This window comes from Camellia sinensis, chromosome 1 (assembly GCF_055761805.1).
Source record: "Camellia sinensis isolate YWXY chromosome 1, ASM5576180v1, whole genome shotgun sequence".
NCBI lineage: Eukaryota > Viridiplantae > Streptophyta > Magnoliopsida > Ericales > Theaceae > Camellia > Camellia sinensis.
The window spans coordinates 145,976,123-146,048,211 of NC_138961.1; the positions used below are offsets into that span (position 1 = coordinate 145,976,123).

Consider the following 72,089-nt stretch of genomic DNA (forward strand, 5'->3'; position numbering starts at 1 on the left):
CAAAACTAATGTAAATTCATTTTCAATATTGAAGGACAAATTGTACAGGTTGTCCCTATATTTTGTTGTTTGTGTTATTTTGGTTCTTACAGTTTTTATTGATTCAATTTTTACTATTATTTTTTAGATTTTTCCTCAATTTAATCTAATTGATAACGTTGTTAGAACTTTTGATAAAAAATAATCGCTAAGTTGATTGAAACTAAGTCACTGAAGTGATTAAGTTTATAATTTTATCCCTAAAATCATGAGATATGTTTCATAAAAATACTAATAATTGGAATCAATTAAACCAATTTGAAACAAAGTAAAAAAGTTATGATCAAAATTGAACCAATTAAAATTATAAGGATTAAAATTACACAAGAATTAAAGTACAGAGAGTAATGTCATAATTTTCTCATTATTAAATCCAAGTACTCTTCTAATATGTTGTTTGCGCATTAGATTGTAGTACATTTAGGGTTGGTTTGGCAAGGGCTCATTGGGCTTTTTTGGCTCAATGAGCCATAAAAGACAGAATAGGCTCATGAGCCACAACAGACAAAACATCCCATCCAACCTCATAATCATTACACTCTTCTCTCACAAAAAAATCAAAAAAGTCAAAAAGTCAAAAGCCCTTCCCAAACCAAGCTTTTGAGCCCAGGCTCATATAGTCAAAAAAGCTAAAAAGCCAAAAAGCCAACCCACTTCCCAAACGGAGGCTTAATTGAAGCAGTGTACTGGTAATAATACACATTACACTCCGTGTATTTATTTGGTGGGATTAAATTTCATGTCTAATAAAATGAACAATAATGATTCAGAATATTAATTTTGATATTTTAATAAAGTACTAATAACATTGTAAGGAGAAGAAAAAAAAATAAATTAAGATCAAACACATCATATCTCAGAATTAAGACCAAACACACCATATCACAGTGGATAGGACTCACCGTCAACTCATTAGAACTAACTTTAAAATTTAAGAATTAGAGTTTCAAAATATTTTTTTTAAATGAATAGTCTAATATTTAATTAAAAAAATAAAAAATATGTTAATAATCCCCAATGTCTAGAATTACTCAATCCCACGAGGAATTTGTGAAATGAATCCGCACGCCTGCCCAATTATCTTCTGGTCCGGGGTGAATGTGAATCAATGATGGTCTGGATTTGACAATAACAGAGAATTCCACTTATCTCATAAATGCCAAACAATAATAATGAGAAAAGTTGGGGATTATAAAAAAAAAATTTATGAAAATGATCATAAAAGATTTATGATCTTTAGATTATCTTGATTAGTGTATGATACTTTATTCTAAGAGTAATCCAAAGGTCACAAAACTTTTATAATTATTTTTATGAAAAAATTTCATGATACGTAGCATTGCTGATAATTTATACCACTAAAAAAAGGATTATTAATAATATTAATATATTGGGAATGTCAAAAAACAAAAAAAAACATAGACAGTGCCATTGTCACATTATTCGTGGTGCTATTAGAGCACCATTTTTAATGTTCTCAACCATTTTTCAATACCAAATAAAGATCGATTCACTAGATTTAAACTGCTACGTTATTTTATTATTATTATTATTTTTTTTTTTTTGAAGGAATTAGAAAATCCTGACTCTAAATAAATATAGGCAGGCCACTAATTTAACGTGACTAGGAAATTCAGTTTGATAGTTTTAAGTACGGAAGGAAGGAGAAGATCATCATTGAGCATCCACTTTCGTCTTATTCAAAATATTGGCTTCTAATAATCCTTTTTATGAGATTTATTGTCAAATAAGTTTATATTCCAATTATTATTAAAATAGCTAATTTTTCTATATGTAGAGCAAACAATAAGTTGAATCACCTATCTTGGAATTCTTTCATTTATCTTTCATTTTAAAAAGAGTTTTATTTTTCTGAAAACAATAAGTTAAACCTATCTTGGAATTCTTTCATTTTTCTTTGACTTTTAAGTTAAAACTTTGAATTTCAACAAGTCAAAATTTTGTGTTCAGTCATTTATTTTGGCTGAATTTGTTTGGTTAAAAACTCTAAGGCCTCGTTTGGGAACAGGCTAATTTAGTAATTTTTTGGCTATTTGGCTAAAAAGGTAGGTAAAAAAAACTTGTATGTTTGGAATAATTTTTTGGCTAATTACGAAAAGATGTGCAAAAAATTGAGAGAAAAGAGAATCTTTGACTTTTTGGTATGGGTTGTTGGCTTTTTGGCTAATTTAGTAACTTTTTGGCTAATTGGCTAAAATAGCCTCTTGCCAAACGAGGCCTAAATTTGAAAATTTTCACTTGAATCATGAAACACAAGGCCGAAAAACTTATCTATATATATTTTTTGAAATTTCATATTCAATATTAATATTGTTTTAAATATCTAAGAAATTTTACAAATAATAATTTTATCAAAATCGAATTTGTAAAACTCAAGTTATGACATCTCCGGTGAATAGCTAAAACGACAACTGGTATGGCACGTTTGGCAAAAATGAGCTCTCCAATGGCCTAGTATAATGGCTGCCAAATTATAGTTTAGTCAAGTTTTGTGCAAAATTTGGCACCAGATTTAACAATGCCATAATCTGTCACCTCAACTTTTCTGATAAAAATAAAAAATAAAAACCATTGTAATCCCCTCTATTAACATATTCAAGACATCACACAAATATAAAAATGATAAATTACTAATAGGTCCTAATAGTTATACTTAATTTTCATCAAGTTCTATTGAAAATAAATCTTGGTAAAATTATCGTTAAAAATAATTTTTTCCATAGAACCTATTAGACAATAAATCTACTTATTAAGACCTACACGTAAATTATCCTAAAAATAATCAATCAATACAATCTCTGTAACAGAGGGGTGTGCTAATCTGTCACTCCCTGGAGGCTAATCTGATGCTGTGATTTCTGCTGTGTGTATGGTTCTGTGAGTGGTTACCTCAGTTGGTTCCTCACCAACAGGGTTTTGGTTTGGTGATGCCATGTGATGGCTTGCTTTTTTCCTCTCTTATGTTGATGTTTCTTCCTTCTTGTAAGGTTTCCATCATCAATAAAGGGATCTTTGTTGTTGATCAAAAAAATACAATCTCAGAAAATAATACAAACAATAACTTTGCAAAACAAAACTTCATAAAAATAATTGCCCATACTGCATAAGCATAAACAAAAAATCACATAAACATTCATGTTTTGGAATGAACCATTTGTGATCAACTTAACCCAACCATGGACTTGTGAACTTGGAGTCATTGCTGGCATCAATGTTGATGACTCTGGTGATGATGCCGACCCACCATCCAGTTCAAGTCCATACGTGTGGTTGACTCCTTACGAAGTATATATAGCTTACATCTAAATATCTGATTGGTGAAGGGGACAACACCAATGAATTAAAGAATGTCGTGACTGAGATATTGCCATATTTCCTTAAAATTTCTGTTGAATATAGAAATCAAAATATTATGTTTGAATATGAAAATTAGAATAGGAATTATGTTGATTATAAGAATCTTACCTTATGTATATTATTTTTTAAATTGTATCATGAATATATTATATATACATCGCCTCTGCCTCATTGATTGGTAAACTAAATAATTCTTTTCATTCTTTTTGGTATTAGAGCCTCCCTGGCTGTCTCTCTCTCAACCACCCATCACCACCGACTGCCTCTTTTCTTTTCTCTAACCTCCGACAATCCTTTCCAACTCATTTTCTCCCTTCGACAGCCTTAGCCCAGCCTCAACCCAGCCTTTGCAGCCCCTCATCTTTGTCCCTACCGAGGCTCTAGCTGTTGCTGACCGGACTTGATTATAGTCTTATGTGCTTTGGCTGCCTCTTTAGGTGGTCTGTGGCTGTTTTTTTTTCCCTTCTTGGGGTGATTGGACTGATGTGTTAAGCCTATTTGTCTGTCCTTTTATTCTTTTGGGTCACCAGATTTATTCAGTAACATCTATTTAGATAAGCCGTTGAGTTTTTTTCCAACTTTTTATTTTTTCTTGGACTGTGTTGCTATCTTTGCGTGTTTTTTAGCCCCTCTTCTTCTACCATGACTGATACATCCTTCGTTGATATACCCACCAAGCCTGTTCCAATTAGTTCTGATTTTTCTTTTTCTTATCACACTCATGTTCATCGTATTACAAGTGTGGTGTTGAATGGAAAAAATTTTGCCACTTGGAGCTGCTCCCTTCGTGGTACTGGCACCCCTCGCACTGTGGCTCTAGTGGATTCCACTATTCGTGTTTCTGGGTCTCATCATCTCCTTAATTTACAGGAGTTACAGACTCAGATTGGTTAGTTTCAGGCTCTGCTTAACTCTCTTACTGTTAGTCCTCTTAGCCTATCATTTACCACTGCTGCCACCCTTACAGCAGGTACTTCTATTGCTTTCCATGTTCGATTTTCTAGTCCCTCATGGGTTCTAGATTCTAGGGCTAATGATCATATGACGAATGAGTTTTCCTTTCTTTCTTTGTCAGTTCCTACTACTATTACCCAATCTATATGTCTTGCTGATGGTTCGTTATCCTCTGTTCCTCATAAAGGTGTAGTGTCTTTATCCCCTACCATTACTTTATCATCTATTTTATATGTCCCAAATTTTGCACATAATCTCTATGACAACCCTCACCACTGTTTACTGATAAACCACTGATTACTGTTAAACTGAGACTGATTATGATAATTGACTGAATTGACTGAAATCCTAAACTGATTGATTGTTCGCATCTGTTTAAGTGCATTTCTATCTGTTCGACTGTTAAACTATATGTTCGCGTGTTATGTTTAAACTGCAAATTGAAGGCCTTATCGGCGGCCGAACTAGAAATTTATTAGCGTTATGTGCTAATTAGAATTTATGGGATTTTATGGTACATTTACTTGAAATGTGATTTGGTATGATTAAATTAGATTAAATAGCATTGAAGCACACAAGTCCAAGTATTTACCATAATGCCATGTTAGTGGGCCACTTAGACAACACATATTGAAGCCTTATTACATTCAAACAAAACATTTGTTCAGCCATTCTTGAGCCCTCAACCGACTAAGAAAGAGAGAGAGTGAGAGAAATTGAATTCCATCTTGTGAATTGCTTGGTGAATTAAAGAAATTGAAGGTTGATTTCATAGTTGAGCTTCATACACTTGATATTCAAGGTCTAAGATAGAGAATCCACCTTCTTAAACTTGTCTTTAAGTTAGTTCTTGCTTGATTCTTGTTATATTGGAAATTAGAGTCAAAATTTGCTTAATATGCTGAATTAAGAACTTAATCCATGCATGCATGTTGCCATTCTTGAGTTTTGAAGTTAATGTTCATGAGATTCCTCTTGCATGTTCATATTATTGTTATAGTCCATGTTTTCATCTTGTTTTTGGAAGTTGAGGCTCATTTGAGCAAGTAATTGAAGCTTTGAATTGGTTTAAACTCATGCATGTCATGTATGAGTTATGTTCATGAAAATTGGTTGGAAATTGGATTTAATTGAACTACCTTTGGGCTTTGATTTATCAAATTGATCTTTGAAACATGTTATATTATGAGTTTTGAAGTGTTTTCCAGAAAATTAGCCCAAAAGGATCGAATTTGGTACATTGAAACTTGTTTTTGAGCTTGAGGTTCAAATCTGGAAATTCCAAATTTTGGACTCACGCTCGAGTGGAATGACTGGCGCTCAAGCGTGAAATTCATGCATCTAGCACTTTACACTGTTTTACAGTCCGCTCGAGCAGGGTATTGGACGCTCGAGCGAGGACTTGTGTCGCACGCTTGAGCGGGTATCGAGCGCCCAACCGAGCGTGATTTTCACATATCCAGTACTTTTGTCATGTTTTGTAGACCGCTCGAGCGGGAAGGTTTACGCTTGAGCAGAGTATTTTGTTTGCCTGTACGCTCGAGTGGGTAAACCCACGCTTGAGCGGGACCTCTGTTTTCTGAAAATATTTTTAAAGTGCATCTTTGCGTCCTCATTGCACCCTAGGCATTCCTAGGCCTAGTTTAAGGCATCTTAATGAGGATATTGATGTAGAACCACACCGAGTCAAGATAGCGATTAAGTTATTATTTTTTCCCAACTGTGTAGCTTAGTGTGTGTTCACTCTATAACTGTGTAGGGTTGGCATCCGGAGACGCGTATAGCTTAACAATGTTGTAAAGATATGTTCGAAAATGAACATTTTCTGAATGATCAACTGAACTGTTTTCTGAACTGTTTACTGTTAACTGAATGAATGTTTGTTCTCTATTCTGAACTGTATTGTGGCATCCTTAGCTAGGGATGGCAATTTGAACCCGGGCCGACGGGGACCCGACCTCCCGACCCCGAATTAGGCGATTTTTCCCCGAAAAATATCCCCAATGGAACGGGGATGGTATTTAAAAATTAATCCCCGATCACTTTCGGGCCGGGGACGGGGATAAGTGTCCCAGCCCCGTCCCCGTCCCCGTCCCCGTCCCCGTCCCCGTTAGTCCCCGAAATAAAATTACCATTTTATCCCTCCTATACATATAAACCCAACCCTCCTCTAACACTCACTGTGCGTGTCTCATTTCCCTTCATTTACTTTCTCTCTCCCTTTCCCTCCCTCACTCACTCGGATTTCACCAAACCTCCTCTCACTCACACTCACTGGGTCTCTCATCTCCGTCTCTCTTACTCTCTCTCTCCCTTTGCCTCACTCACTCTCAGAGTCACTGTGTCTCTCATCTCCCTCCGTCTTTCTCTTACTCTTACTCTCTCTCTCTCCCTCTCCCTCACTCACTCTCATCATCGTCATCATCATCCAGATCCACCACCATGAAGCCACCGATCTGAATCATGAAGCCACCGACGCGAAGCCACCGACGCGAAGCCACCAAGCTCAACCCACTGATCTGAACCGTCAAGCCACCGATCTAACAGATCGTGGTTCATGAACCGTCAAGCCACGGATCTGAACAACTCTTTCTCTCTCTCTCTCTCTCTCTCTCTCTCTCTTTCTCTCTCTTTATATGTATATATATATGTGCGTGTGTGTGTGTGTATAATCAACAAATCTGTTGTTGATGAACAATTTTTTTTTTTTTTAAGTTGTTGATCGAGTGTTGTTCATATATAGATTACATTTTTTTGATGATTATTGTTGATGAACAAATTTGTTGTAGATCTGTTATTGAGAATTGGGAATTGCGTTTGTTGATGAACAAATTTGTGGTAGATCTGTTTTTGAATCTGTTTTTTCTTTTTTCTTTTTTTTTTTAACTAGTTTTTGAATCTGTTGTTCAGAATTGAGAACCACGTCTCTCACCTCCCTTCCTCCCTCTTACATTTTTTTTATTGTTGTTCTTGTGTGTGTTAGAACAGATCTGGCGAGGATTTTTCGGGGTCGGGGAAACCCGATCCCCGTTAAGGGGCGGGGATGGTGGAGGAGATGGGTTCCCCGTCGGGGATCGGAGCCGAGGCCGGAGAGTTTTTTGTCATCGGGGATTGGGGACGGGGAGTGGCATCCTCGGCCCCGCCCCGCTCCATTGCCATTCCTATCCTTAGCAACTACTGTTACTGTTACTGCTACTGTTACAGAGATCTCTGTCAGTTCCTATTTTAGAACTTCTGTTTACTGTTATGATGGCCATCATTGACTGTTCGGTCTTTCAAGACCTACTGTTTACTGTACTGTTCTGCTAATGGATGTACCACATATGACTGAATGATTGATACATTGAATCAATTGACTGTTTTCAATACTGAAAGGACATTCATTCTTAACCTCTTTACGCATTATGTTATTCACTGGGCTTTAGCTCGCTGCTCATATATATATGTAGGTGTTCAGGCACCAGACCGGAGCTAGGAGCTTGGGTTAGACTCCCTTTTGTCAAAGCGAACCATTGTGACTCACTGTGAGGTTCCAAGCCTGTCAAGCTAGGGCTCTTGGGGTGTTTTAGTTTTCCCCCTTCTTGGTTATGTTCTGTATAGACTGAATGTTTTTGTACTGTACTGTTTCAAATAGGGATTAAGTCCCTGTCCTGAATGATTGTATATATTGTGCATACTATTTTGGTACTGATTGTATATGTGTATATGATATGAAAAGTCTTTTTGCATGCAGACTGTCACAGCTCATTAGACATATTTTAATTACTGTATTGGCTTCCGCCAGCCCCTGTACTCTGTAATTCTGTTTGACTGTTAAGCAGGCCTTTGGTAATCTCGGATTACTGGCCGGTTACGGTGCTAAACCCATAGGGGCGGGGTTGGGTCGTGACAATCTCTTATCTGTTAGTCGTCTTGCCAAACAATTTAATTGTGTTGTTATCTTTTTACCCTCCTCTTGCCTTTTACAAGACCTAAGTTCGAAGAGGATTTTTGGCAAGGGTTATGAGCGTAATGGACTGTACCACTTTGGTGATCCACCGGACGAGCCTTCATTTCCTTCCTTAGCTAGTTTTCAGGCCTCTATTTTGCCTACTTCCATGTCTTGTGTTTTTAATATTCAAGCTTTAGAATTATGGCACACTTGTATCAACTTTTTCCTTTATTTAATAAAGCTTGCAAAGATTCTAAGTTTCGTTGTGTGGTTTGTGAGTTGTCTTATATCCCTCATATGACTTGTGGTCCTAGTGCTTTTGATCTTATACATTCTGATGTCTGGGGCCCTTCCTTTATCACTGCTTTTTTTGGTCATAGATATTATGCGACTTTTATTGATGATCACACTAGGTACACTTAAGTTTATCTAATTCGTCGTAAGCCTAACGTCTTTCCCATTTTGGTCCAATTTTTACAAATGGTTAAAACTCAATTTCATGCAATTGTTAGGACTATCCATTCTAATAATGGTTGGGAATATATTTCTAATACATTTTGTCCCCATCTTAATCAAACCTGTATTCTTCAACAACTTACTTGTTCTCGGACCCCTGAACAAAATGGTGTTGCTGAACACAAAAGCTATCATATTATGTATATTGTCCGATGTCTTCTTCAAGGTATGGATGTTCCCAAGTTTTATTGACATATAGTTGTCCTTACTGCTATTTATCTCATTAATAGGACTCCTAGTCATGTGTTCCATGGACTCACTCCGTTTCATACCCTTATGCCCACCACCACTCTGTTTCTACTCTTACCTCGTGTCTTTGGATGTACTTATTTTGTTCAAAATCGGAGTCCCACTTGCACAAATTTAGATGACAAATCTATTCGTTGTATCTTCTTAGGGTACTCTTCCATGTCCAAAGGGTATAGGTGTTATGACCCTATGTCTCCTCACTTTTACCACACTTTGGATGTTACATTTTATGAGGATCTTCCTTTCTTTAGTACTAACCCTTCTTTGTTGGTTTCTCCTCCTATTACTTCCACTGTTTGCCCAGTGACTATTTTGGATGAGGTTGTCCCCCTTCCTCCTTCTCAACCTTCGCCTCCTTCTCTATTGTAAGTATACTCTCGTTACCCACACGCTCAACCCCTCTGCCGCCTCTTCGATTTTTGGGTCAAGTACACCTCTTTGTCGTAACCCACATCGGGATCGACATCCTGTAAATTGTTTGAGTTATTTGAGTAGTACTTATCATCATATTTCCTAGTAGCTTTCCTATGACAGAGTTTCCTCTTCTTACCATTCTTTTCTTGGCAAGCTTGAGTCGGTGTCCCTTCCTCGTTCTATATCTGAGGCCTTTCAAAATCCCAAATGGGTAGCAGCTATGCAGACTAAGATGACAGCCTTAGAACAGAATCACACTTGGGATCGCAAATGGGTGTTCACTATGGAGTACCTCGCTGATGGCTCAGTTGACCGTTACAAAGCCCACTTGGTAGCCAAAGGTTTTACATAGATTCCTGGCAAAGATTTTGGTGCCATTTTTGCCCCTGTCGCCAAGCTTACTTTTGTACACCTCCTTATCTCCCTTGCAGTATCTCATTCTTAGCCTTTTTATCAGCTTGATGTCAAGAATGCATTTCTCCATGGAGATCTTCTTGAGGCGATTTATATGGATTCTCCACCAGATTTTTGGGCTGAGGGGGAGTATTTGAAGAAAGTGTGCCAGTTACGCAAATTCTTATATGGTCTAAAACAGTTTCTACGAGCATGGTTTGGTCACTTCAGTTCTGTTATTATATTTATGGGCTTTGTTTACTGCCACTCCGATCACATTTGTTTCATTTACCGGATTCTACAGGTCAATATATAGTCTTGTTAGTTTATGTGGATGATATTATTCTCACAGGTGATGACTCTGTTGGCATTGGTCAAGTAAAGAATGACTTGGGCCAAACTTTTGATATTAAGGATTTGAGATGTCTCAAATATTTTTTAAGAATTGAGGTGGCTCGCTCAAGGAAGGGGGTCTTCTTATCTCAAAGAAAGTGCACCCTTGACTTGTTTCATGATACTGGTATGTTAGGGTGCAAGCCTGCTTCTATTCCTATGGATCATAATATTAAACTCTCATTAGAGTTTGGTGAGTTGTTGGATGACGCAAGCATGTATCAGCTTCTTGTTAGACGCCTCATTTATCTGACAAACACTACACCTAATTTGACATTTGCAGTTAGTGTTATGAGTTGGTTCATGCATGCACCTTGTAAAGAGCACATTGACGTGGTTCATCATATTTTGAGGTATTTAAAAACTTTTCCTGGCTTGGAATTATTCTTTATCGCTGGTCTCCAATTTGGGCTCTCTTGTTTCACCGATGTAGGATTTAGGATTGATCGGCGTTCCGCTTCTGGCTTCTATACTTTTTATGGTGATCATTTTATCTTATGGAAAAGTAAGAAGTGGTTTCTAGGTCTTCTACAAATGTTGAGTATCAAGCTATGGCACATGGGACATGTGAAATTCTTTAGATTCGCTCTATTCTGATAGAGTTGGGTTTTAAGGAAACTGTTTCTTTCTCTTTATTTTGTGATAACAAATTTGCCATTATGTTATTCTCTAATTCTGTACTTCATGAACGTACCAAGCATATCGAGGTTAACATATATTTCATTCGAGAAAAGGTTCGGACTGGCATTGTGCATCCACCCTTTGTTTTTTCTTCTCAGCAATTGGCAAATATGTTCACAAAATTTGTGAGACCAACTTTGCTCCAGTCTTCCATTGACAAGCTGCGTTAGTTGAATATCTTCATGTCAGCTTGAGGGAGAGTGTTGAATATAGAAATCAAAATATTATGTTTGAATATGAAAATTAGAACAAAAATTAGAATAGGAATTATTTTGATTATAGGAATCTTACCTTATGTATATTGTTTCCTAAATTATATTATGAATATATTATATATACATGGTCTCTACCTCATTAATTAGTAAGCCAAGTAATTCATTTCATTCTTTTGTTTTGAGGCATCGTTGAGATTACCAAAATCAATAGGTCTTCCAAATTGTTGATTGCCATCTTCATAGTCGATTGTGATTTGGGGATTTAGGGTCAATTATGCGAGAGAGATGGACATAGCTTGTGATTTGTGAGAAAAGAAGAAAAAGGGGATAGGTTGAGAGGGGATTGAGAGAAACAAATAAGTTTAGTGAGATATAGAGGGAGACAAAGAGGATTACTATAATGGGATATTTCTTTTGAAATTTGTTATGTGTGTAGCTTCTAGAGGATTAGTTAGATCAATGGGGATTGTGATTCTCATTGTTACATATTTGTAATGGAGGGATTCTATTATATTATTTAATAATTTATAATAATTATTTTAAAATATAAAATAGTTATAAACTTTTAAGATTATTTTACAGACTCTTAAATGATGTAATGTAGATATTCTATCAGAATCATGTAATGGAAAGAATCTCAGCTCATCTCGATTAATGGCTAATTTTTAAGGAAGAGCAAAAAAAATTGAACGATTGTTATTTGAGATCAACAATTGTGTCAAAATAGCAAGATAGCAAGATACTGAGCGAGTATTATAGTCAAAATTTGGCATTTTAACATTGTAGAGTTTTTGACTTTATCATTTTGGCAATGACTATGGGAGATACTTTTGTAACATTTAAATTTTTTTTAACATAATATATATTAAAAAAAAATCAAGAATTATTCTTACCACCATTTAAATTTACCAATCACAAAAAGTACAATGCATGTAAGTTTGACAAGATATTATTTTAGTCAAAAATTCAACATTAAAAATTGAATTACTATTATTTTTATTTTGTGTTATATATATATATATATATATATGTTTATAGAATATTAAAAAATTAATTAAAATAACTAAGTTCCGAAACAATCCTTATGATCAACAAAAAAAAAACATTAAATTTGAACTTCCGTCCTAAAAGGCACCATGCATGCATATAGATAATGAACTTTTTACCAAATGATTTTTCCTCAGATGCTCTTTTTTAACACAAGACACAATTACAGGCGTCGTCATAGTGGGGGAGGCACGACAAGACACACACACAAAATGCACTTTTCTCTCTCTAAATTCATCTACTAATCTCTCTCGCTCTCTCTCCAATAAAAATTGCCACATCACGCTTCGAGTTTTATCCAACCACCGGCCGGCCGCCCCCAACAAGCTGAGCTGTTTGGCACAGTAGATTGGCCCCCACTCTCCTCTCTCTCTCTCTAAAAAGCCTGACCGTGTATTTGTTTTTTCGTTTGAACTTTTCTTTCTCTAGCTTCACCTTCCAATCCATATAAAATCAAAGCACAAGACCAGAGGCCAAAAATTTTCTGTACTTGGGTTTATCCTTTTTCCGTATTTGGGTTTATCCTCCTCCTCCTCTCAACCCATACTCAAACCCTTTCCCCTCTCTCTGTCTCTGTGTCTGTCTCCAGTTAAATATCAATAAAAAAATGCCTTGGTGGGGAAGAAAATCTACCAAGAACAAAGAATTAGTACAAAATGATTGGGGTAACCAAAATTTGAGCAAATCTTCGATCAAAAATGATAACAAGAGGGCAAAGGACAAGGCCAATAGCTTTGACGAAGTCTTGGTTTCGAGAAATTCGCCTCGGAACAGCAGGGATTTCAGTGGTAGTGGTGGTGGTGGTAGTAGTAGCAGTGGTGGCCTTCCTCTGCCGCGGCCTTCGATTTCATCTACCCCATCTTTGGGGGGGATTGATCATGGCGTTGGGGTTGGGGTTGGGGTTGGGGTTGTTGGGGTTGGATTGGGATCTGGGTCTGTTTCGGTGTCCTCGAGTGTGAGCTCATCTGGGTCTTCTGATGATCAGACTCATCTTGATCATGCCCAATTTAGTATTTTCAGGTCTGTGCTCTCTCTTGTTTTGGATTTGATTACTTGAATTTTTTGAAATTCGAATTTAGGGTTTGATTTGATCATAGGTATTTGATTATTTGCTGTGATTCAATTCAATTTAGCTTGCTAATTGGTTGATTCAATAGGAAACCTTGTAAGTTTAATAGGTTAAAAATGAAGGTCCGTCATTTACAGCCATCTCATATATCATGATCTCCCTCTGGAAAGTACTCTGTCAAAAATTATATTGCTTTTCCTCATGGGTTTTCATGTATGGATCTCCTGTTAGGTCTTGTCAGCTTCCAGAACTAATCTATTTTAAGAAAATAAAGCTTCCTAGACTTTGGCTTTTCCGCCGCCGGCGCCGCTCCTCGAATCAGTGTCTTTTCTTGTGATTGTTGTTTTGGCGTATAATCCTACAGGTATATGATCTGATTGAGTGAGATGGAGGGAAAATTGTTCGGAAATTAGGGAGTACAACTTTTCAGTTTGAAGTTGTCTTTATCATTCCTAGTGCTTTTGCTCTCAAATTCATTTGACATCATTTTAAATGTCAAAGATAGTTCTATTGGGCAGGTTTTATAGAATGGTTAAGCAAGCCTTCATCCCAATAGGGGTTCACTGCATGGATTCATATTCTCCTGTTGGAACAATTCAAGCCATATATCCTCAGTAAAATCCAAGTCAATCACGCTCTCCTTCGCTTCATCAATCCATGTCCTTGGATTTGTTCTTGTCCTTTCAACATCTTCTAGTAGAAGTCTTCTACCTAGATAGATTCACTCACTCCTTACTTGTATGTTGGTCCACATTGCATATGGCAAACCATATCAAATGACAAACTTTGCTTAATTTTATATTTGATTAGTGCCACTTGTAAATGCCCATGAATGAGTTAGAAGAAATAATAGGAGATAGAAATTATAAATATTGTGAATGGGCAAATTTGAAGGATTTTCAAGTGAATTCTCATCCTTATCATTGAGAAGAAAAGAAAAAAATTACTGCCTTTGCTGATAGCTTTATTACTTTCAATGTCATGTTTCAATTACAGAGGACATGGTGAGACCAGGCTCAGCTCAATGCCAAGAAGCCCTGGTCCAGGGTCAAGAGGGACTACCACCACCACATCACCTCTTCATCCACGATTTAATGGTACAAGTTTGGAGTCTCCAACTGGAAGGCAGGAAGAGGGGAAGGGTGAATGCCATCGGCTGCCTCTTCCACCGGGTTCTCCTACGAGCCCTTCTGCTTTGCCTAACACAAGAACTTGTATAGTATCTGAGAACTCTAATTTGTCAAAATGGAAGAGAGGAAGGCTTCTAGGAAGAGGCACTTTTGGGCATGTTTACCTTGGATTTAACAGGTAATGATGATTCTTTCTTTTGATCATTAATTTGAAATAAAAAAATAAAAATAAAAACTCAAGATTATTGTTTTGAGTTTCGGAGTTTACAGTCAAACGTTATTTATGCTCAATCCTGGTTTGTTGTTAGTGCTTACAAAGAAAAAGCAAGTATGAAAGCATTTAATGCATTTTTAGCAAGATTGTTACATGGTACCTAATTTTTTTTCTGATGAGTTTTCCATCTGACATATCTTCTTAATGTTGTATTTGGCGATTTTAACAGTGAGAGCGGGCAACTGTGCGCAATAAAAGAGGTCAGGGTAATTGCGGATGATCGGACATCAAAAGAATGTCTGAAGCAACTGAACCAGGTTTTCTTTTCATCTCTCTTTGTTGAATTATTTTGCTTTGTGCCAACTTCACATATGTTTTTAGTTTCGTACTGACCCTTCTGTGAATAACTTTTGAAATTTGTAATGTGATTGTTGATTAAATCTGTAAAATGTTTGTTATTGTCAACAGGAGATCACTTTGCTTCGTCATCTTTCGCATCCAAACATTGTTCAATACTATGGAAGTGAACTGGTATGAGCTAGTTCATGATTGGAACCTCTTCTTGTTCAAATATTTATTTATATATATACAAAGATCCTTATCTTGGCCTGCCCACTCTATCCAATCCTGATAATAACTACGAATGTCAGACGTAGCTTGAATATTTTAATAATTCTGGTTTTCAATCTCTCAGGGTGAAGAAACTTTGTCTGTTTATTTGGAATATGTCTCTGGTGGTTCCATCCACAAATTACTTCAAGAATATGGACCCTTTAGGGAGCCTGTTATCCAAAATTACACTAGACAGATTCTCTCTGGGCTTGCTTACTTACATGGACGGAGTACTGTGCATAGGTAATTCATTGTCACACTTCCTATAATCGTGAAATAATTTTCTGTGCATTTCCTTCTTCCTCAAGGAGACTTTTTTTTTCCTCCAATTTTTTTACTGTCCAGGGATATCAAAGGGGCAAACATATTAGTAGATCCCATGGGTGAAATCAAGCTTGCGGACTTTGGCATGGCCAAACATGTATGTCTCATGTTTGCACCCTGAACATAAAGTTCATTCCTATCAAACTGAACAGAAAATATATGAGATTTCGATTATTTATTAACATGCACAGATGCCACATAGCAAGTAAGAAAGTAAAGGACTGGTATGTTGTAATTCTATGTGTAAGCTGCAAAAATGGAGCAAGGGTTAAAAGTTGGAATCTTACGCAACTATTATGCTAAATTAGTTATGAATTCCAATTTCTCCTTAATTCAGGACAAAGGAAATAAAAAAAATAAATGAGCTCATTATAATTTTGCGTTGTTATTTGAACCAGAGCAGCCTAGGCAGTTGTACTGATAAAATGACAAAATAGACTTATCAGTTTTTTTCGAGTTTGAAATGATTTTTTTATTACACTACAAGGTGAAGACCCAAAGGTCATTTTCTTGACCAAGGAAATGAAATCTAAATGAGCTTATTATAATTTTGCATAGTTATCTGAACTTGAAGTAGTAGAAGTGGAAAGAATGGAGAAGTGAAGATTGAAAATGAGGAGATAACAAATTGCAAAAATTTTCGTTACTCAGTTTCGATTTTTAATAAGGATGGTCAGGCTAGAGGTGATGTGATTCATAGAATCAAAGTTAGTTGCCTCAAGTGGAGGAGAGTGCGTTTGGCATATTATATGATCGACGAATGTCAACAAAATTGAAAGGAAAATTTTATAGAACAATTCTAAAATTAGGGATGCTTTGTGAGACCGAGTGTTGAGCAACCAAGAAACAATATGGGCATAAATTGGGTGTTGTTGCTGAGATAAGAATGTTTGGATAGATGTGTGGTAAGACTAGAAAAGATAGAATTAGAAATTAATATATTCGTGAAATGATAGGAATAACATCTATTGAAGATAAATTAAGAGAGAATAAATTAAGATGGTTTGGGCATGTACAAGTACAACGAAGACTATAGATGCAACAATAAGGAAGAGTTATAAGCATAGATGGTAGGGAGAGGGGGAATTCCTAAGTTGACATGGGATGTGTTAGTAAAAAAGATATGAATTTATTTAATTTAACAGAGTATGTAGCCCTTGATAGAGCTGAATGGTGAAAAAAGATTTATGTAGCCGACCTCACCCCACTTGATTGGGACACAAAGCTTAGTTTGGTTTGGTATTTGACGCAATATTGGCACATAAATTTCAATTGAATGATGTCTAAAGAACTTGAAGCTAGGTGAAGATTTTTACTTGGCTTGGTTTGGGTTCAATTTGCTGGTGAGACCCTAAACTCAAAATCTTCATAACCTGTATAAGATAAGTGGCATGTGTAGTCTATAAAGTTCAAGGAACAATGGACCCAATTAGGGATGAACACACATAGAGCCTACTGTGGAAAATGTTGCAGAGGAAAAATTCTAGAAGATCAATACGATTAGTCATATTTGAAATACATGATATGATAGCATTGTGTTTGGATTTGAACAGTGTTATCATAAATTTATTTAAATTCAAATTGAAGATAAGAATATCTAATTGTATAGATGGCACTCTATAACTACGATGACCGTTGCACAAGAGAAGGAACCAGAAAATTAGAAATTCATAATAAAAAATTCAGATCCAGATTTTCAAGATTGAGAGCCAGAGATTAGCACAGAGAGAGAGAGAGAGAGAGATTGTTACGTTTCTGTATAGCAATGCTCATAGTACACAAAAGAAATCCATGATATTAGGTCTAAGGATAATGTGCACTACTGTAACCAGTAAATATCTATTTAACAGGTAATTAAAACTCTATACCGAATATTCATGTGTTCACATTCATTAAGCTTGCTCTCTATCAAACACACAAAAAAGTCTACCATTTTAACTCTTAAGAACATGGCTTCTCAATTGTAATTCTGTAAACTTATTGGTTGTATTTGTATCTAGAATTTGAGGGGGATTTGTGGAAGGAAAGGAAAGGAATAGGGAAGGGAGAAATGAAAATTAGTTTCTATTTCATTCACTTTTCCGTTCCTTTTTCCTTTTCCTCCAAAAAATCCTCCTCAAATCCTTGATCCGCACACAATGATCATGTAAACAATGGCATGGAAGGTAAACATTATAATAAACAAAAATTTTATTTTATTCATTAAATGATGAAGATGAATATTTTCACCCATGACCCATGAACCTGTCATGACTCATCAAAATGCTGCAAAGCTGGTCCAGGCCTAACAATTCTATAATTTGGTCATGTTTGGTCTTGATAAAATCCAAGAAATGATTTGAATATATTTCCTGTTCAATTAATTATTAAAAACTGGGTTAATTTTCAATTTTTCTAAAGCAGATAACTGCTTGTTCTTCAATGCTTTCTTTCAAAGGAAGCCCTTTCTGGATGGCGCCTGAGGTACCTCTCTCTCTCTCTCTCTCTCTCTCTCTCTCTTGCGCACACATGCAAACGCATCATGCAACAGCAACTTGGTGAAACATTTTCCTTTCTCCATTTAAGCTTTATACCTATTAGTTCTGTGTACTAATGATTTTATCCAATCTAAGGTCATAATGAATACAAATGGGTACAGCCTTCCGGTGGATATTTGGAGCTTAGGGTGCACAATTTTGGAAATGGCAACATCAAAACCACCTTGGAGTCGTTATGAAGGGGTGAGATACTGCTTTGCTGTTATGGAATTCATCTTGCTTAAGGCCTGGGTTAAAGTGTTTGTGAGACCAAAAACTTTGCTCATTTTTTGAAACCCACAGGTAGCTGCAATATTTAAAATTGGAAACAGCAAGGATGTTCCAGAAATTCCTGACCACCTTTCAAATGATGCCAAAAATTTCTTAAAGCTTTGCTTACAACGGGACCCATCAGCACGCCCTACAGCCTTCCAACTCCTAGATCACCCTTTTGTTCGAGACCAAGGGACTACAAGAGTTGGCAACATCAACTTAACCAAGGAAGCCTTTCCTCGCCGTGATGGAAGTCGCACACCGGTAAAGCCTTCAAGAATTTATATGTTTCTGCTGAATGGCTCACCTGGATTTTTTAACTTGTATTTAGGTCACATATTTAGGTTTCCTGCTTTGAAACTTTTTTATTTTATTTTTCATGCGAGGCAATTGTTGGAAGAGCTTTCAGTAATATTTTTGGTTTGAATATATGAAATAGAGAGTTGATGTAAGCAAAGATCTGTGTGGAACTCGGTTCACTAATTTGGGTGTTCATTATTCCCCCAAGTTTGATGTTGTTTGGGTGAAACATGATGCATATAGCCAATTGTAACATATAATATGAAGCTTTGTTACCTATATGATATATATATATATATATAGAAAACTTACTGTTTTATTTCTTCAAATGAACAAAGAATGGAATCTAGTTTGCATAAGTTAATACAATCTAGTTAAGGATCCTTGTAATTTGATGATCAAGAATTGATGATAATTTATCACATTCTATTACCCAATAGCAACTTCAGCTTTATTAGTAATCTTCTCTGATATCTGGATGAAATATTGCTGTACTGAATCATTCCCTAAGATGTGATATTCTATGTACTCACCAAATCCTTAAAATTTCAAATTCTTAGCTGATTAACTAATGTTCGAAAAAGGGTGAAGATTTTCCTATTTTGAATGCTTGCTATACTGAAGTTTTGCTGTCTTAATACTAATTTCTTTGCTGCTTTTACTTTGAAGCAGACAGCATCAGAGCTACGCTCGAACCGGACAAATACAAATGTTTTCGATGGAGGCCATTTGACAAAACCAGTGGTCACAACAACCTCAAGAGCTTTGATGAGTCCGAGGTAAATAGTTTAACCCTAACCTGCCTTATATACCATTTTTGGTCCCTTTCATATTTTTTAACCGGGTCCCACTCTCAGCATAATGACAAAAAGGGCCAACATAAGGTTTTGACGGCTATAGAAACTAACATCAATTCTCGACTTTTTCTGATGTAATTAGAAATACGATTTCTTATTATATCTCGACATTATTGGAAGGATTTTAACTGCATTTCTGTTAATAACAATACCATAAATTGTAGGTTCCTTCATGGTCTATCTTCATAAAAATCATGTAGCTAATGTGAATGAAATTTATATTTATATAATGTCAAAAATGATGACGAAATCTATATTTTAAGAGAAAATCATGACAGTTGTAATGTGGATTTCTGGTTTAGTGTAAAAGTTGTAAGCGTAAATATTAACACTTTTAATTATTGAAAGTGTGAATTTCTAGTAACTGTGTAAAGACTGTAAGTGTGATTAAAACTGTTACACATGCAAAAGATGCAACTGTGAAACGTTTGATCAAATAAACTTTTACTATGACACATTTAAATTATTCAATAAAAACTGTGAAATTTACATTGAAATTACAAAAATCATCTAATAAAAAGTGTGAACATTCACACTTTCTTTAGACTGAAAATACAAAAATCATTCTACAAAAAGTATGACCTTTCATACTTTTTTACACTGAAAATACAAAACTGACTTACAAAAAATTCCATTGGGGAACAAGGGTGAGGATAAAGAGCTTTATTGTGAAATTTTGTAGTGAAGGTCATCAAATTTAGTAGTGGCAAAGAGGTAAATCGTTGAGGGAAGGGAGGGGAGGGGAATGCTGGCAAATCCCAACATTGACTATCAAAAATGACAAAAAATCATCAAGATAAGAAAGCTTTACTGAAAAATAAGAACAGAGAAATGGAGAAAACGATATAGAAAATTGAGCTCTGCAATGATCTTCATCTGCATGATCTCCGCACATCATTTTATTAAAATTGGAACGATTGTCTTTGTAATACAAACTTGATATGACTTTTAAAATTGAGGGTAAAAAGGGTAATAAAAAAAGTGTATAAATTCAAAATTGGGATCCATCTCACACAAATCACATTAAGTGGGACTGCATGGATTAAAAGATTATGTATGGGAATTATGCATCTAAAGTATATCATCTAAAGGGACTTAACACCAATTAACCCAAAGAAAAAAGGACAACTAATCATATATGTCAATATATAAAAAAAGGATAAATTACACTGACATGCCATGAGGTTTGTCTCCATTACATTAGTGCCCTTATCTTTTGGAAATTACATCCTCCTCCTTGAGACTGATGGTCGCATTACACATCACCCCTCTTTTAGTCTACCGTCGATTGACTTCACAATTTTTAATGATGTCAAGCAACAAATCGTTTAAAATGCCAATTTTGACCCTAACTTTGCATAGTCTCTAATTCGCATTTTTCATATATTTCCACCTCTCTCCCTCTCTCTCTCTCTCTCTTAGTAGCTCCCAACCACTCCTCTCAGGGCAGCACCACTCTCCACCACCAACCCCTCTTGTCACCACCTCAGATCACACCAACCATAACCTACTGGATCCAACTGCCCCTCCACCATGTTTCCCTCCTCGGTTTTTGTTTTCCCCCTCCCTCCTCTCTCTCTTTCCTCGCAAATGTATAATCAATTTCATTCTTTCGTTGTGACAAATTGCAACAAGTATGAACCACCACCACCAAATCGAAAAAACAAAAGCCCCACCAACCTCTACTGCTTTGAGACTGACGCCACCATATAAAATAAAATAAAATAAAGGATTTGGTTAATGAATGTCCTAAGGACATTGGTTAACAATGTTTAAATTGATTGTACATTACATGTTACACGCACTTCGATGCATTATGTACAAGCATGTCAAGTTTCTTATCAAATGCCCTAAGGGCACTCATTAACAAAACTCATAAAAAAATAAAAGAACTCTGGAGAGAAATTCACAAAAAACAAACAAAACCACCAAATCACCACCACCTCTAGATTCAACAAACAATTGAACCACTTATTAGCATTGAGATTCCCTGGCTACTTGCAGGCATGGAGGTATGGGGAATAGGTGTTGACACTTGAAGCTACCCATACCTGAGGGATTCAATAAACAACACCCAAGCACTGACAAGCATAGTTTGGATTTGTTGAGGCATGAACATCCTATTGTTATTGTCGTTAAATAGCATCAGACGCTGGTGAAGCTTTTAAATTAGCCCCCGACTATGGCAAAACACACAAAATTCAGTTGGGACTTTCATCAAACACTTGTTCCACACAGGATCTGCCCACAAAATCTGTTGGCGGAGGCTCTGTCAGCACAAACCCAGTGAGGGGTGGGTTGAACGAAGGTGGGGATGGAGGGATGGTGGTAGTGGAGGGATGAGGTGGGTGATAGTGGCAGTGAAGGGTGGTTCGAAGATGCGGATGATGACGGGTCGGTGGCTGTAGGGGCTGATGGTGGCGGTGAAGGGTGGGTAAAATGAAGATGGGGATGATGGTGAACTGGTGGCTGTAGGGGGTAGGGGATGGTGGTGGTGGCCAGTGGGCTGGGTGTTGGTGATGGTTGTGGGGAGGTAGCACTTACTTTGTTCTGCTGTAACCTGGAAAATAACGGAAAATAATAGGGGCCTTGAATCCACAAGGAGAGAAAGAAAGGGAGGAAAAGAAGAGAATGAAGAGAAGGCAGGAAGATACATGGAGTCATAGCTCACCAACCAACTTGGGGTTTACAGTATGTATGGGTACGGAAGGAGGTTATTTATAATGAAGTACCTCGGAGTAGAAAAACTATAAAATAACAAAGAGACAAGTGTAAGACATGCACCCACTGTAGTGACACATAACTTTACATGCAGCCACCTATTAACATATGTCCTACATGAAGCCACTACATTAAAAAGTTTAGAAGCAGCTTGCAAGCACCCACTTTCCAAAACAGATAGCCCTCGTACTAAATTATAGTAACAAATTAGGCCACCTTCATCTTCATGTGAGATTATATTGCATCAGTAGGGGTGGCAGTTTTGTGTTTTTTACAGTTGTTTTAAACTAGGGAGAGAAAAGGAAGCAGGGGAGAGAGAGAGAGATAATGGACAGAAATACAGGAAGTTCACCCTTGTAGTTGAGGGTATCAAGGGCATTACATGTTGTCTTTTTAAAAGACAGAAAACATGTAATGCCCTTGACTGGGGGTGCAGTATAATTTTTGAAATGTGGGGAGGGACAATTTATATTAAACCCAAACCTCACTGTAATTTACCAAAAAGAAACTTTCCTAAGATTCTTTTACTATTCATCTCAGCTGATTTTATCATATGACTTTGAAAACATTGAAATAACTTCAACCTTATGTTCTGGTGCACACAGGGATAGTGCAAGAATGATCACATCTTTGCCGGTGTCTCCATGTTCAAGCCCATTGCGACAATCTGGACCAGCATACAAGAGTTGTTTTCTGTCTCCTCCGCATCCATCTTTTTCTTTGGTAGGGCATAGTGGTTACAATTTTAATGACTACTCATTGTTTCCCACGAGATCCAACACAAAGTTCTCTCTTGACCCATGGCGAGAAATCCCCCAGTTTAAAGCCCAAACGCCCCCCAGTGGATCCCCAAGAGAAAGACCCATTTGATTGGGGATTATTAAGATGATGGAGGGAAATCTCTCGTATGTACCATCCCAAAATGCGTTGCAGGAGTTTGGGGGGGGGGGGGGGGGGGGGGGGGGGGGGGGGGGAGACAAACATACATGAAATGTAAGAGTTTGACAATTTTCTTTGCTCTCACCAAGAATAGAATTTGGTCGGGCTGAATGGTAAAGATAGAAAGAAGAGTTGCTAGTTTGTTTATCCCTTGAGCTTGATTGGATGGCAACACAAAGGGATGATGAGTTGGGGAGAGGAATTTATATAGGTCAAGTAACTGAGTAAATTCCTTGACGATGTTGTAGCAATCTTTTATCTGTATCTTTTTCTCAACTCCTGGCTCCTGATTGATGTAAATGGGAAGGTGGTCAAGATGATGATTAAATATATATATATACTGTTTGTGAATTGTTTGTTGTTAATTTGCATGGGGGGTTATATTGCTCATACCGACACTATTTTTTGAGCTATTGGTGGCAGCGGTGGTGGTGGTTACGGACAACCAATGAAGTAGTGACATCTCTATCTATGCCAGAGTTATTGGTGACATGTCATTAGATGATTGGATGTCCGTAAATTGCTGGATTAACCGCACAACCGTGAATAAGATAAACTCTTCTAGAAATAAATATTACCTCTTTCGTTTCTTTCTAAATTTTTGGGTTTGAATATTATAGAAATGCTAGTTGTGATTAACTCGTTGAATGGGTCTTATTATTATTATTTTTAGTACCTTTGTTAAATGAAATGAACACAATAGTCTTATTATTTTGTATTTGTATAGCATAGCAAAAGAAGTCCTGAAATGAAAAGAAAGAAAAAACAAAACAAAACAAAACAAAATACTGGCATTTATATATTAGCATGTTAGAAGTATATTTGTACTGAAGTAATGAGAATACCATGCTCGGTCTGATGAATTTTATCACGTTGACATACACATTTTCAATATATATATATATATATATATTATGTTTTAATTTTATTTATATATCAATATTTTTTTTTTAATATTATATGTATACATTTACTTTAGAATTTTTTGATTGTTCACATGACCTTGTTACATGAGTCTTCATGGCTCCAATAATATAAAATGCCGACCTCCCATCATGCTCCAATGACAAAATAGAATTTCCCCCATTGAGACAGGAACTATTACAAATGGACAGTGGCGACCATACAAAGATAATTAATATTTTTGTCAATTAGAGTATTGCGAGACTGTCCCATTTCCAGTTGTTTAATCCTAAATCGCCCTCCATTCTAAATCACCCTTGCTTCACTCCTCTTTTCTCTCCTCTTCTACACAACCAGCCTTCTAACCACTGAATCTGGATCCTCGGTGCCCCTTTCGTACCGCACAACCCTGTAGCCCCCCAAAACGTTGTCGTTTTGGGATTTTTTTTGTTTTTGTTTTTGTTTTTGTTTTTGTTTTTGTTTTTGTTTTCTTCTTCTTCTTCTTCTTGCCAAATTTAGAGAGAGAAAGCAGAGAGAGATGTTGTGAAGATGAGGACAGAGGGGGGCACCAAAATGAAGATGAAGAAAACCCATTTCAAATCCATTGCGAAGATGCAAAGATGAATAAAACCCATTTCAAATATTTTATGGGGAACTTACTGATAAGTCTCATGTAACAAGTTCAAAACCCAACTAATCCCAAAACAAAATACTTGCACCAATTAGTCCAACACATTTTTAATTGTTACCAAAAAATCTTTTCTTTTTTTTTTTATTATTTATAGACACTGTTCACATCTTACTACCGTCAGACTTCCGTTTAACGGTCGCCAGAGACTCACCGGAATGTCTAGAATATTGCCGGAAAAAAAATTAAAAAACATGTTATGAAACTGTAAAATTTTACAATTCTAAAGAATGTTATAAAAATGCAAAATTTTACAGTTTTAAACCATGATTCATTCCAGCACCAAAAAAAAAATTTGAAACTGCAAAATTTTACAGTTTTCACCGCCTGTAACTAAAACTCGAAAACTGCTTGTTCAGAATTCAAAAATTTTCTCCATTAGAACAGAAAAACAGAAGTGTATAGCAGAGAGAGAAAAAAAAAAAGAAGAGATCGAAGGGGAAAGACGGATGTCTAACCAAATCTGTGTAGATCTACTCAGATCTGATGTAGATCTATATCAGATCTAAGTAGATCCATTCATCTTCTTCGTCGGAAAATATATCATCTTCTTCGTCGGAGTTGATTTCAATGCTTGGTGGTTATCAATGAATCCCGATCAATGGAGAAAGATATGATCACCGGTGGTCCTCTTCCATGACAAACACGGTGACAGAAAAATGTAGAAAAAAAAAACGAGAGAGGAAGGGAAGCAAAAAGCAGAGAGAGAGGAAAGAACTTTTGGGTGTAGTGAAAAAGTTATGGGATTAAATGGAGATCACATGTTTCCCATGGGACCTATGAGTAATTTCCCCATATTTTATCTTTTAACAATTTCATCAAACTTTGAGTGAAATCGATAATTTTCCAAAAAAAAAAACAAACAGAACGAGGGTCTGCTGGGTTCATCCATATATATATATATATATATATCTTTATATCTTTATATCTATATATATCTTTATATCTAAAAAAAACAGAACGAGGGTCGGTGATCAGTCGCCCTTTCTAGTAGATCTGGATTTGATTGTTGATGAAGATGATGATGATGTTCAAAACTGAAGATGAAGGGCAAAATTTGAAGATGAAGGGAATGTTGATCTGGATTGAAGATGATGGTGATCTGGATTTGCAGAACCTTGTTGATGAACAATTTTTTTTTTTTTTTTTTGTTGATGTTGATGATCTGGATTGCAGAACCTTGTTGATCTTGATCTTGATAATGATGGTTTTTTTTTTTTTTTTTTGATGTTTATGAACCCAGCAGCGATTTGGATCTGTGATGTTGATGTTGATGATGATTTCCGACATCTTTTTCCATATCTAGGTAATCACATACATACACACACAAACATGTACTCTTTTAAGCAAATCTTGGGTTTCAAGTCAGATAATTTTGATATGAATTGTACTGGGTTTTGGGTTTTCAATTTCAATCTCGGATGTAATTTGGGTTTTTTTTCGTGTTTCAAGATCGGAATGTTGATGAGTTTTACACTGGGTTTAATGGGTTCAATTTGGAATTTTTTTTTGATGAGAATTTTCTATCTCAAAGTGAGGTAATTTTGTGTGTAATCTACAAATCTGGCTGATGGAAACTCACGACCAACTTACCCTTCAGTATCTAGTTTAAGTCCAGTTAACCCACCTCTCTCTCTCTCTGCTTTCTCTCTCTAAATTTGGCAAGAAGAAGAAGAAAAGAAAAGAAAAAAAAAACAAAAAATCCCCCAAAACGATGTCGTTTTGGGGCTACAGGGTTGTGCAGCAGGAAAGGGGCACCGAGGATCCGGATTCTCTAACCACTGCCCTCTGCCTCCACCAACCCCTACCAGCGCCCACATTTCTAGTGAAACCCCATACACTATCTTGTTTTTCTAATAATATTTTCAAACAAACGAGTTACAATAAGACCATAGAAACACGTATGGGTTCAAGGAAAGGATCTAATCTAGCCTTCTCCGTCCCTCGATACAAACAACAGATAGTACAAAAATATTCACCTCTTGTCCACCAACTACACATTTTGGCTTGATCTTAGTCCTTGACTCACCCTCTGGTCTTGAATATGGCGGCTCTTTGGGAATTCTTCAAGGCCTAGCTGATGATACAAAAATTCTTTTCAAGGAAAATATTCTTCCATCTAAAGGAGATGCTCAGTTTATTTAGTATTGGACCATCAATAGCAGTCATATCCGTTTTATCAAAACGCAGAGATATGTTTTACCTCTGAGAAGAGTTATAATTGGAGATACCATTGTTTCCAGTACAAAAGTTACTACAAAAATGGGAAATGACCTATCTTTGAGAAACTGCATTTAATTTCTATTTTTATTTCTCCACTATTTATATTCAAAAGCAGCAGTAGAGAAGATTGAAAAGAAGAAAATAGCATTTGTCAGCCATGCACCATGTACCATGTAATGGCAATCGTAATTTTAATAATAATCGAGAAGGCTAAGTTAAATTGATATATAACATTTTGATACGATAGAAGCAGCAACCAATCCATGGCAAGAATAATGGAAATTAAGAATCCTGAGAAAAGAAATGGACTTGATGGGGTCTGATGTTTGAATGTGTAGGAGGAGGAGGAGGAGGAAGAATAAGCTCCTTAGTTACATTCTCTCATAATTGAGCCTGTCAGACTGCAGGTAAGGCAAGGCAGATAAGAAGATAAGCAGCAAGCAAATAAAAACAATTATTGGCCGCCTACTCTATAAAAGCTGCCAGTGACTCTCAAGTATCAATTTCAATTGGGTTATAACTTATATTTATATTATATATGGAGTAACTGACCTTTGTTTGATAATAATAATAATAAAAATAATAAATGTTAATCCATGGGCGGGTGTACCTAACCTTGATAAGCATATCTGTTGGAAGCCAAGCCGGTGCAGTTGGAATCCCAACCCATGCAATCTGTGAGCAGTATGTATGTACATATTACTGTTCTTCTTTAGTCATGTTATATCATGTCATGAAATATTTATATATATATATATATATTAATGTACCAATGAGATTGATGTGTCAAGGAAATGTTCTGTGCATATATAGCTTAGGGAAAGAATCAAAATTTTGAAAACTCATCTCATATCTATTCATTATTTATTTATTTTCTGATAAATCTCATATCTATTCAATATATATATATATATATATATGGGAAAAATTCACATAATCCCCTTATGGTTAAAGGATATAGCACTTTACCTTCCTATGGCTCAAAGAAAATACATCCTTTATGATTTTAAACTAAAATGCACCCGTTACATTTCTGTCAAAACTACCAAAAGTTGGGCCACATGCAAAGATTTAGAAAGTGAGCCGAAATAAATAAATGAATAGAGTCAAAGTCAGATTCATATGTAAAAGGACACTATTATCCTTAACTTCATCATCTTCCTTCAACCCATTCCCTAACTCAACCATCCTCAAACCATAAAAGAACCTAGATTTGAAATATATATATATATATATATAACAAAGGATGCGTGTTAAATTGGCTGGCTGTTGTGGGATTTCAGACTTGAAATCTCCACTGTATTTGTATTTGCATTTGCTACGAAACTATGGTTTGTTTTTGGGTGGGGCTCCCAAGGTATGTGTGAACAACAGAGGTCTGAAGATTTTAGTTGTACGGTTTGTTTGAATAATTTAAGCATGCTATGCTATGCTATGTTGTAATTGAATCTGCCATGCTATGTTATGCTGTAATGGAAGAACATAATATATATATATATATATATATGTTTGATACTAGAGAGAGATCACAAAAAGAAGGGTACTACTTACAAGTGCATATTCTCCTGTCTCAAAGATACGTAAATCCAATACCTAATAACAGAGACTCTGTGAGAAGATGAACATTAATGGTTGGTTGGTTGGTATATACTACTACTACTACTGGATTACTACTATTCAAGGTGCAAAGTGTACGTAAGCTTGTAGTAAGTACTATTATTAGGTAGTAGGAAAGTACCTCCCCGCGGTCTTCGTATATGTAATCCAAGCCTTTGTAGTAAGGTGGATGCCCAACAGATAAATACTGATTGATACACACACATATACATAAGTACAAGAAGAAGAAGATGAAGAAAAACAAACATCTTTAGTACTCAGTCTATCTGCATTTACATACATACTTGCCGATGTCTAAAGCAAGGCACGCCAAAACCAAATTTCAAAGTGAAAGACAAGGAACATGGAAGTCATACACTACGCACTACGGACTATCCACTACACACACAATAGTTTTTGTAGTAAGGTGGATGCCCAACAGATAAATACTAATTGATACACACATATATATAAGTACGAGAAGAAGAAGATGAAGAAAAACGAACGTCTTTAGTACTCGGTCTATCTGCATTTACATACATACTTGCTGATGTCTAAAGAAAGGCACGCCAAAACCAAATTTCAAAGTGAAAGACAAGGAACATGGAAGTCATACACTACGCACTACGGACTATCCACTACACACACAATAGTTTCACACTAGGGTTTGCAATTGAAAGCTTTGCATAAGTCCTTCCACAAAGGGCATACAGACGTACACAAGCATATAGAAATAACTCAGAATTAAATTGACTGAAAAATTGACTGAAGGAGAAGGAGAAGTCGCTTTTTAGTGTTTTCCAAACAATTCAAATCAGTAATTTTTTAAATTTTTTATTTTTGGATTAGCAAAGAAGGGATTTTATTGATGTATAGAAGCATGAAAAGAAAAAGACTAGATGAAAAAACATCAATCAAGAGCCAAACAACAAAACAAACCAGAAACCCCTTAAAACAGAAAGGTGAAACTCCCAAGAAACAGGTAAACAATACCAATCTTAGAGCAATAAAATAAAAACACCCACAGTTGGCAAGAAAAGAGACCAACAAAGGGAGGGAGCTTCCAAAAAAAAAGAACATCTGAAAAGGATCAAAGACTACTACCCTACCCCCCAATAAACATAAAAACTTCCATGGCCACGATTCAAGCAGAGCACTTTAAATAGCATAAATGCCTAAAATTGAATTTTGCAAAACACGTTGAAAAGGTAGACCAAAGTAATCATCAGTTTGGTTATATTATATGATATGCTCTTTCAATATGACAATTTTCTGGATGCTTTCTGGTAGAATTATGCCATTTTGTTTAATAAAAAAAATAAAAAAAAAGTTTGGGGGACAATTGAAAAAAATAAAGACCTCACAACTTTAATTCCATTCATAAATATAGCAAGTGACCCAATGTATGAAACCCTTAAGGAGGATCAAATGTACACCCACTTGTTGGGAATTGGCTCAAATTCCATTTGGATACACATATATATAGCATTTGTATACATGTATTGCATTCAATTGGATACATGCATGGCACTCGATATATGCATTGGGAGGTGGATGTATTTCGAAGTTCATTTCATGGTTCATGTATCATCATTATGACACGTATATGCATGAATTAATCATTGTTCATGTGTTTGAATATTCATTCCCCTCATTACCAATGTATTTGGAATCTTTGAACACTAATCTATTGTGGTTCATTTGTAACTGACTAGACAAGTTGAGTGGAAATAAGAGTGAGACATTTGTGATTAGAGAAAGTATGAGATACATTTGTAACTTTCTCTTTGAATTAGTAAAATTGTCAGCATTGTCCGCCGCAGTACCTCAAGTTGAGAGAACCACAAATCTGTATCTCCTCTTGTCGTACTGCACTTATTCTCTACTTCATTTGTTTATTTTGTTGTGTGTTTTTTATCAAGTTGTGTGTGTGAGGTTTTCGCAACGCCTTTGGCACTACATCACTTGCCCTAATTTCTAGTGACTCAAACAGAAACACCAAGGGCAAGCTCTGTTTCAAAAAAAAATAAAAAATAAAATAAAAAATCTAACTTGGACTCACATTGATGCTATTGAGATACTTGTCCTTGTCCACTCTCACAATCTGACCTTTCTTCACTGCATGACATTAGAAATAGCCACACACACACACGCACACACAATAAAAAAAAAAAAAAAAAAAATTATAAAAGGAAGAAGAAGAAGACTAGATTATTTTTATTATGGTCATCAATCTTTTAAGGGAAGTAAAAGAGTTATATTTAATTAATTAAACACAAAACTAACGAAGAAACATATGATATAAATAATTTGTATTTTAATGGAAGTGTACTCAACTGGAGTATTGGGGTTTCTTCTTTTTGAGAGTAGAAGTTGTGGTTGAAGGTTTGGAGGAAGAGGAGGAGGAGGAGGAGTCTTGGGATTGGGTCGTGTTCATGGACTGTGCAGGCTTCTCATTCTCGGCTTCTTCTGTGGATTTGAGGGCTCTTATTACCCCTAAACGAAGAGGATTAATTAGACCTAGAGCTAGAGCTAGAGGTTTTCTTCTCACAAGGGTCTGGGTAGAAGAGGCTGTGCATGAAAAGGAGCTCTGTAACTGTAACAAGGTTGCAGAGAAAGCCATAGGATGACAATTATGATGATGGGGTTCCCAACTTCCAACTTCCAACTTCCAACTTCACATATTTTTAATCTCTCTATCTATATAACCAGGATTAAGGGTCACTGCTTCCTCAATTGGAGAAGTGTATTATGGGTTTATTTTTAGGCAGTGGCTTTGGTCTAGTCTAAGGTCGGATTGGATCGTGTTATTAGGTTTGTGAGAGTTTATTACGGATTTTGTTTTGATAATTTGAACCGTTTAATGTATAGAACTCATCGAGTACTATATACCTATAAAAAATTAGATATCGATAGTTATGTGAACAAAATAGTTTTTTATCAATCGTTAATTGTTTCACCGTCTATTTTTTTATACAAAACTGATTTGATCACATAACTATTGATATCCGATCAACGTGATTTTTTACAGGCGTGTAGTACTCGACGAGTTCTACACATTAAACAGTTCGGATTATCAAAACGGGCTCCAAAAATAGGCCCCATGGGCCGAATTGGACGGGTCCAATCTTGATCTCAACTTGAGATAAGCTGGACTCTTATTTTTATGATCCGAACCGTTCATTTTGTAGGGTTTGTTGAGTAATTTGTACTTTTCAAAAATTATATTAATCAGATATTAATAACTATATGATCGAATTACATATTTTTTATGCCATTTCTCAAAAGGAAAACTTATTGTTTATTTTTTTTTATTATCGATCATATAGTTATTGATATCCGATTAATATAATTTTTGATAGCCACAAAGTAATCAACAAACCCTACAAATTGAACAGTTCGGATCATAAAAATAAACCCATAATACACCATCATATGGGAAGTATTTGGGATGAATAATGTTACCCCCAGTGGGGGTAGTGGGGGTCACCCCACTGGGGTCCAAGGCATTTCTCTACTAGTTAATCATTTGTTTTACTTTTCTTTTAATTTAAGGGATAGATTCGTGAAAAATTTTATGATTTTAATTATTAATAATTATAAAATTTATCATTTATTTGTAATTTTTTTCTCAAAAGCTACCCTAACTGAAATTTTCCCTTAATTTAATGACATTTATGGTTATGTTTACCCTGTAATGTCATATTGTTTTTCATCTTCTAATGATCTACTATATTACTGAACATGATCTTTTCATGTTGAAATTGCTTGTATAAGGATTTGTTATGACCTTTGGTATTTGTTAATTCTTTGCCACTACTATTTCCATTACAGTTGTCGAATACAAATGAAAATGAGGAATTGCAAGTTCTAATTGTCATGTCACTTATGCTAGTCAAAGTGTAAGCAATTATCTTCTTCCATCATGTTGCAATTTCAGATTTGCCATTCAAGGTGTTAATTTTAATACAATATTTTCCTATTTTCTTGTAATTTTTTGTTAATTAGAAGTTATCATATATAAAGGTATGCATTTTCAGTTTTTAATATTTTTGTTTCTTAGTTATCTACACTTGCTCATTCTGATTTTGCTTTTTGGTTTTCAACACATCAAAGCAATCTTCACGAGGGAAGAGTTGGATTAATGTAAGGTGTTCTAATGGGACTCTCCTTATTTGATTCCACTTGCTGTTCTTTTTTTTTTTTTTCTCCTCTGGTTTCAGTTTGTGTTTGGGTTGCTGTTTTTTTGTTTTAGTTGGTCTCACTCCAACTTTTGGTATGGTGCTAGTATATGATTGGACTTACTTTTCAGTCCCAATTTAGTTCGAGTTGAAAAATTTTGCTATGATACTTTATGCACTAACGTTTCTTTTATTGATATTTTGTCTCAGTATTCTATGTACATTAAATTTTATGAATAAAGTCATTCTCTTTTTACTAATAAAAAAAAAGAACAAGGGCCTTGACCTTCTAGCCCATAAGGTAATGGCTTGAAAATCTGGTCAAGAAGCTACTATTGAATAACTTCGGAGATTAATGCTCATATACCTAGAGTTATGGTGGATAGTATATGCTGCGAGAAAATTGTCAATGAAAAGCTTTTTTTGTGCAAATAAGGTACATACTTTCTCTTTATTTGAATTTTTTGTTTATAGTAATTGTCATCCTATTTAATGTTTCTGTATTGAAATTAGCCAAATTGATGTAAAATTGTCACAGGTGTGGTGTCAATTAGATGAGGCTATTCAAACTCATTCGGTATTGGGCTTTGGGAGATTCAACTCCATCTTAAGATTATTGTGCTTAGAAGAATTACCTTTTTGTGGATAATTCTATGAATCCATCCTTTCGTTTTATTTTTAATTTTTTTTAATCTCCATATCAATCTCCTTTGATTTCTAGTAACCTTCATGTGAAGTTCCTATAGCAAGGAGAAATCTAATGGAGGTGAAGGTGCAAATGATATCAAAGTCCAACAAATGGACAATGTTGGAAAAAGATCTGATGGAGTTGAATGGTTTTACTCAGATCTGATTCTTGACCTAGATCCGATACTGCTAAACGTTTTTTTATACGTTAAGTGACCACCTCAGAACCAGAATGTTTTATTTTGTAAAGTAGAGGCGGAGATTAAAGTATCACAGCTACCGATTATGACAATAAACAGATCGTGAAAATGATTGATAATGCTTATTAGGTGGGGTGTGTGTATGTGTGTGCTTGTCTCTTTTTTTTTTTTTTGCTGACAATAGTACCTTTCTATGTAGAGGTTTTTTGGGCAAGAGTGGTAGATTTTTTTTATCTCTTTCGAAATTTATTTTGTATTTTAATATATTTTAATCTAGTCAGCTTGCATCGAGTGGTGGGGCATCACATGGTGACATGGGCAACCCCAAATTCCATTCATTCTATTCTCTTGGTGGCAAGACTCTACAATCCGTAAAAAAAAATAAGGTTATCTAGGAGGCACTTCCTTTCACCGTTTTATGGTCAATTTGGAAAGCCCAAAACTCAATAATCTTTCAAAACATTTTATATTGTGTTTGGTTGGAGGATTTGAGAGGAAATTTGAAAAGGAAAATAGAAATGGTAAGTGAAATGTGAATAAAATATATTTATATTTCACTTAATTTTACACATCTTTTTTTTTTCCCTTCCAAATCTCTCTTCAAACTCTCTAACTAAACACAGCATTAGTCTAGCTAGAATTCTATTGTGAAGACTATCATGCTACAAGTTACTTCTTAGGTTAAGGCAAAATCATGTTATACAGACAACTCTGTTTCAGACTTCGTCCATCATCTACACCAGATTCGATTTGACCTAGCTTGAAACTAGTTGTAGGGTGTAGGGGTTTTTGATTTCCATTTATTGCCTTCTTCTTCAACCTCTTTGTTCTCTTGTTGGTCTCTCACCTGTTTGCAGTGTCGTATTAGCACATGATTGGGATTGTTTTTTTAATGTCAACTTAGTTGAAATTATCTAGTTTAACTATGATGTTCCTTGCATCTTCTCCCCTCTTTTATTAATGTTTGTCTCTGTTTTATCCACTAAAGTTCGAGAAAATATCATTTCCTCCTCCAAATTATCAATCAAAAATCAATTCAATCCATATACTTTCAATTATATCAATTTTACATTTAAATTATTCAATTTTAAATCAATTTCACCCTTACTGTCAGTTGTCGTCTATAATTAGACATCACTTGCTGACGTGACACCAAACTTTATTTAAAATTTCATTGTCTCCCAAACTATCTCTAAAAAATCAATTAGACCCTAATATAGAAAAAAAAAATTAAATTTAATAATAATTTTTCATCTAAAAAAGTGAGAAAAATAAATTTTAAATAAAAAAAATTGAGTATTAGTTATGTTGAGTATTCTTTATAGATTAATTGCTAACTTTTGCGTTAAATTGTAATTTAACCAATGATACTAAGGGTACTCGTGGATTGGATTGAGTCGAGTAGCCTCTTATCCACCATCTGTTCGCTTCGTTAGCAGATGAGGATTGAGTGGGCCGTGCCAGTTGACGAGTGGACGCAGATCGATTTGACGATTTGGATTTTACTATTTTATGCTTTTTTTTGAACTATTTTAAAGTAATTTTTTATTATACAAAATTTTTCATTAATCGTTTTTTAAATTAAAATAAAGGCTAAACTTTCATATTTTATAAGTAGGTAATATTATTACTACATAAAATGTATTTTTTTTAACATGCAAAGCATAAAAACATAATCTCATTTTCTTAAGGAGAGTTAGGGGATCGAGCTGGGTAGGGTGATCTCTCATCCGCTATTCGTCCAAACATAGGCAAATTTTAAAAATATTCATCCGCATCCATCCGTTCATATATACTATCAAACCAATTAAAAGCGAGTGAATTGGGTTGGGTCAGGTCAGTTTTGGCAGATTGATCGGATCCATGAGCACCCCTAGATGATACGACCATATAGGTACTAATCTTGATTTTGTAAGCAGATATCAATGTATTCATTTTCCTCGTTCAATATAATTTTTCAAATGTCAAAAAGAAAAATGTTGCTCTCATAGTAAGTTGTTTAAATTTTTACCCACTTAATTTTGAAATTACTATTAGTCGATCAATTCTATTGAAATTAATTTAGGGAATACACTAGCTACAATTACGGGCACATTGTCACGTCCCCCAAAAAAAAATGGACACAAGAAGCATCGTTTGAGGTTTATGGCAGACGCTGAAAGGTTCCGAAAGGTGTGAGAACATGCAGAGTATGTTGGAAGGCTCTAGAATATGGTAGAAAGGTCTAGAATGGCCTAGAAGATTTTAGGACATGGTAGAAGAACTCTAAAGGATCCAGATGAGTCTGGGTGAGTCTAAACATCCTAGAATGTTGTGGAGAAGCCTACAATGTACTATACTAGTATAGAGAATTTTAGAATGTAGTAGGAGGAGTTTGTCCTAGATATTTCTATGAAATTTTCTAGAGTAGAGTTTGTAGCCCTTGGATCAAAGTGATCCTAGCCATCCATTGAGTAAGTGGATGACTATATAAGGAGAGACGCTTCATTTGTAAGGATCATTCAAAAAGAGATCCAAGAGAGCTCTAGAGTGAGAACTACAGAAAGTGACAAGAGTGAGTACTTGTGAAGGTAAGAGCCTTGTAAAGCTTTATACACCACTATACTTGTCTAGTGAATACAGTGTAGTTGAGTGGACTAGGCTCAGTGTAGTCGAGTGGAAAAGAATAATTAGGCACAGCTAGGCGGGTTGATAAGCATCTAAGGCTGCATGGTTGGTTTGGAAAAACTAAGGTCATGACAACGTGCACACATTTTAGCCAAGGAATTTTCGGCTCAATTAGTTTCCCTAACTTTGACTCGAGATAATTTGACACTTAAAGAAACAATTCTAAACGTTTTAAGTATTTTTTTGCAAAGTATATTATGTAAAATTTATTTTTTTGTTTTTGAGATGAATTTTTTTTTAAATTAAATATTTAAATTTAAATTTTGTATATTTGGGGGTCAAATTAATTTTTGAGATATAGTTTGGGGGGTAAAATGCAGTTCCCAATGAAATTTAGTGTCTGATTTTAGAGTTAATATATTTTGGGTAAATTACACTAACCTCCCTTGAGGTTTAAAAAAAATATAGTAAACCTCACAATTTTGATATAATTATATTGGGTTCTTTTGTAGTTTTGATATATGTAACACTTAACTCATTTTTTATCAATAATTTGTTAGCTATATGTATGAAAAAAATTATATTTTTATCGGATTTTTTGTGAAAACCCCTTATGAACTTTTTATACGAAAATGACAATTTTATTTGTGTTGCATTAAGGACAAAGCATGCAACATACACAGTTTTATTATTCATGGACATATATGCCCTTTTTATTTTTAAATTTTAAAATTACATAACTTTTGATGTAAATATTGATTTTTGATGAAATTAAAAATTTTAAAATATTTTCATCAAGACCTATCAATTAAAATTCATATTGACTATCAAATTCTAAAAACAAAAATATACAAACAAATTTTACTGTCCAAATAATGTTAACACAGTAAAATTTTACTCTGTTAATTATCACAATAAAATTTTACTATTTGGAGGAGTTTACAAACTAATAAAATATGTCTTTTTCGCAAAATACAATTTTACGGAGGGTTTTTTAGCTAAAAAAAATTATATTTTTATTTTTTTTACACAAAAATGTACACACTACGTTATTTTTTTTTTTTTGTATTTTCTTAATAGCTCATTAGTTTTAATTTATTTAACTTTATTAAAAGGGAGGTCAATCTAACTATATTAAAATTGTGGAACTTATTTATGTAAACCTTAAGGAAGGTCAGCGTAATTTAGCCATATATTTTTTGGGAGAAGCTTCTCTCCAATTGAAGGGTGTGGTTGGCCATCCGTGGACTCATCATGGAACACACATTGATAATTCGAACCATACAATATGTAAGATTTATCAAGTACTTCAAGCCTCATTTGGGAAGTGTTCCTTTTAGCGTAAAAACCAAAATCAATAAAAAAAAAAGGCAAAAAACCAATAATCATCATATATATATATATATATATATTATTAAAAGTAATGTTCTTACGTACTTAGGTGACATTCTAAAAACTTTTCTCTCTTTTTTTTTCTCTCTAAAAAAGTCATATCAACATGTCTTTTTTATGTATAAAATTTTACATAAACTCAATTTCAATTATAATAACTACTTTTATATGAACTCTATTTGAGAAATACTTATTTTTCATCGTGTATTTAATTTTGTCATTGTCAAATTTCTTTTATATAGTTGATATTTTAATTTAATTATTATGATATTTGAGAAAAAAATTATCTCGATATACAAATAAATAAATAAATAACATAGAATGTGTTTAATTATGTGTATTGCACGGATTAAATTAATTTGTATTTATATTTTTTTTATCTATCTTATTTGTGTCTTAATATTAATTCATATTTAATTTTTTATTTAACATGAAATTATTTATTACAAAATATTTATATTTAATTTAAATTTTATATACCTATATACAATATGTATGAATAATTCAAAAAGAATATTAAAGAAGAAAAAAAATTAATATCTACATAATTAATTTATGTATTTTCTTCTTAATATAATCACAACATATTTATGTTTAAACTTTTAAATAAATTTTGTACAGTTCTATTTCTACATATTTTTATTTTCTAAATAAATATAAAAATAAATAATTTTAATCACTTTAGTTTATATTACTAATTCTCTGTCAAATTTAACTATTATGAGTGTTTATTTTACTATCTTATAATTTAGGAAAAATTGGTTTGAGATCCCTACCCAACTTTTAGTATGAAGAGAGATCCACAATAATATTTTTTTTGATGCCTAAGGTCCCTCAATGTTATTTTAAGTTATAAAATACCTATTTTACCCTTTTTTATAATATACGTGGTTTTGAATTTTGGAAACTAAAGATTATATTGCTATGTTGTAGGAGATTACGTGAAATGAACTTGACGATGGAGATTTTCGTGGAGAACTTAATGGTGCAGATTTTGATGGAGATTTTTTAGGAATTTTGTAGTTGTTGATCGTGCAGGAGTTGAAGTCGTGTTGATTGTTTCTTATTTGATTTTCATTGGAGTTGAATCAAGTAAGTTTTCGATTTTTGATTTGATTTGTATATAAGGATTTTGATTTCATATTAGTTTTTTGAGTGTATTTTGAATTAGGCTTTTGTTTTCAGCGTTGATCAATGTGAGAGAGAAACCAACTCAGTGTAGTTGTTTTTTATTTTTAAAGTTGATTTTTCATTTTTTATTATTGATGAATTTTAGAGAGCGGTCAGCTCAATGGAGTTGATTTTTCATTCTCAGTTACATGCTTATCAATGATTTTTGTTCTTTGTTTTTGGAGATTGGCTCTGTTTTTCTGCACTTTTTAAAGTTTTGTGCTTTGTTTGTTTTTGTACTTTTCATTTTTTCTGGACTTTTCATTTTTCTACACTTTTCTTTGTATTCTAGGGAAAATAGTAGGTTTGTTATTATAATCCAGCGAAAATCACACAGAAAATTGTAAGCTTGTAATCCAGTGAAAATCATACCGAAGATTATAATTTCATAATAGATCTTCTCTATGATTTTTGTTTGTGCTTGTGTTTAGTAATTAGCATTTTTGTCTTTTGATGTTACTGTATTTTTGTTTTTGTTATCTTGAAAGTGAATATAAGTTCGTAAATTTCTCTGGACTTTTATTTGATTATAATTCAGAGAAAATTATAATTATTATAAATTTCTCTGGACTTTTATGTTGTGCTTTTTAAGTGTTTTTATATTGAACAAGTTATTTTTCATGTTTTTTCTTTCAGTTTAGATGGACAGTGCAATGTTGTTGCTGTGCAAATATGAGAATGATACTATTGTCATTAATGTTTCATGTAAATTGAATTTTGAGGAATTAGTTGGCATTTTGTGTAAAACATAGGAAACTTTGAAACTCGAGGCGATCTGTATTTCATATTCTATTGTGAGCCATCCGAATTGTATAGTTTGAAATAATATTGATTTTCTGAATATGTTGAGGGTTGTTTGTGCACGTGGTATTGATATAGTTGATGTTTCAGTTGTTAGGTGTAGTACTTCTGATCAAGAGGATGAAGCGGGGTCTAATTGGGTAGATGTTGTGCATGGTGAATGTGATAGGCTCGTGGATATTGAAAGGAATTCACTCTCTAAGTTTTGTTCTCACCAAAAAAATGTGTTATTGTCAGCTGGTTGGCGAAATAATATTAGAAGTGTTGGACAAAAGTTTGAGGGTGGCATGGTTGAGTTCCATACTGTTTTGTGCAAGTATGCTATTGAGGTTTGTTTTGAGTTTGCGTATGTTAAAAATGACAAGCTGAGGGTTACGGCAGAATGTACGTATAAGGAATCAAGGAGATGTATGTGTCATGTACATGCTTCAGTTGAAAAAATAAATGGGTTCTTTTACAAAAGAACTTTGAATAATGAACATATGTGTGGTGTAATGATTCGTACTAGTAAACATGGTAGGATGACTTCCAACTTAGTATCTGGGTAGATACTTGAAGAGGTAAGTGCGAAGCCTTTGATTCGTCTAGTGGATGTTGTCAAAGAAATAAAAGACAAGTATGAGGTCTCAATCAGTTATAACTATGATTTGTTGGGGGTTAAAAAAGCAAAAGGTAGTACATATGGGGATTCTTGTTTGTCATTCGATCAATTACGGTGGTATTTTTATGAGGCATGGAAGAACAATTTAGGTAGTCTTTTTGAGTTAGATTTTGAAGATAACAAGTGTTTCAAAAAAGTGTTTGTGGCTTTTCATGCATGCATTGTTGGTTTCAACTATTGTCGACCATTGTTGTTCCTTGATAGAACTTTTTTGAAAGGACGAAAGGAGTTATGCTTGTTGCGACAGGGAAAGATGGGAATAAAGGTAATTGTAAATATATCTAATTTTCTCTAAGTATATGAATTTTCTATAGATATGGGAATTGAGTGAATTTTCTATTTTTGTGGTTATGTTTTGTGAATTTTCTTTAAATTTGGCCACTCTGTGAATTTTCTCTGGATGTTGCCACTGTGTAAATTTTCTCTAAATGTTGCCACTGTGTGAAATTTCTCTGGTTATTTATTGTGCGAATTTTCTCAGCATGTGTATATCTAATATGTTTTTTCCTATTTGTTTTGTAGGGTTTTTTCCTCTAGCTTTTGCCATTGTTGATGCTAAGAATAAAGACAATTAGTGTTGGTTTCTTGAACATTTATGTAAATTATTGGGATCGGAGAGGGTGATAAGTTTCATATCAGATCGACATTGTGGTATTGTGGAAGGAATTCCCTAATTGCTATCATGCATTTTGTCTTGAACATCTAAAAAGAAATTTGAGCGACAGGTTATCATATGGAATCACAAATTTGGTTAGGAAGACAATCGTGTCCAAGTTTTCAAAATGTGCATATGCGCCAAAAAAGGCATCATTCCATTTCGATTTAAATGAATTAAAAAGTGAGGGAGGAGACACTAAGAGTGTTTTCTTGAGAACTTTACCATATAAAAATTGGATTGATGCATATTTCGAGAGGAAACGTTATGGCGAAATGTATTCAAATGTTGCTGAGTTTTAAAGTAAGGTTGTTGGAGGTTGAAAAAGAAGATGATAAAAAAACAATGCAACAATTGAGGCATTCAATTTCAGAGTTTGAAACTAAAAATGTTAGATTGCATGAACAAATTTAAGAACTCTCTGTCCAACTAGCAACACAGAGAAATTTATCTCGTATGATGCAAAGAGGGTGCCTATATGATCATGTAATTTGTAATGCACTGTGTTGGTACAAAACAATGCACAAAGTAATTCACGCCATCAAATTCCAAAAACACAATACACAAAGTAATTTTCTCTACTATTGACAAATTTCTCTAGATGAATTTAACTGTATTATAAACGCACTGCCCAAAATATGTTTCAAAAAACACAATGCACTGAGTAATTTTTTCTGTTATTGGTAAATTTCTGTGGATAAATTTGACTGGTATTATAAACATACTACCCAAAATATGTTTCAAAAAACACAATACACAAAGTAATTTTCTCTTATATTGGAAAATTTCTCTGGATGAATTTGATTGGTATTATATACATATTACCCAAAAGTACATTTCAAAAAACACAATACACAAAGTAATTTTCTCTGCTATTAGCAAATTTCTCTGGATTAATTTGACTGGTATTATAAACACACTGTCCAAAGTATGTTTCAAAAACACAAGTGCATTGATCCAAATTACAGAAAAAAGTTCAAAGAAAATTACTAAACACAACACACTACAGATATATTATTTTTATAATAAAATCCATACCCATACAAATTTCTCTCTGTTAACCAACATCGAAAAATGCAACATAAGTTCCTTTAACATCCTCAAATGTATTATTCAATTAATAAAATGTATTATCCTCAACTATTTAATAAAAGTTCATTGCATGTTCTCTTATTATGGCGACCAATACTCTCACATCGACTACACTTCATCACCCTTTTAAACTCTCCAGTAGAAGCAATTCTGTTCTTTTTCGGCCTCTTAGCTGGTCTCTTACTCAATGGAGGTAAAATCATAGCATCATAATGCTACACATAGGTTTTTCAACAGTTAGAACTGGGCCAATCGAAAACAATATGCTTGACGATACATATCAGCATGACAAAATGGATCAACAAATGAATTCAAATTCTTTCCGTTCCTAAAAATTGCAGCAACAGCGTGTTGACATGAATACCCATTTATTTCCTATTTCTGACATGAACAAGTTCTCAACCCAAGATCAACCATAACAGAAGGAAAACAATGATAAACTCACATTCCACATCTTCTCATCCATAAAAGCCTTCTCCAGCACACTATCTATGCGAGGACAAAAAACTTTATTCCATTTACTAGAAAGCAGCCACCTATCCCTTGTGCTCTCTCTTTCTTGAAGCTCTGAATTCTTTGATGTCAAGGTTCTTATGGCAATGTCTTTTTCTTCAAGTAATTGATTCTAATTTTTCTCTTCTTCTATTTTGGAGTTAGAAAGTACCTTTAGTCTTTCATGTAGATTAGCAATTTGAGCATCCTTTGATTCATCAAATTCTTAAGGTTGTTGCATTGTTGAGCCACAAATGCTAGCATGATGTTGGTTCATCCGCTCATTATTTTCTTCATCATCCCTTTCCTTATTGTTCTCTTCTTCCTCTTCAGATTTAGTGCCTTCATCTTCTTCTTCCTTGTCTTCTTCTTATTTCCCTTCATGTTTGTTAGTGATAATTATAAATAAAACACCAGAAAAATACAAATAATAAAAATTACAATAACTATTGAAAGGGTTGAGACGCGGGAAATTCGCTCTCTTTAAGGAGATTCAAGCTCTCTGTGGTTAGGCAAAGCCTCACACCTATGCAGCAGAAAAAACCTTGACTTGTTTCCCCCAGGATACAACAGCCCGACTAAGTCATATGGTTTACCAATACTGCACAATTGGTTGAACCCAAAGTTTCATCACATACACCATTTATTTCTTTGCCTGATAATCTCACACAAAAATAATAAAACAACAAACAATTCTTATTTTTTTTAAAGATAAGAGGTTAGCTCAATTTATAGAAGAGGAAACTTAGTGGGCAAGAAAAAGGGTTAACTTGGAGGAAAAGTATAGGAGAGGAAACTTGGTCACCAAGAAAAAATGGTTAACTTGGAGGGGAAAAAAAAAGAACTTGGAGGGAAATAAACTTTTCTTAGAGGCAAAGAGAGGTAGTTTTGAGAACAAGTTTCTTGGAGCCCAAGCAAACAATATAATCTATAACACATTATAATATTAAAATATCTGCTAACATTCTCCGACCTATTTTAATATTATAGGTAACAAAATCTGAGATTATAAGGTGAATAAGAATATTATGCATCATAGTAGGTGTGCACTGCATTGAACCTCCATTAGTGAAACAATAATATCTATTCCAAAGCCAATAGTGTGCTCAGTATTGAACTATGACTTCTTAAGGGAAATAAATAATTATTGCACAACCATAATATTCCAGTTGTTCACGTAAGCTTTAATAGCCAGCACATTATGGCCTTATGTGATCCCAAGATTCATGAGTGTGTTTGAGAATTAGCCCAAATCTCATAGGTAGCAGCCTCATTACCGCATTCACATAGGTGAATTCTGTCAAGGGTGCTCCTGTAACTATGACACCCCACTCAATAAGAGCTACAGAAATTCATTAAGAGTTTTTTTTTATTTTATTTTAATAACTTAACCCCTACAACGTTACAGGATAAATGCACTTATATCATAGGGATGGGTAAAATTTAATTTAGTGAATTTCTCATGGCCATCATATGATCGTTCTTCTCATTGAACCCAGTTATAGGATCTCTGGTCCCTGGGTTGAGTATCCTCATACATGGCTCCTACTATATTCAATGGGCTTCAACCCCATCCCCCTCGATGTATTCTAGACTCTATCTCTTGCTAAGACCTTAGTTAATGGATCTACAAGATTATCACCAGATTTAAGATAACCCGCATTTATGATGCCATTATTCATATAAGATCTCATAGTACTGTGTTTTCTTCTTATAGGTCTGGATTTACCATTATAATAACGGTTATTAACTCAACCAATTTCTGCAGTGTTATCACAATGAATCAATATAAATGGAATCAGTTTTTCCCAATAAGAGATTTCATTTAACAAATCTCTTAACCAATTTACTTCTTCACTAGCTGTGGCTAAAGCAATAAGCTTTGCCTCCATTGTTGAATTAGAAAAAATGGTTTGTTTTTTCAATTTCCAACTTATAGCACCACCTCCCAAGGTAAATAAGTAACTAATGGCTGATAATGAATCACCTAACAAGGTACTCCAATTGGCATCACTGTAACCTTCAAGTACTGCAAGATATTTATTATAAGACAAGCCATATTTTATGGTACAAGATAAATATTTCATAATTCACTCAATGGCTAGCCAGTGATCACTGCCAAGCTTGCTAGTAAACCTGCTAAGTACTTGTGATAACCCTGCCCCGTATTATGCTAATTGATCTTTATTACGAATGTGATTATGTGTTTGATATGATTTTGAGTGCCATTTATATGAATATATGTGGTTTTGAATTTCTATCTGTTCACCATAGGAAAATCTGTTTGATTATCTACTTTAGAATTTAAATTGAAGGCCCTATCGACCACAGAAACCGAAATTGACTATGCCATTGTGATTGGCGTAATTTTTAGAGGCTACGGTGAAATTTAATTAGAAATTGATTTGGATCAAATAATTAGATTCAGAACGATTAATTAAGCTTTATTATTTAACTCTAATCAATTTGATTAAGAGGGAGACTATAAAAGGGCTAATTTACTCTTATTTCATTTAGTTTGAGCTCAAATTGAAGTCTCACTCTAGAGGGAGATAGAGAAGCCGGCTCTAGAGAGAGAAGGAGGGAGAATTGTGTATCTTAGCTCAAGTTTGGGAATTTGGAAGCTTAACTTCAAGAATTGACCATAAATTGGGAAGATTGAGCTTCTAGGTGAGTAATTGGTTATGAATTCATAAGTTTAATATTGTAATTTTATGAATTCAAGGCTTGATGGTGATCAAGAACATGGCTTGAGTTAAATGTGAAGTTAGAATGTGCATGCATGCATAAAATTATCATGAATTGGCAAGAATTGTATAATCTAACATGTAGCTTGTTAATTATGAAAAATTGAGTTGTTGGATCATACATGCAAGCATGATTTGGATGAGTTTTATGTGTGTAAACATCATTTGAGCCATTTGAAATGGAATTGGAGTTCAAAGATTACATGCATGCTTGATTAATGAAGACATATGAAGTTGAGTACACATGTTTTGAAACTATGAAGAGAAATGTTGGTTAATTTGAGAATTTGATCATGGTTTTGAACAATTGGTCCCAAATCTCCTATGCTCTCATGCTATGTATGCATTTCTCATGTTTTTGGTACCTAAATTCGAGCTTTGGAGACTTTGAATGTCAAGTTTGAGCCTCAAGAACAGTTCTGGAAAACCCAGAATTTGGCATGTCCACTCGAGCGGGGAAAGCGCCGCTCGAGCGTAAAATACGAGCTCCCAAAACTTTTTGCAGACATGGATGTTTGCTCGAGCGAGGACATTCACGCTCAAGCGGTGAGCCATGTAGTGTGACCTTCAGCTCGAGTGTTCGAATTCACGCTCGAGCGTAAAAATTAGGTAACCAGTACTTTTGCAGACCATGAGGGTCCGCTCGAGCGGCGTAATCCATGCTCGAGCGGGGACCCCTGTTTTAGAAATTTTGTAAAGGTGTTCTGTGTTTCATTGTCCGTTCTCTTTCATTTCTGAGCACTCTTAGGCATGCATTAAGCATTGTAAATAAGTTAAAAGGATAAGAACGAAGCCTAAGAGGAATATATGAATTAAGAACGGAATGAATCGTTTGTGACCCATTATGTTCATGAAATGTGTAGGGTCAAGCACAAGGGCAAATCTACCGGCAGATCACTGTGAGTAATATCTTAATAAAGATATTTTGAAGTATGCTATTTGTCCAATTACTTATTTCCCTATAAGTCTTATAAGTTTGTTAATTTGAATTGTGGACAAATGTTTGCTATGCCATATGGTTGGGCCTAAGGCCGTCTGCCATGAATAAAAGAATGACAGTCTGACATGAATGATAGTCTGACATATGAATGATTGGGCCAAAGGCCGTCTAAAACGAATGATAGTCGGACATGAATGATAGTCGGACATATGAATGATTGGGCCGAAGGCCGTCTGACATGAATGATAGTCTGACACGAATGATAGTCGGACATATGAATGATTGGGCCGAAGGCCGTCTGGCAGAAATGATAGTCTGACACGAATGATTGTCGGACATATGAATGATTAGGCCGAAGGCCGTCTGACACGAATGATAGCCTGACACGAATGATAGTCGGACATATGAATGATTGGGCCGAAGGCCCTCTGACATGAATGGCAATCTGACACGAATGATAGTCGGACATATGAATGATTGGGCCGAAGGCCGTCTGACATGAATGATAGTCTAACACGAATGATAGTCTGACATATGAATGATTGGGCCAAAGGCCGTCTGACATAAATGATAGTTTTGTATGAACGAGTGGGCTGAAGGCTGTCGGATATGAACGATTTGGCCGAAGGCCATTGGATCTAAACGATTGGGCCAAAGGCTGTTGAATACAAACGATTGGGCCAAAAGGCCGTTAGACATGAATTGATGGGCCAAAGGCCGTCAGGTATGAGTTAATTGGGCCCGAGGCCATTTGATACGTCTGGAACTTTAATCGATTGACACATTAAATAGAAACATGAATTGGGCCCAAGGTCGTCTGATGTAACTGTTTTAAAGATTGTTCATGTATCTTCCTTATTTGATATTATTCACTGGGCTTTCACTTATGCTCATTTATGTCTATGAATGTGAGCTAAGAGACGTCCAAACTCAGCCTCGGTGAAATATGTGAGAAACAATCAAGGTTTTGGAGAGTCAGCCCAAACGTCTCACGCACGAGACTTGTCTTCGCCTCTTTTGTTCTTTTGATATAGTTTTGTTATGTTGGCAAAAACATCGGATTACCTTTGTATATAAATCTTGGGTTGACTGACTTAGACTTGAATGATCCTGCGTATGTACAGAACTTTGTGTTGTTATCCCTTTGATGTGAGTTATTAATAGGTATATATATATATAGACTGTTATGATGTGCCACGTAAGCACAGCTCTATGGACAAAAGTTTTAAATTTGTTTCTGTTTGGCCCCTTTACTCTGATGACGTTTGTCTTGTTTGGTTTGAGGCCGTATATAATCCCTTGATTACTGGCCGGTTATGTCCTTAACCCATAGGAGCGGGTTCGGGTCATGACAGAGTGGTATCAGAGCACGAGTTAATAACTCACACACTTGTCCAAATGAGCAATAAACGTCTAGAAAAGATCTAGGATGCATTCATGTGATAAGTATGAATTTGGAAGCATCGAGAATATGCTTAAATGTTTTAATGTGATTTGCTTGCATTGCATTGTGTGTTATTTACTTGCATTGCATTGTGTGTTATAAGTTTGTGATTTGCTTGCATTGCAAATTATTTGAATATGCATGCTCTTTAGTATATGCATACCTGTGAATCTTTTGTATAAAGTATAATGCAACTCTAATCAGATAGTGAAAACAAGAGGTGATGAAATAGAGGAATCCTCTACTGCCAGAATGGATAAAATGGAAAGATTGATTCAGGAAATGGCAGAGACATTGAGGCAACAACAACAGTGGCAGCAACCACAACCTCCACCCCCGGCACCACCCGTGCCAGACTTACAGAATGATGACCGAATAATAGCTCTCACCAAAGAGTTTAAAAAGATGAAACTGCCACAGTTCCATAGTGGATTAGATCTGTTGAAAGCCGAAGCATGGGTCCTCAGCATCGAAAAGCTATGACCCCGACCTCCGATTAATGTTAATTCATGATTAATTATGCTTAACAGTAATTTAGGAAGGATTTGGGATTTATTTGCATGTGTATTGCATTATTTATGTGTTTCTATCTGTTTGCCATAAAATGATCTGTTCATGTCTTTGACTTTAAACTGCGAATTGAAAGGCTTTTCGGTGCCCAATTCCGAAATTGATTAATGTTTTATGTTAGTTAGATTTTATGTGATTTTATGGTAGGTTTAATTAAAATTTGATTTGGTACGCTTAAACTCGATTAAATAATGTTGAGTTATATTAGTTGCTTTAATTACTAACTTGCCATTGAGTGGCCATTCCCATACACTTGTTAGAGACTCAATTAGCACATTCTTTACATTATTCCTCAGTCATTTTTGAGACCAAAAACGTAGGAGAGAGAGAGTGAGGTAAGGAATTGGTATCAACAAGAGATTAACTTGGAGAATTAGAAAGAAGTGAAGGATTTTGCAAAATTGAGCTTGTAAACTTTGAATTCTAGACCCAAGGTAGGAAAATCACCTTCTTGTTTGTGCATTTAAGTTATACCTTGCATGATCCATGGTAAAATTGAAGATTAAAGTCAAGAATTAGTTTAAATGTTGAATTGAGTAGTAATTCATACATGCATGCATAAATTTCCATGTTTTGAGTTTGGATTCTAAGATTTCTTCCATGCATGTATTAATTTCACTCACATTGTGGCCATTTATCTTGTTGTCCATCAAATTATCAAGGTTGATCATGTTATGGAGGGTTTGGTTTCAAGGAGATTCTTGTATGTTACATTCAAGTTTTGTTCTTGAGATTTTATTTGAAATTGTGTTCAATTGACTCACCCTTGGGCTTTGATTTTACAAATTGATCTTTGAAACACCTTATACTATGAGTTTACAAGTGTTTTCCAGAAAATGGACCCAAGAGGTCGAGTTTTGAGGTGTGAATACTTGGTTTGAGCTTGGGAGGCAAATCTGGAAATTCCAGAATTTGGCTTCCTTGCTCGAGTGAAGGATTCCACACTCGAGCGACCATCGTTTATTCAGAGCTACGCTCGAGCGAAGGAATGGTGGCTCGAGCGTAAATTGCAAGCTCTCAGGTTTTTGGTGCACGCAGACGCACGACGAGACCTACGCTCGAGGGAAGAGCTGTGTCTCACGTTCGAGCGAGCATCGAGCGGGCATCGAGCGTAAAATTTCAACAACCAATACTTTTGCATTTTTATAGACCGCTCGAGCGAAGGAGTTTACGCTCGAGCGACCCCTCTGTTTTGACAAGCTCACTCGAGCGAAGAAAGCCACGCTCGAGCGAGGCCCCTGTTTTCAGCAAGTTTTGAAAAATGTTTTCCAAGGCATCTTTGCATCCTCATTCCATCCTAGGCATTCCTAAGCCATGTTTTAGACCCCATAATGAGGATAGGAAATTAGAAACACACTAAGGGCCAATGAAATAAGTTTTGTGCAATTAGATCGTGTGTTTCAAGTGTGCATCTGTTATGTGTTATGTAGGTCACGTGCCACGTACCGTTTGACCAAGTTTACTCCGTCTGTCTGTCTCAAGGCCCACTGTAAGTAATAACTCTGTAAAGTTATGTTTAACTTATGTATTTTCTGACTGGTACGGTATAATCTATTTTCTGAAATGCCATCTTACGAATGATGAATGAATGTCCAATTTTCTGAAAAGTATTTGTGGCACCTTAGTTCACGTGGCCCTCGCCCGGGGGTAACAATACCGTGGCCAATCTGTACGTGGCCCTTGCCTTGGGGTAACAATACCATGGCTACTTGCGCGTAAGATATGGATCTTTGTGGTCATTGGTACCAACTATATATGTGGGTCTCTGGACCAATCTGATCTGATAGCTAATGGATGTACCACGTATGATCTTATGCAAAATCTAAATATGAAAATGTATATGAATCTATTTCTGTTTGAAGTCTGATTATGCTCTGATTTAAATGATGGATTCTAACTTGTGCTGAACATCATTCATATAACCCCTTTACTCTGTTATTATTCACTGGGCTTTTGCTCACAATTTATATTATATATGTAAGTGAGCCGGCGTGTGACCAGGGCCAGAGTTGACGGCCTTCTGTTCTATTTTATCAGCCAACTGTTGTGCCTCCCGAGGAGGTTCCGGTCGAAGTCTAATGCTATGGCTGTTTTTGTATTCATACTAGTCTCTATATGTGTTGTCTAATACCTTGTAAATATTGGTGTCCTTTGACTGGCATGCTTATATATATATATATATAAGTTATGAAATGTTTTGTCCCATGTACGTTATCACAGCTCATTGGACTTTGTCTATTTTGTATTATTGCTTCAGCAGCCCCTTATTATTTGCTAATCTGTTCAGAGGCCTTTGGTAATCCACGAATTACTGGTCGGTTACGGTGCTAAACCAATAGGGGCGGGTTTGGGTCGTGACACCTGCTTAACAGTAATGGCAATAATACAGAGTAAGGGGCTGGCAGAAGCCAAACAGTAAATAAAAGATGTCCAGTGAGCTGTGAAATCCTGAATGCAAAAAGACTTTTATGCATAAGCCACATTGATAACCAAAACATATATACATACGTCATATACACATGACATCCGGGTTAGGGACCAAATCCTTAACATAACTGTACAGTCGGAAAGTCTTATTCATCTATTACAAAACAGAGACAAAATGGTGTATCTGAAGCACCTCAAAACAGCCTTGGCTTGAACGGACTTGGAACCTCGAAGTGAGGCACAATGGTTGGCTTGACAAAACATACGCTCAGCTCGACGCTCCTAGCTCCGGTCCGGTGCCTGGACACCTACATATATATATAAACAGTGAGCTAAAGCCCAGTGAATAACTAATGCGTAAAGGGGTTAAGAATGAATGTCCTTTCATTATTTAAAACAGTGATTTGCATCAGTAAATCGGTTATTCAATCAGTGGTTCATATTTCATGCCATATCGGTCAATTAGAAATTATAGCAGTCATACGTGATACATCCAATAGAAAAACAGTACAGTAGGTCTTAATAGACCGAATAGTCAGTTGATGGCCATCAAAACAGTAAACAGTAGTAGTTCCAAACATTGGAACCGACAGAGATCTCTGTAACAGTAGCAGTAACAGTACAGTAACAGTAAGTTACTATGGATGCCACGAGTACAGTTTACAAATAGGACAAACATTCATTCAGTAAGCAATGTCATTTCAGGAAGCAGTACAGTCAATCGTTCAGAAATAATTATAGTTGAACGCATCTTTACAACATTGTTACTCACAGATTACTGGGCGACAGACAGGCTAGTCAGCATCCTCAGGTGGCAACCCTACGCAGTTGCAGAATGAACACACATTAAGTTACACGCTTGGGATTAATAACTTAGCCCCTATCTTGACTTGGTGTGGTTCTATAACATTATCCTCATTAAGACGCCTTAAACATGGCCTAGGAATGCCTAGGATGGAATGATGATGCAAAAATGTACTTTAAAACACTTTTCAAAATTTGCTGAAAACAAAGGTCTTGCTCAAGCGTGGCTTTCTCCGCTCGAGCGAGCTTACCAAAACAGAGGGGTCGCTCGAGCATAGACTCCCTCGCTCGAGCGGTCTGTAAAAACATGAAAAGTACTGGTTGCTGAAATTCTCCGCTCGATGCTCGCTCGAGCGTGAGACATAGTTCCTCGCTCGAGCGTAGGTCTCGCCGCTCGAGCGTGCGTCTGCACACGCAAAGTACCTGAGAGCTTGCAATCTACGCTCGAGCCAGCATTCTGTCGCTCGAGCGAAGCTCTGAACACAAAGGTGGTCGCTCGAGCGTGGAAGCCAAAATCTGGGTTTTCCAGATTTGCTTCCAAAGCTCAAACCAAGAATTAAACATGCCAAAACTCATCTTTTTGGGCCAATTTTCTGGAAAACACTTAGAAACTCATAATACAACATGTTTTGAAGATCATTTCATAAAATCAAAGCCCAAAAGTGTGACAATTGAACACAATTTCAACCCAAAATTCAAGAACATGATGTATATATACCAAGCATGTGTTCCTTTGAATTCAAAGCTTCTGACACATGATCAAATGAGCCATTCACTCCAAAAACATGATGAATTCTTAAATTATAACCATAATCTAGACATGCATGGAAGAATTTTATGCAAAACAACTTCAAATCTCCATGATGTGGACATGCATGTATGAATGGACTCTTAAATTAACACATTAAGTTAATTCTTGACTCAAATCACCAATTCTTCCATAAACCAAGCATGAAACAACTTAAACTCATAATTAAGGAAGTGAATTTCCTACCTTAAGTCTTGAATTCCAAGTGTAGGAGCCTAATTTTGCAAATCTTCTTCAATTCTTCTAAGATCAAGCATGACTCTTGTGAATTCAATTTCTTTCCTCTTACTCTCCTCTCACCCACGGTTTGCTCAAGAAGATGGATGAAGAAATGATGTAAAAACAAGATCCAAACAATGACTCTAAAGGTGGCTCACTCAATAGCAAAGATGTAATAACTCCAGCTAATGTAATTCAACATTGTTTACTCTAATTTAATCATCCCAAATCAAATTTTAATTAAAACTACCATAAAATCACATAAATCCTAATTGGCATAGAACACTAGCCAATTTTTGAATCGGTCACCGATAAGTCTTTCAATTCGCAGTTCGAAATCAAAACATGAATAGATCATTCAATAACGAACAGATAGAAATGCAAGTAAATCACATACTTATGCAATCAATTTAGAATTTCATCTTAATCAATTACTTATCATGCTTAATCAGACTTTAACATTAATCAGAGGTGAGGGTTGTCACACGACTCTAGAGAGAGAAGGAGGGAGAATTGTGTATCTTAGCTCAAGTTTGGGAATTTGGAAGCTTAACTTCAAGAATTGACTATAAATTGGGAAGACTGAGCTTCTAGGTGAGTAATTGGTTATGAATTCATAAGTTTAATATTGTAATTTTGTGAATTCAAGGCTTGATGGTGATAAAAAACATGGCTTGAGTTGAATGTGAAGGTAGAATATGCATGCATGCATAAAATTATCATGAATTGGCAAGAATTGTATAATCTAACATGTAGCTTGTTAATTATGAAAATTTGAGTTATTGGATCATACATGCAAGCATGATTTGGATGAGTTTTATGTGTGTAAACATCATTTGAGCCATTTGAAATGGAATTGGAGTTAAAAGATTACATGCATGCTTGATTAATGAAGACATGGAATTAATATGAAGTTGAGTACACATGTTTTGAAACTATGAAGAGAAATGTTGGTTAATTTGAGAATTTGATCATGGTTTTGAACAATTGGTCCCAAATCTCCTATGCTCTCATGTTATGTATGCATTTCTCATGTTTTTGGTACCTAAATTCGTGCTTTGGAGCCTTTGAATATCAAGTTTGAGCCTTAAGAACAGTTCTAGAAAACCCAGAATTTGGCATGTCCACTCGAGTGGGGAAAGCGCCGCTCGAGCGTGAAATATGAGTTCCCAGAACTTTTTGCAGACATGGATGTCCGCTCGAGCGGGGAGCCATGTAGTGTGACCTTTAGCTCAAGTGTCCGAATTCACGTTCGAGTGTAAAAATGAGGTAACTAGTACTTTTGCAGACCATGAGGGTCCGTTCGAGCGGCGTAATCCACGCTCGAGCGGGGACCCCTGTTTTAGAAATTTTGTAAAGGTGTTCTGTATTTCATTTTCCATTCTCTTTCATTTCTGAGCACTCTTAGGCATGCATTAAGCATTGTAAATAAGTTAAAAGGATAAGAGCGAAGCCTAAGAGGAATATATGAATTAAGAATGGAATGAATCGTTTGTGACCCATTATGTTCATGAAATGTATAGGGTCAAGCACGAGGGCAAATCCACCGGCAGATCACTGTAAGTAATATCTTAATAAATATATTTTGAAGTATGTTATTTGTCCAATTACTTATTTCCCTATAAGTCTTATGAGTTTGTTAATTTGAATTGTGGACAAATGTTTGCTATGCCATATGGTTGGGCCTAAGGCCGTCTGCCATGAATGAAAGAATGACAGTTTGACATGAATGATAGTCTGACATATGAATGATTAGGCCAAAGGCTGTCTAACACGAATGATAGTCTGACACAAATGATAGTCGGACATATGAATGATTGGGCCGAAGGCCGTCTGACATGAATGATAGTTTGACACGAATGATAGTCGGACATATGAATGATTGGGCTGAAAACCGTCTGACATGAATGATAGTCTAACACGAATGATTGTCGGACATATAAATGATTGGGCCGAAGGCCATCTGACAGGAATGATAGTCTGACACGAATGATAGTCGGACATATGAATGATTGGGCCGAAGGCCGTCTGACACGAATGATAATCGGGCGTATGAATGATTGGGCCGAAGGCCGTCTGACATGAATGATAGTCTGACACGAATGATAGTCTGACATATGAATGATTGGGCCAAAGGCTGTCTGACATTAATGATAGTTTGGTATGAACGAGTGGGCCGAAGGTCGTCGGATATGAACGATTGGGCCGAAGGCTGTCGAATCTAAACGATTGGGCCAAAGGCCGTCGGATACGAATGATTGGGCCAAAGGGCTGTTAGACATAAATGGATGGGCCAAAGGCTGTCGGGTATGAGTTAATTGGGCCCGAGGCCATTTGATACGTCTGGAACTTTAGTCGGTTGACACATTAAATAGAAACATGAATTGGACCTAAGGCCGTCTGATGTAACTATTTCAAAGATTGTTCATGTATCTTCCTTATTTGATATTATTCACTGGGCTTTCGCTCACGCCCATTCATGTCTATGTAGGTGAGCCAAGAGACGTCCGAACCCAGCCTCGGTGAAATATGTGAGAAAAAGTCATGGTTTTGGAGAGTCAGCCCAAACGTCTCACGCACGAGACTTGTCTTCGCTTCTTTTGTTCTTTTGATATAGTTTTGTTATGTTGGCGAAAACATCAGATTACCTTTGTATATATATCTTGGGTTGACTGACTTAGACTTGAATGATCCTGTGTATGTACAGAACTTTGTGTTGTTATCCCTTTGATGTGAGTTATTAACAGGTATATATATATGGACTGTTATGATGTGCTATGTAAGTACAGCTCTATAGACAAAAGTTTTAAATTTGCTTCCGTTTGGCCCCTTTACTCTGATGACTTTTGTCTTGTTTGGTTTGAGACTGTAGGTAATCTCTTGATTACTGGCTGGTTATGTCCTTAACCCATAGGGGCGGGTTCGGGTCATGACAATACTCCAACTACATAGGCAATGTTAGGTCTAGTACAGTCAGTCGCATAACGCAAGTTACCAATCATACTAGCATATTCATTTTCTTTAATTGCATTCTCATCATTTTCAACAGGAAATAAACGCACATGAGGATCAAAAGGAATAAGAGCATGCTTGCACTTATAAAAATGATATTTTCTCAAAATTTTCTCAACATAATGCGACTGATCAAGAAATTTACCATCACAGGTTTTGGTAATTTTCATTCCCAAAATATAATTAGCCTCGCCAAGATCTTTCATACCAAAATGACTACTAAGTATATTTTTAGTTTGCATGATGATATGCAAATTAGAGTCAAATATAAGTAAATCATCCATATAGAGACTAATAATGACATGTGAATTTTCTTCAGATTCATAGTAAATGCTTTTATCACATTCATTAGTTTTATAGCCACTCTCAATCATACAGGAATCAAATTTCTCATGCCACTGCTTAGGGGCCTGTTTTAAGCCATATAGATTTCTTCATCCAGATCTCCATTTAAAAAGATTGTTTTAACATCCATTTGATGAATTTTTAGATCATGAATTGCAGCCACTTTAATTAATAATCTAATGGATGTAACTCTAGTAACCAGAGAAAATGTATCAAAAAAGTCAAGATCTGCTTGTTGTTTAAAACCTTTCGCAACAAGCCTTATTTTATATTTATCAATAGTTCCATCCGGTTTAAGTTTTTCCTCAAAACCCATTTACAACCTATAGTTTTATATCAAGGTGGTAAATCTATTAATAACCAAGTATTATTGGATGATAATGATTCCATCTCATTATTTTCAACCTCATTCCAAAAAACAGAGTCAGGAGATGCCAAAATTTCTTGTAAAGTTAATGGAGTTTCCTCCATATTAAAAACATGACAATCATGGCCAAAATCTTTTTCTAATCTAGCTCTTTTACTCCTTCTAGGTTCAAAAACTACAGTGTCTTGGTTTTGTAAAAGAGAAATAGAGGAACCGGTTTCAGATAATATATTTTTTTGATAATTTTGACCCCCATCATTTTTAGATTTAAAAGGAAATTTTTTTTCATGAAAAATTGCATCACCTGATTCAAAAATTATTTTGTTTTCAATATCAAAAAATCTATAGGCTGTACTATTTGTTGCATATCCAAGAAAAGCACAAGTGGCAACTTTCACACCTAATTTAGGTCTTTTAGGGTCCACAAGTCTAACAAAAGCTAGACAATCCCAAACCCTCAAATATCCCAAATTTGGCTTATGCCCTTTCCACAACTCAAAATGTGTAACTTTTGTTTTTTTATGTGGCACTCTATTCATAACATAACATGCAGTTAAAATTGCTTCTCCCCAGAAATTTGAAGGAGCACCTGCTTCAATTAGCATAGCATTTGTTAAATCAGTTAAAGTTTTATTTTTCCTTTCTGCTACACCATTAGATGCAGGTAAATATAGTGGAGTAGTTTCATGGATTATTCCCAAAAACTGAGCAAATGAGTTGAATCCAAAAGATTCATACTCTTGGCCTCTATCACTTCTATGTCTTTTAATCTTTTTGCCAAATTGATTTTCAACTTTAAGAAGAAATTCTTTAAATTTTTCAAAAGCATCACTTTTATTTTTCAACAAGTTTACATAAGGGTATTTTGAAATAACATCAATAAAAGTGATAAAATATCTATTTCCACCTCGTGTTAAAATTCCTTCAAATTCACATAAATCAGTGTGAATTAATTCTAGCAATTCAATATCTCTTACCACATTTTTATGAGGCCTTTTAGTTATTTTTGCTTGACTGCAAACTTCACATTTCTCAAAATTATTTGTTAGTTTGGGAATTAATCCTAAACTACTCATGACTTCCACATATCGACTATTAATATGACACAGACGAGCATGCCAAAAATTCATAGAAGACAACATGTAAACAGAAACATGTGCTTTCTTATTCTCAACATTTAATTTAAACATTCCATCACACGCATATCATTTTCCCATAAATATGCCTTTTTTAGTGATTATATATTGGTCAGATTCAATAGTCTGGTTGAAACCTGTTTTGTTGAACAAATAACTCGACATCAAATTTTTCCTCATGGATGGTGTGTATAACACATCTTTTAAAACAAGCACACGTCTAAAGATAAATTTCAGCTCAACATCCCCACACCTGAGCACCTTGGTTAAACTAGAGTCACTAAGCATAATAGTCATCTCCTCATTAAAAGGAGTAAAATCTTTGAACCAATCTTTATCATAGTAGACATGCCTATTGGCACCAGAGTCTGCTTACCACCCTTCCACAGATTGAACCATAAAAATATCTATAATCATAGCCACAAATGATTCCTTGGTAACATTAGCCTATGGTCGAGACTGTTGTTTCCGGAAATTGCAAGTTCGAGGAATATGCCCATTTTTGCCACATACAAAACATGTCACATTTGTCAGATCTTGTGAAGGGGGTTCTTGGTTCAATTTCTTTTGCCTTGGGTAATTTTTATTTTGTGGCCTTCTAGTATTTTTCCAAATTTTCTTAACTGGCTTCAAGTGACTATTTTTATGAAATCAACCTTTAGGAAAAGTATTTCCAGAAGTTAAATTTACCTTTGCAGTGGAATGCTCTTGTGTCATAAGCGCATCTTGTCCTCGTGCTTCCTCCTCCACCCGAATCTGTGTGATTAGAGTCTCCAAGGATGTCTCTTTTTGCTTGTGACGCATTGACTTCTAAAACTCCCTCTAAGATGATAGTAATTTGTCAATAATTTCTGCCACAACAAGATTATCTCCAATTTTGATGCCTTCGGATCTAACTTCAGCCACTAGCATCTAAAAATCTTGAACTTGCTCCACCACTGATTTTTTATCTATCATTTGATAGTGGAAAAAATGGCTTGCAGCATATTTTTCAGCGCCTGCCTCTTCAGTGTCATATTTATTTTGCAAGGCTTTTCAAATTTTCTTGGCAGTGGTGTAAGTAGTATCATAATAATCATAAAATTGATCTGAAAGACAATTTAAAAGATAATATCGACATTTATACTCATCTATGTTGTATTTATCGACTTTTTCAAGATGAGCGACATACTCCTCGTCGGTCATCTCTTCAGTGGGGACTTTGTTCGGATTTTTCTCGGTCAGGATATAGACCACCTTGAGAAGACTGAGATAGAAAAGCACATTGCCTTTCCATCTCTTGAAATGGGCTCCCTTGAATTGAAAGGGCTTGTTGAAATCGCCAGTATTCTCGTTGGGCTTCTCCAATATTGGCTCCATGAATCTTACTGTTTGAATCTCCTTAAAATTATTGGTGATAATTACAAATAAAACACTAGAAAAATAAAAATAATAAAAATTATAATAACTATTAAAAAGGCTGAGACGCGGGAAATTCGCTCTCTTTAAGGAGATTCAAGCCCTTTGCGGTTAGGCAAAGCCTCATACCGGTGTAGCAGAAAAAACCTTGACTTGTCCCCCCTAGGATACAACAGCCCAACTAAGTCGTATGGTTCACCAATCCTGCATAATTGGTTGAACCCAAAGGTTCATCACATACACCCTTTATTTCTTTGTCTGATAATCTCACAAAAAAATAATAAAACAACAAACACTTCTTATTTTTTTTCATGATAAGAGGTTAGCTCAATTTATAGGAGAGGAAACTTGGTGGCCAAGAAAAAGGGTTAACTTAGAGGAAAAGTATAGGAGAGGAAACTTGGTCACCAAGAAAAAGGGTTAACTTGGAGGAAAAGAAAAGAAAAGAAAACTTGGAGGGAAATAAACTTTTCTTAGAGGCAAAGAAAGGTAGCTTGGAGAATAAGTTACTTGGAGCCCAAGCAAACAATATAATATATAACACATTATAATATTAAAATATTTGCTAACAATATTATTCTGTGTTCTACTTTTTCATTTTCTTCTCTGGCTTCCTCTTCTGCACTGCTTTCTTGATCTTTTTCTCCATTCTCCTTCTTCATTCCCTCATTCTTCAAATGAATCTTCTAATGTCTGCTTGAATTTGGCCAATACCTTTTTTGTTTCTTTTTTTTGTTTTTACCAAGACAAAACTCTTTTGATAGGTTTTTAACTAGCTCCTCGTTATCTACCTGTAACAGGAGGGTCTTTCATTAGAGAAATATTAAAATTTCATTGACAGAAAAATTCAAACAAGATCAACCAAATGCTAGATAAAATGCATCTAAATCAAACTAATGGGAAAGAAATTTCAGAGAAAATTTTATGGGTCAGAGAAAATTACACACAATGAGACATAATTTTATAGGTCAGAGAAAGTTATGAAACAAGTAACATAATTTGATGGGTTAGGGAAAATTCAGATATTAAAGAAAATCAATTAAGGCATATAAGTTAATGTTACTATAATTGTTGTTAGAAAAATTTGGATTCTAGAGAAAATTCATTACAAGGACAGAAATGAACCAGTGTTAATCAAACAAGCAATATAAATTGAAATTTCAGAGAAAATTGATCTCAATCAGTCAAGGCACATAAGTTATTGCATTACAGAGAAAATTGCAAATAAATTTTGATTCCATATAAATTGATGACAATGAGGGAAACAAACAAATGGTTAGAGAAATTTTGGAATTTCACTGAGACTTGAGTGGCGATAGAAATCTAACCTGTCGAGGTGCAAGAGATTGGATTGGTGCCTTATGCAACTGTTTGGTCAAGCTTTGCAGGTTCCACTTGGCACATCTTGGGAATTCGGTTGTGTTACTGTCTTCCCAATCGATGATAGTTGCATGTTCACATAGCCAATACTATAATAGAAATTGAAGTATTTAAATTTTACTACACACACAAATTTGTAAGTGTCATAACTGTAAATGTAAATGGAAATTCTACTTACCAATAATGCAATGACATACCCCGTAACTTTCTCTAGAGTTTTTTGCAATGTTGTTATAGAATCGATCAATGTTGCTGTTAATGCTTCTGGCCAATCATACTTCTTCATTGATTTAAGCGGTTCCACGTACTTGATAAAAACCCACCCTATTGAATTCTCACTTGTTACAAAAAATAGGGTGAGACACAAGTGCAAGGTAACAATGATCGCTACATCTTTGAAGTCATTTGGTTGCTTCCTTTTCATTGCTTTGACCGATGCCTTCTTTAGAACAGGACCCGTGAGCCTCGTTTTCTTTAGGAATCTTCACCTTAGGAATGGCGCTTTCTTTAGGAATCTTTACCTTAGGAATGGCGTGTTTGGCTTCTTTGAGTATCTTAATGACATGGCGTCTTTACCACATTCCAAGCCAAAAATCAAGGTCATGACATTGGTTGTAAAGGTCAAGTTCTTCTTACCAATTGTGAATGCTTTGGTTTTTTCATTGTATCGTTGGATGATTGCAACTACATTATCATCTGATTTCCTACACTTCCTTGGATCCATCATTCCCGTTGTTAGAGCTTGGATCAAATACCAGAATGGAGTCTTTTGAAGCTCTATAACTTGGTTTGAATTAAATCTAAGTGTTTGAAAAAATGACACAACAGATGAGAGGTTTGATCGGTATTGAATGCTGTAATTAGCTCTCTTCCTTTGGAGTTTCACAGGTCTTTTCCCCTTTGAGCTTGAGTCATTTGAAGTTGGTGTATTCCTCTTGATGCTCGTTGCTTCTTCGACTTGGACTTCTTTTTTTTGGTGCGGAGTTTGTGGTGTTTTGCTGCTGCTGCGTTTTGATCTAAGATCATAACTGACAAACTCAGAGACTTTCTATTTCTTTTTTGGTGTTTCTGGTGTTTTGCTGCTTTTGCGTTTTGTCATTTCTAGAAAATGAAAATATAAAGATGTGAACATTAAATTTCAGAGAAAATTACACATGCCCGAGAAAATTAAACATGCCAGAGAAAAAAATTACCAACAAAGGAGAAAAGTAAGGTGGCCAGAGAAAATTATAAATGTCAGAGAAAATTAGACACAAACAAGAGAGTACTAAATGTTTTCCTGTGGAATACATCTAGCCATAGAAAATTTTCATTTCCAGGGAAAATAAACAAAGCAATGACATGGCAGAGAAATTTTCAATAATTACTAAAATTGCATATAAAAGTGAAATAGAGTCATAGAAAATTCAAAAAAGAAACATAAATCTAACAAGCCACATAAAATTAAAATACCAGAGAAAATTAAACATGGTAGAGAAAATTAAGTCATGGCAAAGGAGTAACAACCAGCTTATACTTTTAACATCTTGTTGTGTTTTGGGTAACTTGGATATTTGTTGGAATGGACTGCATAATGGACCCATAGGATTTATTAAGGTTTTTAACAAAATAAATCAAACATGGCAAAAAAAATTAAACATGCCATTGAAAATTAGACACACATACAAAAGAGAAAAGTAATGTGGCTAGAGAAAATTAGACACACACGAGAGTACTAAGTGTTTTTCTGTGGAATATATATAGCCAGAGAAAATTTCCATTCCCAGAGAAATTTTCTATAACTGAGAAAATTAAACAAGCGAATACACAATTAGTAAGAGAAAATAAACAAAGCAACATAAACATGCCACAGAACATTACACAATAGAGAAATTTGGAGGAAAACAATAATTGAACAAAATAAACATGCCAGAGAAATTTTCAAAAAAGAAACATAAATCTAGTAAGCCACAGAATATTAAAATGCCAGAGAAATTGATAGACACAAGCACACAACAAGCTTCGATAAAATTAAACCCTAATTAATGGAAGGCTAATATAAAATGCAATTAACTGTGTTTCTAGAGAAAAGCTTACCAGAGTGAGGATGAAATCCTAATTACGAATTGATGCACTGTGATGAAGATGAATCGAGATGACGATGAACAGTAAAAATGCGTCTGAGAAATTTGTGCGGAAGGAATCGAACCCCTAATGTCCTTGTTCTCTCGCTCTTGGATATTAATTGTGGAACTCGTCGCTAAAGATATTTGTGCGGAAGGAATCAAAAAGATTTTTTGCGGAAGATGATCAAAGCCTAATGCGATTGTGAAGGTTATTTTGAAACCCTAGTGTCGTTGTTCTATCGCTCATGGATATCAATTGTGGAACTCGTTGTTGGAGAAATTTGATCGAACTGAATGCAGGTCAGTTTTCTCGCTCGGTTGATTGTTAAGGGTATTTTGGTCCAAGAAATGAATAAAAAGCGCGGGTGTTTTGGTTCAGGACCTAAGGCATCATTTATTGTTTTAGTGTCCTTCATCTTGTAAATTGTTATTATTAGGAACCTTAAAAAAAATTCTCCTATAATTTAATTTATATATATATATATATATATCATATAAAATCATTATATGATAATTACACGGTTATAGTATAATAGAACTAAAATTATCAAAATAAACAAAAATTTAACTAAATTTATTATATATAAGTATTCAAGTAATACTTTTACAAAATGATAAAACTAAGATTATGAAAACATATAATTTAAATTATAATTAATTTTATTCTTTTGTAACACATATCATCGTATAAAATATCATTACATTAATTAAAGTTAACTCCATTTTGATTTTATGGCAGACATCATATTGTTAGAAGTTATTTATATACACGTATAACATCTTGTTTCATATTGATTGATTAAATTAACGAAATTCAATACTTTTTTTGTTAGGTTTTTAGAAGATAAATTCACAAAAGTCAAATGATAAATAGTGTGAAGTATTATTAAAGAATAATGATTCATCGAAAATGATTGTGTATATTTAAGGCACCTATTGATGTTTCTTGAATAATTTTTAAATAAAAATTTTAAATTTATAGTATTACTGGTAATACACTTTCATAAGTTCTCCCAGAAAAGATATGCAAAAATAATTTGACTAGAATAAAAAATTTACGATTATTATGATGTGTCACATAATTAATCAAAACCCTTTTCAAAATTGAAATTATTAAGGTTATAGAGATTTGTGCCTAATTATCTTCGAGGACACTATTTATGATTTGAATTTATAATTTTTTATGCATCATTGTAAATAACTCTTACGATTTTTCTGATATAAGCATAAATCCTACATTTGAATTAACCCACTTTAAGTACTTTTCGTGTAATAAAATATTTAAATATTGTCATATAAAAATATTATAATAGATTATGATCAAATACCACATGAAGTATAATTAAAGACTCGATGCACCACTTTAACCATAACAAAAGACATAAGAAATTAGTAAAGACATTTTCGATTAATAACCAAAATAATACATAATTAGTTATAATTAAGTCATAATTTATCTATTATAGATTTTTTAAAATTTTTTTTTTCAAAAAAAATATTTTGATACAAGTGAAATTCATGATTTTTGGTAAATTTGATTAACACAAATGAGGATTTGATTTCAGGTCGAAAATATACCCTTCTTTTTTAAACTTCGAAAGAAATTATTTTTTAAACTTCGAAAGAAATTATTTTTATGAGCTTATTTACATAGGACCACACACAGTGACAAAAATTCTCAACAACCATTAATAAATATGTTTTTAGCTTTTCAATTGTTAAAGTTTTTTACACATAAAGTATTAAGACTCACAATTAATTTTTTATTTTAAAAATAAATTTCTGTGCATCGCATGGGTCACCTACTAGTATATATATTATTAAAGGTAGTGTTTGTATAGCGATCCCGGGTTTACCCTTGTTGTACAGTGATCCGGACATGTGTCCGTGAATGTTGGTAGTTGTTTATTTTCTAGTTTGCATCCTCTTTACTTTGTATATTGAGTTATAAGATGCGTTGGGCAGGTTTGTTACAGGTTGGTTGCGTTTGGGAGCCTAGTGTTGCTGCCCAGATTTTTGGTCCTTCGCTCGAGCGAGGAGTTTGTCGCTCGAGCGAGAGTTGTGTTGCGTCTGGTTCTGGACCTGAGAGTTGCATTTCCTGGCTCGAGCGAGCTTTTCGTGGCTCGAGCGGTCTGGATTTTTCTTCGCTCGATCGAGAACTTCTTGGCTCGAGCGAGAGTTTTCTGTGTCTGGTCGCTCGAGCGATGAAGGCTTCGCTCGAGCGAGCGTGTTTTATATCAGCGGACAGCAGCGTCTTAAACATCACTTTTTCAGTCCCTTTCTTTGAGCAAAACCTAAATCCGACACTCTCTCTCCCTAAACTTGCACTCTCTCTAAGATTTGATCTCCCTAGGGTGTGAATCTAGCCCAGGGCCTTTGTTAAAAAGATAGAGGGCGTTGAGAGCTTCGATTTAATCTGAAAAAGTTTGGATTTGGAGCAAGTTGATCTTGGAGTCTTCATCTCCTTTTGGGCTAAAACTTCAAGGTAGGGATATCCTACTCCTCTCTATGGGTTTTGTCTTTAAATTTTGGTATTTTGAGATGTTGGGCTTGGCTTGGTAATTTTGTGAAAGTTTGGGGCTTTTGTGTAATTTTACAAAAGTTGGGATTTTATTCATAATAAACCTAGATGCATATTTGGCATAGAAAAATGGAATGATTGTTGAATCATTGATGAAAATGGGACCTAAGGGTTGAAATGTTAATTATGGAAATTGACCTAATTACATTGTTTCATTAATTGGGATAATTAATTGAGAAGAATGAAGAAATGAAATGTTGATTGAATATCCATTGTGCATTTATTTTCTGTTTAGAAATAACTGCTTTGGGCTATCGGTGGAGGATAGTCGTGATTGTTGTAGACAATGCATGATGATTAGGCAAACTGAGACTAATCAATGAGATGTGTCATGGAACTTGACGGTTGATAGAATACATTAACTGTATGTATTGGGTGATTGTATATAGAACCAATGTGTTTATATACGTTATGTGTAGAGGAGGAGATAGGGGATGTACTCCGCGGTTTAGGGGAAGATAGGGGATGTACCTCTAAACCGGTTAGTGTTGGGAGAAGATAGGGGATGAACTCCGTAGATACAGCTCTTATGCTTGTCTAAAGAAGTGAAGATAGAGCTTATATGCTTATCTTTGTGATGTGTGGATATAGCTCATATGCTTATCTGTAGATATTGTGGTTATACATATCTGTTGTAGAATGTGGATATAGCTTATTTGCTTATCTGAGAATGTGGATATTGTTGTTATACATATCTGTTGAGAATGTGGTTAGTGCTTATATGCCTATCTGTTGAAAAAGGGGAAATGAAAAGTAATTGGGACTTGTAAGTCGTTTGACATAAATATATGATTTATGTGATTGTATCAGTGTTAGCCATCTATCAATTGCTAATATTTTAGTCATTGTTCATGGTTGGTTTAGTGTATTTCTACTGGGCTGTGGCTCACCCTATATGGGAATATCATTTTCAGGTGCAGGTAGTATGCCACCTCCAAGGACATAGCTTGGGAGGCTAGAGGCGGACATGTTTTGTCGTTTTACTTTTGATGTATTACATGTAACTTCAAGCCAAGGGCTTTATGTGTAAACGAGTTAGTACTCTTTTGTTGTAACCAAGTGTTAACTTGGAAAGCTGTAAGCCCGTAGGGCATTTTGTTATGATGTTAACATGTAATACTTATGTAATGGAACTCTAATGAATAAAAGGAAGTGGTTGGTTTATATGTAAATGCATGTCTTGTTTGATGGGTTTAATGTTATTTTTTTGAGGGCGTTACAGTTTGCGATCAAATTTTCTCTCTTCTATGTGGTGCATCTCTTTTTTTTTTTCCTTTTTTTTTTAATTAAAATGCCACATCAATATATCATTTTACCAATTTTTTTTTTGATTTAATATTTAAAATATTTCTACTTAATACGCATAAACAACACCTAATAAAATTATTGATATTAAAAATACTTTACCAATTAATTTTATTATACTTTTTCCACTTTTTAAAAATAAAATATTAAAATTGTTTCTTATTTTTATGTCTACCTTATTTATAATATTAATTATATTGAAGCCTTAAATAATTAGAATCACTTTTAATTTTATAGCAATTATTTCTAATATCAAGTTATAATTTAATTTCATATAAATTTATTATATATATTTATTTAAGTTACATTTCTATAGCACGAAATGTTAAAATTATCAAATGAATACTTTTTTTTTGTGTTATAATTTAATATAATTTAAAATTATTATATATTTATTTAATTTATATTTTTATAGTATGAAGGGGTGGGTGTCGTGTCGTGTTGGGTCGTATTTATGTCATCTCATATTGGATTCGTGTTAGAATTACCCTAACACTAACCCGGCCCATTTATTATTTCGTGTTATCATGTCGTGTAATTTTTGATATGTGTCCTGTTCATATTGTGTCAATGTGTCATTTCAAAAAAATTTCTATTAACTAAAAATATCATATGTATGAAAAAAAATTGAAAATTTATTCACAAGTTAATTTAATGAAACTAATCTCTTAAATGGAATTATTTATAAAAAAATATTTGATTTTAGCTTAATTTGATTTTATTATTTTATAAAAATTATATTTTATTATTATATTAACTTAAATAGAAGACAAAAAAATACATTAAGTTAAATTAAAAGCAAAAACAAATTCTATATTAAACTTAAAATCGTATTTTACATATTTTTTAATAAATTGGATATAATTAAGTAAAAGATAAAAAATGTTATGATACCCTTTAGAGAAAATAATATTAAAATGTGTAACTAATTCTTCATTATACAAGTTATTCGTGAAATTTCATGTTATACAGATTTGACACTAACCTCACTTGTTTAATATTCGTGTCATATACGTGTTCGTGTCAAGAAATGATCAATCATAACCAGCTAATTTCGTGTATAATTCGAGTTGGGTTATCGTGTCGTATTGCGTCACAAATTCCCACCCCTAAATGATAGAGTTAAAATTATTAAAATATACACAACTAATTTACTTAAAATTATTACACGTGTTGATTTAAATAATACTTTTATAAAATGATAAGACTAAAATTATCAAAATAGATTAAAAAAAAATACTGTTTACCTTTAACTTCCCCCCCCCCCTCCTATGTAGCGCATCTCCCTTTTTTTTCTTTTTTATTAAATTCCAGATCAACATACCCTTATCAAAATTCTTTCTAAAATTTAATATTTAAAAGACTACTATTTAATCTAAATGACCCATAAACTAAAAATATTCTATCAATTAATTTTATTATAATTTTTTTCACTTTTTTGAAAAATTAAATATTAAAAATATTTATTTTTATGAAATTTATTATATATATTTATGTAAGTTACATTTTTATAACACAATATAGTTAAAATTATTAAAATACACATAAATAATTTATTTAAAATTAGTATATGTGTTGATTTAAATAATTTTTTATGGTACGATAAAATTAAAATTATTAAAATAAATAATTAGAATTATTATTTAAATTTTAAATTATTGTTTATTTATTTCTCCAATTTAACAATTATTTTAAATATTTAAAAATATAAATAATTTAACTAAATTTTATTAAAAAAAATATTTTAAAGCAAACATGTTTAGCCGGTGCATTGCATGGGTGAACTACTAGTTTATAGAAAAAATTCAAAATTTCATTTTTTCTTTATTTTTTTTGTAAAATGTCAAAATCACATTCTAAACACATTAATTTTTTATTATTTCATATTTAATTAAAAATTTAAAAATTTATTAAAATAACATATTTCCAAACGAGATCCTCATAAATCACGGATATCCCACTTAATGAAATCACATTTATCTCCACAGTAAATATGGGAAAATGTTATAGGTACCAAATTTTTTACCAAACAAATGATCAAAATGTCGTGAGACATTTGGTAAAAAATTTGGTCATTTGTTTGGTAAAAAATTTGGTATTCTTAATATTACCTGTAAATATTATTAACATACTAACACATCCAGATTACCGATGTTGGTCAAATTGCTTGTTGGATTGTAGGAGAAATAAGGAAGAAAATAGGACAAAAATTTCAATGCTATAGCGACCCCGGTTTTTTCCCATTTAATTATTGTATCCGGACTGTTCTGTAGATTCTGTCATTGTATAATGGTTGTTGTTGTTATTCCTTATTTTCTCATTTGGAATTATAGGATGTGTTGGGCAGGTTTGTTTCAGGTTGGTTGGGTTTAGAAACCAAGAGTTGCTGTCCAGGTTTTTGGTTCTTCGCTCGAGCGAGGAGTTGTTCGCTCGAGCGAGAGGTAGTGTTTGGTTTGGACTTGTAGCTGTGCATTCTTGGCTCGAGCGAGCTTTTCTTCGCTCGAGCGAGTTAGTTCATCCTTCGCTCGAGCTATAGTTCCTTCGCTCGAGCGTGTGTCTGGGTTCAGACCTGAGGGTTTGAGTTCTTCGCTCGACCGAGCTTTCTTTCGCTCGAGCGAGCATTTGAGTTGTTGGCTCGAGCAAGGCTTCTTTGGCTCGAGCGTAGTTTCTCTGTGTCTGGTCGCTCGAGCGACCAAGTCTTCGCTCGAGCGAGCCTGTCCAGTTTATATACACAGCAGTGGGATTTGATCAGTCTATTTCATTTTCTTTTGATTCCAAACCCTAGGTCCGACTTCTCTCTCTCCCTACTCACCTTCTTTCTTAGATTTGATCCACTTAGGGTGTGTTTCTACCCTAGATCCTTCATTAAAAAGATAGAGTGAGGCAAGGGCTACCATTTAATCTGAGCATTTGGCGATTTGGAGCACTTTGGTATTTGGGCACTCATCTCTTTCTTCACCTTTTGGGTTGTTTTCTTTGAGGTAGGGATTTCCTACTCCATTTTATAGGTTATGTTCTAAGTTTTGGTATTTTAATATGTTGGGAATACTTTGGTAAATTTTGGGAAAAACCTTAGTTGAATTATTGAATTGATTTGTATAAGTAATTCATGGAATTGGGAAAAGATGGTTAAATTCATGGAATTGGGGAATTCATTGATTAAATGGCATAATTGGATAATTTGAATCATTTGTCTATTGAATTGTGGACATAGTTATTTTCAGTTTAGAAATAACTGTTTTGGGCTATCGGTGGAGGATAGTCATGATTGTTGTAGACATTGCATGTGGATTAGGAATAACTGGAACTAATCACATTGGTTAAGTCATTAATTTTGACTGTGGCATTGATACAGAAAATACGTGTATTGATTGAGCATTGCATTTGCATACATTGTTTGTGTGTGGGAGGAGATAGGGGATGTACTCCACGGTTTAGGGGAAGATAGGGGATGGACCTCTAAACCGGATTTTGTTTGGGAGGAGATAGGGGATGGACTCCATTAGCATCACTTTTATGTGTGCTTATTTATATAGAAGTGTTTTATTGATACAGCACTAAAATGTGTATCAATCTGGAAGTATGAAGTGTTTGATTTGAGCTTGAGTCTCATTTGTTTGTTGATATTGGAAGGATGTGAATATGATATATGTGATTCACTGTTGTAAGTTTGGCCAGGTTCTGAGCCATGTTGATAAAATTGGAAAGTAAAACGTATCTTAGACAATAGTGTCATGAGACTGTAAAATAAAGTAATTGATTATCTTGGTTAACCATCTGTTGAATGCTATTGCTTTATTCATTGCTTATATGTGGTTTAGTATATTTCTACTGGGCTATGGCTCACCCTTTATGGGAACATCATTTTCAGGTTCAGGTGATAAACTACCTCCAAGGAATTAGCTTGGGAGGGTTTGGCTTCTGGATTGAAGAAGACTACTTTTAGTTAACTGTCTTAAATTATTAGTACATGTAAACATTCAAGCCTAGGGCTTTTCTTGTATTGAGTTAGAACTCATATTTTTGTATCCAAGTGTTGGCTTGGAAAGATGTAAGCCTGTAGGGCATTTTATTCGATGATACATGTAATGCTTTATTTTGTAATACTCTGATGAATGAATTAATAGATTGTCTTCTTTAAATAATGAATGTCAATGATATATATAATGGGTTAATTTTGAGGGCGTTACAAATGCAATAGTTGTGGGAAATTTTGTTTTCACACACTTAATTATTTCAGTACATATCTTCTCTCAATATATACACTTATTAATTTGATTATTAATTAATTTTCACAATCCACATATTGAAAATTATAATTATACTCTTCATTCATAACCATTGTACACACCACTTAACCCTCTTTTTCACACATTTGTTGAGTGACTCTACTTTCAGATTTGTAGACCATTGTAGACCCACGTGAAAACCATTCAAGACTACAGTGTAAAGTGAAGTAAAGAGAAAGTCTTTTATTGAAGATCATATTGAAAATGCCATTGAAAACCCTCCAAAATATTGTTAAAGATGAGACATTTTTCTATTTTGTTACTATACTAGCGTATGCCCGTGCCTAAAGGCACGGTGTAAATAATTTTAAGATTAAAATACAGTTATAATTTATACATATTATGTTGAAATTTATGAAGTTTGTGTCATTTTTTGATAAAGATACTAAAAAGGTGCAAAAATAAATAAATAAATAAAATAAACTCTCTTGCCATATTACACATAAATGTTGAAATGCCAAGAATAAATATATTACACTGCAAATAAAATGTTAACTAATTTTTTTTGAGTGTGAATTTAATTTTTTTGTTGCAGGAAGATCAACTAAATAAGTCATCCTTACTTTCCTTTTAAATAGCTCCAAACAAACAGTTCTTTCCCTATCACACTAATTTTTACAACACAGAGCACTAACCACAAACCAAGTCTCAAATAACCTCTCTGTCTACATTCTTTGAGAAACCCATAATCAAACTCACATTTTCTGAGTTAACCCAGCGTTTAGAATAGATTTTTTTAACAATCACATTAGAATGATAAATTAAAACCGGAGCACAATAATTGTCCAAATTTGAACTTTTCTCTTTCTTAACTGACTTCAATTTTATAGAAATGAAATTAAAAACAAAATCAAGACCCATTATAATCATAAATATTTTGAAGTTCACCATTTATGACTTGGAAAGTCCAAACATAAATTTATGCCAAAAAAAATAAAAAAAAAACAAAAATTCACCAGATAACAAAGCCATTTTATCAGCAATAATGAATAATTATTTCATGAAGCAACTAAAATAATACACACATATACATTGACCAGAATTTTTGAAATACAATATAGAATATATACTCCCTTAAAAAGGTGAAAAACATAAATAAATAAATAAAATAAACTCTCTTGCCATATTACACATAAATGCTAAAATGCCAAGTCTTCGAAATTTTTCTTTTAATTAGGAACTCTAGATATTCAAAAAATATTATATGAAAAATACAATCCCTTTATTTTTAAAATCACACAACAAATATATTACATTTGAATGGTACAATTTTTTTATTAATAAAATGTGAAATATTTTTTTTTTGAGCGTGTGAGTTTAATTTTTTTGTTGTAGAAAGAACAACTAAATTTTTGAGTGTGTTGAGTTTAATACAGTCCCTTTAATTTTTTTGAGTGTGTTGAGTTTAATATGAAAAATACAGTCCCTTTAATTGTTTTGTTTTTTTACACAAACACATTAAAATGATAAATTAAAACCGGAACAAAATAGTTGTCCAAATTTGAACCATTCTCTTTCTTAACTAACTTCAATTTTATAGAGATAAAATTAAAAACAAAATCAAAACCCATTATAATCATAAATATTTTAAAGTTCACCATTTATTACTTGGAAAGTCCAAACATAAATTTATGCCAAAAAAAAAATAAAATAAAAATTCACCAGATAACAAAGCCATTTTATAAGCAATAATGAATAA

General features: G+C 34.4%; 2 protein-coding genes across 4 annotated transcripts; one reads left to right on the plus strand and one right to left on the minus strand.

Annotated features, from left to right (window-relative positions):
- The first annotated feature begins 12,345 nt into the window (after positions 1 to 12,345).
- Positions 12,346 to 23,516, plus strand: MAP3KA (mitogen-activated protein kinase kinase kinase 3). 2 transcript variants are annotated; one of them, XM_028224930.2, is made up of 11 exons: positions 12,346 to 13,230; positions 14,276 to 14,587; positions 14,853 to 14,940; positions 15,092 to 15,154; positions 15,318 to 15,478; positions 15,581 to 15,656; positions 17,963 to 18,022; positions 18,172 to 18,279; positions 18,379 to 18,612; positions 19,321 to 19,427; positions 22,832 to 23,516. In XM_028224930.2, the coding sequence occupies exons 1-11, from the start codon at positions 12,818 to 12,820 to the stop codon at positions 23,094 to 23,096; spliced, it is 1,887 nt and encodes a 628-aa protein (XP_028080731.2). In that variant the 5' UTR covers positions 12,346 to 12,817; the 3' UTR covers positions 23,097 to 23,516. The 2 variants fall into 2 exon arrangements, with proteins under 2 accessions (XP_028080731.2, XP_028080730.2); XM_028224929.2 differs by having other exon boundaries at positions 12,363 to 13,230; positions 19,318 to 19,427.
- Positions 23,517 to 27,153: 3,637 nt separating this feature from the next.
- NDHO (NAD(P)H:plastoquinone dehydrogenase complex subunit O) lies at positions 27,154 to 31,286 on the minus strand. 2 transcript variants are annotated; one of them, XM_082886245.1, is made up of 6 exons: positions 30,913 to 31,286; positions 30,638 to 30,693; positions 28,718 to 28,783; positions 28,531 to 28,572; positions 27,595 to 27,654; positions 27,154 to 27,380 (listed from the first exon to the last, which is right to left on the minus strand). In XM_082886245.1, exons 1-6 carry the CDS (start codon positions 31,196 to 31,198, stop codon positions 27,351 to 27,353), a joined length of 540 nt encoding a protein of 179 aa, XP_082742371.1. In that variant the 5' UTR covers positions 31,199 to 31,286; the 3' UTR covers positions 27,154 to 27,350. The 2 variants fall into 2 exon arrangements, with proteins under 2 accessions (XP_082742371.1, XP_028080728.2); XM_028224927.2 differs by lacking the exon at positions 27,595 to 27,654 and having other exon boundaries at positions 30,913 to 31,282.
- Positions 31,287 to 72,089: the final 40,803 nt, after the last annotated feature.

Excerpts from the sequence above, each read along its gene's own strand:
- MAP3KA (XM_028224929.2), top strand. The coding sequence starts at position 12,818 with ATGCCTTGGTGGGGAAGAAAATCTACCAAGAACAAAGAATTAGTACAA. Across the intron at positions 13,231-14,275 it reads GCCCAATTTAGTATTTTCAG|AGGACATGGTGAGACCAGGC; the intron begins GTCTGTGCTCTC and ends TTTCAATTACAG. Across the intron at positions 18,023-18,171 it reads CTTTCTGGATGGCGCCTGAG|GTCATAATGAATACAAATGG; the intron begins GTACCTCTCTCT and ends ATCCAATCTAAG.
- NDHO (XM_082886245.1), bottom strand. The coding sequence starts at position 31,198 with ATGGCTTTCTCTGCAACCTTGTTACAGTTACAGAGCTCCTTTTCATGC. Across the intron at positions 28,784-30,637 it reads AGTATCTCAATAGCATCAAT|TATTTATCTGTTGGGCATCC; the intron begins GTGAGTCCAAGT and ends TGTATCAATCAG. Across the intron at positions 27,655-28,530 it reads AGACAGGAGAATATGCACTT|ATTGCATGGGTTGGGATTCC; the intron begins GTAAGTAGTACC and ends TACTGCTCACAG.